Source organism: Pectinophora gossypiella, chromosome 5, assembly GCF_024362695.1.
Source record: "Pectinophora gossypiella chromosome 5, ilPecGoss1.1, whole genome shotgun sequence".
NCBI classification, from domain to species: Eukaryota; Metazoa; Arthropoda; class Insecta; order Lepidoptera; family Gelechiidae; genus Pectinophora; species Pectinophora gossypiella.
In genome coordinates, this window is record NC_065408.1 from 10,380,724 (window position 1) to 10,452,812 (window position 72,089).

At 36.4% G+C, this 72,089-nt stretch overlaps 5 protein-coding genes across 6 annotated transcripts; 4 read left to right on the plus strand and 1 right to left on the minus strand.

Annotated features, from left to right (window-relative positions):
- Positions 1 to 1,060: 1,060 nt before the first annotated feature.
- On the plus strand, positions 1,061 to 7,463 carry LOC126367159 (calcium/calmodulin-dependent protein kinase type II alpha chain). 2 transcript variants are annotated; one of them, XM_050010570.1, is made up of 2 exons: positions 1,061 to 1,180; positions 2,576 to 7,463. In XM_050010570.1, exon 2 carries the CDS (start codon positions 2,666 to 2,668, stop codon positions 4,196 to 4,198), a length of 1,533 nt encoding a protein of 510 aa, XP_049866527.1. In that variant the 5' UTR covers positions 1,061 to 1,180; positions 2,576 to 2,665; the 3' UTR covers positions 4,199 to 7,463. The 2 variants fall into 2 exon arrangements, with proteins under 2 accessions (XP_049866527.1, XP_049866528.1); XM_050010571.1 differs by lacking the exon at positions 1,061 to 1,180 and adding an exon at positions 1,281 to 1,400.
- On the minus strand, positions 7,044 to 8,879 carry LOC126367171 (uncharacterized). The gene has a single exon (XM_050010584.1). It carries the CDS (start codon positions 8,658 to 8,660, stop codon positions 7,605 to 7,607), a length of 1,056 nt encoding a protein of 351 aa, XP_049866541.1. The 5' UTR covers positions 8,661 to 8,879; the 3' UTR covers positions 7,044 to 7,604.
- A 1,323-nt stretch (positions 8,880 to 10,202) lies between these two features.
- LOC126367154 (protein aurora borealis) lies at positions 10,203 to 17,000 on the plus strand. The gene is made up of 8 exons (XM_050010563.1): positions 10,203 to 10,376; positions 10,453 to 10,617; positions 10,706 to 10,833; positions 11,458 to 11,543; positions 13,111 to 13,293; positions 14,840 to 15,064; positions 15,285 to 15,582; positions 15,888 to 17,000. Exons 1-8 carry the CDS (start codon positions 10,255 to 10,257, stop codon positions 16,748 to 16,750), a joined length of 2,070 nt encoding a protein of 689 aa, XP_049866520.1. The 5' UTR covers positions 10,203 to 10,254; the 3' UTR covers positions 16,751 to 17,000.
- A 1,473-nt stretch (positions 17,001 to 18,473) lies between these two features.
- On the plus strand, positions 18,474 to 32,444 carry LOC126367157 (pancreatic lipase-related protein 2-like). The gene is made up of 11 exons (XM_050010568.1): positions 18,474 to 18,734; positions 21,249 to 21,366; positions 24,126 to 24,273; positions 24,985 to 25,146; positions 25,607 to 25,702; positions 26,185 to 26,332; positions 27,374 to 27,600; positions 28,396 to 28,561; positions 29,487 to 29,625; positions 31,171 to 31,362; positions 31,986 to 32,444. Exons 1-11 carry the CDS (start codon positions 18,635 to 18,637, stop codon positions 32,071 to 32,073), a joined length of 1,584 nt encoding a protein of 527 aa, XP_049866525.1. The 5' UTR covers positions 18,474 to 18,634; the 3' UTR covers positions 32,074 to 32,444.
- A 349-nt stretch (positions 32,445 to 32,793) lies between these two features.
- Positions 32,794 to 33,982, plus strand: LOC126367180 (THUMP domain-containing protein 1 homolog). The gene has a single exon (XM_050010601.1). The coding sequence runs from the start codon at positions 32,957 to 32,959 to the stop codon at positions 33,815 to 33,817; it is 861 nt and encodes a 286-aa protein (XP_049866558.1). The 5' UTR covers positions 32,794 to 32,956; the 3' UTR covers positions 33,818 to 33,982.
- Positions 33,983 to 72,089: the final 38,107 nt, after the last annotated feature.

The following is a 72,089-nucleotide window of genomic DNA, read 5'->3' on the forward strand; positions in this document are numbered from 1 at the left end:
TAGACACCGGTTGCTTGAATGTTAAAACCCAAATCCAAAAACCAGATAAGAGTCTCGCTAAAAGGTTTTGTTCGATGGTACAATGAAATATCAAACTACTAAACTAAGCGTCAAAAGAACCAAATAAAATAAAGAAGAAAAAATAAGCAGAAACACACAAGAAGGATCTAGTTAATGAAGTATCAAATTAATCCATATTAAAAATCCACAAAGTGAAACACCATATTTTGTTTTTATTAATCAGCCTTAATATAGTATCGATGTGTACCAATAATTATCTAGGTACGTGTATGTCTTGATGTTAAAATTATTCAGTAGGTATTTACATAATTTCACTGGCATTTTTACTTCTACGGTATATAATAACATTATTGTCAACGACGCAGCTGAATATTTATATAATTTAGCGTTCATAATAAATTAAAACTTAATTTACCTACTTAACATTTAAAAGTGTATATTTTATTCTATGCAAGGATAAGCTAATTCAATTTAATGTACCATACCATATTCCCAATCAGTCTATTTCAACCTGAAAGAATAATTTTTGTTATATGTAGCTAGAAATTATGTTCCCTACAATCTATAATAAGAAAATAAGCAATTAGGTATTTGAAATATTTTTCATCTAATCGTGAACGCAAGAGGAAACAATGTCAACGATGTGAACAGTCTATACAATACACCTTTGATCATTTATTCCACCGTAACAATTAAACTAATGATACTTATACCTAGTAATAGTCGCTAAAACATAAGGAAAATTTCCGAACGAAGTGTTTAGTATCATTATAAGCCAGTAGATGGCGTAGTAGCTGAGCTTTGCCGTCTCGCCGAGCGCTGCGCTACTGTATCGATTTTACGAAGTCTTGTCAGTATTTACACGGGTAAAAAATCTACTCAGTAAATACACGCTGTTTTAAATTATAAAACTCAAAATAAGGTGCAGATATATGAGCTATAACAACTAATATATTCATATTCGTTAAAACAACTTCTATTACGAGAAAAAGCTGTTTTATCGAACATAACGTATACACGGCGTTTAACACTGGCAACACCCAAATGTCTATGAATTTGACCCCGAGGCTCGTGTCCCGAGCAGAAGGAGAGTGTGGCGTAGGCCCTTCGTTTTTGATCTTCATCTCGTTAAAAATTGTGTAAAATGGGCACATAATAGGTAAATAAATTCTTGTTTAACGTTTCGGGTAATCAATTTGCGCCTACTTCATGTTAGAACTTTTCACTGGCATAATTATCCGTCGGGGCTAGCACGTATGAGCTACTACTAAGAATATCGCTCAAAGTCGTTCTGTGATCATTTTTTGTTGTATAATTTAATTTCAGTGTTATTTTTAAATTAATGATTGTGATATTGTCAACTCAAAATGGATCGTGTGGTACGGATATAGAATCGAATATATTAAGTGTTAAATTAAATGCCCTCGGGTTTTTGGTGAATGTGTTGAGACAATGGTGTATCGATTATTTTGCGCTAACGAAATGTCATCCCGGTGCCGTAGTGTTAATATTAGAAGTCTATGTTTGTGACTACGATTACTATTGTCTAGGCATCTACGCGTTTTATATTGAGCTTGCAAAACTCCAATTTAGAATGAGTGACCAAAATAGTGACGAAGATTTTCATTCGGATAAATATTATACGCTCTTGACAATATCTATTTTTTGAGCATTTCGTAACTGGAATATATGTTAGGCAGTGGCCGTTGAAAATATAAATAGCTTCATAAGTGTTTAATAATATACCAAACAGAAAAACAAGTTAAACGTTGTTGTGTGTGTAAAAGAGACTGCATTTATCAAGAATATAAAACTAATCTAAAACTTATTATAGGTGACTTTTATACGTCGCGGTATCCAATCTAAAAATGTCTCAGTGATGATCAAAGTAATCCCATCTAAAAGCTTCAGAAAACAATTCCTCGCGTACTTTGTCTCACTTTCATAATTTTACTGTGTTTATACGGAATTTTATTTATAGCATAATTTCTCGAGTCATTTAGGCCAAGCATTTGATCGCGTTTTTATGTTTTCCGGATTCTATTAAAGACAAACAAATATAAAGGCTAGACTAACTCTACCAATGTTATGTGTTATAAATTTAAGAAACTGATAAATTCACGACAGACAGTATTTTAAACCGCATCTTAATAAGCCAGATCAGAATAAGGCTTTCTCATAAACGTGTTAATACATCGTAACTAAAAGGCTTCACTCGAAGACCTTAAAGCTTTATTTTAACTATTCAAATCCGCAACGAAAATCTGGTGTCAGGGTGCGACCTCATTTTGCAGACGCTCACTAGAACGATGTTACATAGCTATCATGAAAGCAATCACTATTATTGTCTCAATTTGTTCAGTGATCAATCAGTCAATTTCTGTAATGTCAATAGCAATTGTCTCCTCTTAAATTATAAAATTTTAAATTGGTACTGCAATGACGATTACGCGACTTCACAATTATTCCGAGTGCGATACAAATACCACTCATCTCACTCATGACAAAATTGCAAGTTAAGAGATTAATTTTTCGAATGTTTTGCTTGTTTCAGTTACTTGCCGGAACAGTAAATACTTGTGCTCAAAATTTACGAAGCTAGTTGTCTGTTTAAAGCTGATAACGTAAGTACATTGTGTTAATAATGGCTAACCCAAATCGAGATGGTGTTAGTACTCGCTTCTCCGACAATTATGACCTAAAAGAAGAACTAGGAAAAGGAGCTTTTTCAATAGTGAGACGCGCTGTTCAGAAATCGACTGGATATGAATTTGCTGCCAAAATTATCAATACTAAAAAACTCTCAGCTAGAGATTTCCAAAAACTGGAAAGGGAAGCTCGAATTTGTCGAAAGCTGCAACACCCTAACATTGTGAGACTGCACGACTCTATCCAAGAAGAACATTTCCACTACCTCGTATTCGATCTGGTAACTGGTGGAGAATTATTTGAAGACATTGTAGCGCGAGAATTTTATTCTGAAGCGGATGCATCACACTGTATACAGCAAATATTGGAATCAGTCCATCACTGCCACCATAATGGAGTTGTGCATAGAGATTTAAAGCCTGAAAATCTGTTACTGGCTAGCAAAGCTAAAGGAGCTGCTGTGAAACTTGCAGATTTTGGATTGGCTATTGAGGTTCAGGGGGATCAACAAGCATGGTTTGGATTCGCTGGTACCCCTGGCTATCTATCTCCAGAAGTACTTAAAAAGGAACCATATGGTAAACCTGTGGATATTTGGGCGTGTGGCGTAATTTTGTATATTTTGCTGGTGGGCTACCCACCATTTTGGGATGAAGACCAACATCGATTGTACGGTCAGATTAAAGCTGGAGCATACGACTATCCATCGCCAGAATGGGACACCGTAACGCCGGAAGCTAAGAGTCTCATCAACCAAATGTTGACTGTAAATCCTAGCAAGAGAATTACAGCTTCTGAAGCTCTGAAACACCCATGGATCTGTCACCGTGAGCGTGTTGCATCCATGATGCACAGGCAAGAGACTGTAGATTGCTTGAAGAAATTCAATGCGCGTCGCAAACTGAAAGGCGCTATTCTAACTACTATGCTAGCCACGCGAAATTTTTCTGGCAAGTCCATGGTTAATAAGAAGGGCGATGGGTCACAAGTGAAGGAATCAACTGACAGTAGTACGACATTGGAAGATGACGATTTGGATAAGGACAAGAAAGGTGTCGATCGAGCGTGCACCGTTATCTCTAAAGAGCATGATGAAGAGAGCCTCTCGAAAGCAGATTCTTTTGGAAAAGCTCGTGGCGATAGCAACGCTTCACTTCGCCGAGCTGAAGTTATTAAAGTCACGGAGGTGCTCATAGACGCTATCAATAATGGCGACTATGACACTTATTCCAAGTTATGTGATCCTAACGTGACTGCGTTTGATCCTGACGCATTAGGTAATTTGGTGGAGGGTGTAGAATTTCACAAATTCTTCATTGATAATACCCCTACTCATGTCAAAACTAATACAACCATTCTTAATCCTCGAGTTCACCTCCTCGGCGATGATGTAGCTGTAATAGCATATGTTTGTGTGACACAAAGTGTTGATGCGGAAGGGCGACGAGCTACGCACCAGTCTCAAGAAACTCGCATATGGCACAAACGCCACAACAAGTGGACAGCTGTTCACTTCCATCGCTCCTAACTAGTCCCTTCTTCAAAGATGTCCCCGATGCCAAAGGATTATGGTCTCAAAGAGCAAACTGTTTGTAATGGTTTCACCGTTTCAAATGTAACAACTTCTGAAAGCATTACCTAAATACAGAGACCACACAACAGCTCCTTCGGCAACGACTTAAAATATAAAAGTTTAATATCCAATTCTGCTATGAAAATTACACGAATTTTATTAGAAATTCTTTGTAATCTCAAGGAATTAAGTTAATTACGTATAGGTAAATGTTACTCTACACAAATGTAAGCAATTCAAATATTACTTCTCATTCTGTAAAAGTCACTTACAAAGAGTCCTATCGTAAAAGCAACCGTGTGGCTAAAATGTGATACCGTTAAAATATCCAATGCTTCGTGCTAGTTATTGTATTAGTGTGAAAACCTGATCTCGGCCACAATCGAAAATTGTCAACGAAACGAGCCAAATGTTGCTGATCAACAAATTAAGAAATCTCAAACAGATCTGATGAATAATCTACGTTGTAAGTCGTACCTACCTATATAAAATCAGCAAAACTTTTCAAGTTTAGAATTATTAGCACATTTCTCAGTAAGTCTCTCTACATTTTTAACTATGAATGTTTTGTCGTGCTTAAAAATGGTGTTCTATTTGTTATCAAATACCTAGTTAGTAAGATTTAAGTAACTAATGATGCAGTTATTGGCACTACGCATCCACAGTGAGAGAGGACTTCGAGTAGTTGGTTAAAATAACTTTTTACTATATTATACTGAGTTAGAATTCCTAGTGCGGATTTATTGTTAACGTTTTAAATATTTTAAGTAAATTATATCAATTTTGTCAATTTTAGGGTTTAGTGTGGTAATATTGTTCTGCTTTTGCTTTTATAAACACATTACTTACAAGTTTGTTGGCAGGATTGTTTGAAGAACTTTTTTAATCTGATTTCATTAGAAATGTTCATTTAGTATGTTCGAACTTTCACCTGAAACAATACGTTGCGATACCTAGCTGATAATCTAAAGTGATAACTGTGCAAGAGAAGGGTCTGCTAGTTGGTTTTGTACTAAGATAAGAGGAGCTTTGTCAACAGTGATATTAATATGTAATGTAAAGTGTTTTTTGCACAGTTTCACTTACGAAACGTGCTGTAACATTGGATCTACCTATATCTCTAAGTCTGCAGTAATTTCAGTATTTTCTAGAAATATAATTAGATGTAAATGACATTTAACCACGTTTTTACAATTTTGTAACATATTTTAGTATAGTTAGCAAAACTTAATTCATACAAATCAAAGAGTTGGAATTGTAATTATAAAAAATGCATTGCATAATAATTAATACCTACTTATTATAGGTAATCATGGTGATATTTTCACTGTATCCAGAGTACATAGTTGTGCCATTATCATTGAAATTAGTGCCAATAACTGTAGAAATAAAAAATGTATTCTAGTCTTTATTGTTACGCATATTTAGTATTTAATCAACGTTTTTAAAATTAATTTTAAACATATACATATATAGGAACTTACATTGTGTACATAGATATTGATTTGCACACTGCATGTTTAAGAGTGTCGTCTTCAAGATTAGCTATATTTAAACATACTTTCTTTGAAGATGTTTATAAAAGTTCGTTACCTAGATGACATTGAATTAATTTATTTACTTCTGTTATTTTTTGGCTCTCCGATATATAGTAATTTAATATTTCACAGATACGTGTTTGTTGGGGCAGAGCCCAGTATACACTTTTAGGGTACCTTATAAATGAGCTCTGGTCCTGTTTCGGCGCTGGTAAAGAACCGCCACGTCGAATTCATCTAGTTAGATTTTCACTTAAATTTTATAGGTACTTTACTGATTACCATCTCAAGTATGTAGGTCTAGAGTTTGATGGATTAAATAAGTACCCTTTTTAAATGAAAAGAGTCACAAAAGCTAATGCTTTGTGTATGTTTCTATATCCTAACTGAATGGTGAAATAAACATTTGTGTTTTCTTTTCCCTCTACTATACTTTTTCCACTATTGCCTACAGTTTAATAATGTACCTTTGATGTTAGTTATTCCAAACTTTGCCTACTTAGGTACTCGTAATATTGTAGTCATAAATTGTTATACATAAAATCCTTTAGATTTTTCTATGTCCAAAACATATCCAAGTCACCCATTTTTCCCGCCAACCGAGTTAGCAATACATTTTTGCATAAAAATATATTATCTCTTCCAGAAATCTATAGGTACCTACATCCTCAGATATAAAAATAAAAACCCTGTAGTCTTCCCGCCAGTATTCCAAATACCACAGTTAAAGGGATAGCCAATCTACAATTAAAGGTTTCAAGTATTCTATTCTTCTTTAAAATTTTAATAGCTCTCCGCAAGATGTTATTATAATGCACATTTACCTGTTCGCATGCATTTGTCTCACTGGCTTTTACATTAAGGGGGGCTGTTTTGAATATTGTCATATCTTGTATTGGCTGCATTTTTATTAAACTTTCTATAAATACTTTTATGAATTTAAATTATTTTTAAATTACAAATCTAAATGTACTTAAATGATAACATGAGGTTACCATTTGGAGGCACATGAGTGTTCAATCAATGCACATGAATACCATTTTTCGACTAGAATGTGCTGCAAATGGTTTTGTGGGGTCATACTTAGATGAATACAATGTACAACATGGGTGCAGTGCAATATGGTAACAAGACCTGTCACAGATACCTTACATATATTATAAAATAAAGAGCATAATAATATGTTGTATAATTTTAAAAACTTTATTATTGTAGTTTTACTTACAGGTACTTTTTCATAGTGTAAAATTTTGACCATTCAGCTAGATAGTAATAACTTGTGTTGAATATTTTATCTAAAGGAGAACATGTTATGTGTTAGGGCAATTGCTTCATAATCCAATTAAGCATTGTATTCAAGTCATTATTAGGGTGTAATATTGAGCAAAGTTAGACAGGATTAAAATCGTCATTGCACCCTTGCCTAGATATGTGATTGAGATTAATTTGTATGTTATAGTCAAAGTTATTACCAAAGTATTTCGTACCTTTCAATGCACCATGGAGTTTGTTTAGAATTTGCTGTTTATTATGAATGCTAAGTTTGTAGAATAATTTTCAAATGTGAAAGTGTAGGTGTATTATAAAATTGTCAGTATATTTGTATTCAACATAATTTCTTGAACCTCTGCATTGCCGATTATCATGTAACATCTCTAAAATAAAGTTCTTTTGATCTAAAATAGCATTTTATTGTCATCAACAACAATTCATACAAATACAATATTTAACTACATTGCAATCAACAAATCTAAACTACATAATTTCAATAACTACAAAACTATAGGCAAGAAGAACTATGTAATATAAAAACATACCTCTTTTTAAATTACATTCAAAACTCTAATTTTTGTGTAAACTCCTTTACAGCCGTCAAGTGTCACATCAAAATTCTTTAAAATATTTCTCATTTCTTGTTCACTCACTTTCCTGTCCCCCAGTTCCTTCTCAACACATTTCCTCAAATGTCCCTCAGTTAATGGTTCAAACTTAATAAATTGTTTCTCAGCCTTAACATCACTAAAACTGTCTTCTAATTCCAAATGAAATAAGTTGTCACATGTTTTTACAAAATTCTTATCAATTGTGTCACAATTGTAAACCAGTAAAATTGTGATATTCTTTTTGAGACTCTCACTTTTTTCTATAATTTTCTTGACAAGTGGTGTGATATGCATATCATTTTTTGTTAAATCATCAACAATTATTAAAGAACTCTTGCATATTGTCAAACCAAGCATCAATTCTGGTGAGAACGTATTTGCAAAACTGGGCATTGTGTAATGGTAAACATTGGCTGAATTCGTTACATTTTGTAAAATTAATGATGTAGTAAATGTTTTGCCAACTCCAGTGCCTCCATATAAAAACATAATTTTAGTACTAACTTTATTATCAAATGTCTCTATGATATGATTCACAGCAGCATACTGGCCAAAGAGATTTTCCATAAGGACTTTTCTCAAGTTCTCTGTATCCATTTCTTCAGTACATTTAAAATTGGCTATTTGGTAAATAAATATAAACAATGTTAAACTTAGTACTCCTGATAACAAAGCCTTTAATTTAGAAGTAGGCTTTTTCTTCTTAAGATGTTCCATCTTGATGTGGTATTTTTTTATAGTAGTTCTTGGTCTCACGTTGACTTTGTCTATATCCTGAACTTTCTTGGGACTTTCAGACCTTTGACGAAATTGGTAGCTTTGTCGCGACCTAAAACTTGGTGCAATAGGACTTATTTTCTTAATGGTCCTAAAAAATGAATCTTCACTGGTGCTATCTTTGTCAGATATGGTGGTAGAAATATCCATTTTAGAAACAGAGCTGTTGGCACTGCGGTCTACATCCATGGGTTCTAAAGATGTATTCTGGTCATCCATTAAATACAGTACAACTGATAAGGCTATACCTTGCAATACCTAAGAGTTACTTGATAGTCCTTCAGTGATCATAACATTTAAATATCTTCGCACCGTTACTGTTACCGGGTCATATCACTTGAACAAATAGAAAAAGAAACTTTCTTTCAAAGACAAATTCAAATCAAATCAAACGTACGTACGTGGTACTCATTACAAAAAAGGGCATGTCAAAATAGACAAATATGACAGCCCGAAGGGCTGTAGAAAATTTAGAAAACCTAAAAGTGTATAGCTTTTTCTCTTTCTTATATAACATTTTAATCCAATTTTCCTTAAAAAACACACTTATAAAGACCCATATACACTGGCGGACAGTGGAGTCCATTACACACACAGTCAGTACATCAATTTGATTGACTCAATCACAAGACAGTGGGGTAAATATATAAATTATGCATTTATAATTCGGTCGTAAGAAATGATATTTATGATTGAAACATGAATAAAGGACCTTCCCAGGCCATATTTCCCAAAAAAAAATAAGCACTAGTTAGTGCTTCCTATATTTTTATTTTATTTTTAGCAATGGCTCGGGCTGAGCGAGGGCTGAGCCATACAAAAAATAATATTACAATTATAATAATAATAATAATAATTGCTTGATGTTTGGATTATTATAAATTATGTTGCTACCTATATTGCTTCTCTTTATTTTGATTAGAATAATAATGGGTGGAAAATGATAAAATGTGTCTTTTAAAAAACAAAATTGTTAGTTCCCACCCATATTTTCTAAAAATGAAAAAAAACTCGAAAGATAGTCACTTTAATGACACAACCAAAACTTGAATGTGATTCTATCACATTCAATCAAAGACTTTGATATTCTTTTTGATGTCTTTGATATTATCGATATTACATCTGTCCATCATGCACCGACAAAATTTGTGCCGTCGAAGTTCAGAAAAAAAAAATCCTTATTATTTATTTGTTTGGGTCATAGTCTGATTGACAGAGTTTAGAAAATAGACCTTATCATAACTGTACTATGCTCTTAATTTAAATGGGACATATTCTGTCTGCCAAAAATTGTCCAACAATGCCAATAATTGTTTGTTGTGTGACATATCATATGATTCTAAAAATAACGATCATAGTACAAAAATCATAATAAATAAGTCATGATTGACGAAGGATTGAGAGATATAACATCGCTCTTAAGACCGTATGATTATTCTCGCTTTACCTAATTTGAAGAAAAATGACAAAATAACATTTCGTGTTGCCACATTCAAAGGAATGTTCTCATTTAGATAATTAATTTGTGTTATGTATGTTGGGAAAAAGATATTGAATAAGCGAGAGAATTTATAATGGTTGTTTTATTAACGGAATAAGATCAAACACAAATAACACAAGCTTTATTGCTACCCGAGTTGTAAGGGATAACAATAAATATTGGAGACATTTTTTTCTATGTCGATTTTATTTAAAAAAGGTGTATAGTAGATTACTAGATACTAATGTATGGCCACCCTAAATGTGACAGTTCCTCCTGAATGAATCCTGAGGTCATTGTGCTATGAATTGATTTTGTAACGTTATTTTCGAAATGAGTGATAAAAATGATAGCCCAAACAATATTAATTATAAATCTACACCTCCTACGAATAGAAAAGTGCGAAATCCTTTTGATAAAGGGTTGATAGATAGGCTACATAAACCGATTTGCAGGTAAATTATTGCGTTTATGAATTGAGCGTTTTCTAAGGAATAAGTGGTAAGTAATTTTTTGTTATCTTTGTTGTAGTCCTGGGATGTGCAAGATTTACAAGAAGAAGAGCAGTGGTTCGTTCCGCTGGGATATAGACCAGGCTTGCACACTGGTGCCAGCAGACATCGTCGCGTGTAACAGCCAGTTCGAGCCCTCGCCTGATCCTATGTTGGAGCAAATTGCTGAAGAGGCTACGGAGAAGTAGGTTGATTCATTAATTTCTTATATTTATTTCCCTTTTCTATGGATTTTTGGCTTTTCATAGCTGTTTGCTTCTGTGTGCTTTCAGATTCTTCTCCCAAGAGATGGTGATGCCTAGTCCACTTGAGTCTTCCAAGAAAGTCAAACCTTTACAAATATCTAGTGATAGTCCTCAAATACCTAGTTTTATCAAGGAGAGTGTTGTCATGAAAGATGGTAAGTTGATAAAACTAAAGTTATTCGTGTACTACTAGGTATTCCATAAAAAAATGTTAATGTATCTTCTCTTAATGAGTGAGTATTTATAGTTTTTTAGTGCTAGTAATACTAGTAAAGATAAAGAGCATGTTTTACTAACTAGAGGATACAGCATTATCTATATTTCATACAAGAGTATGATCTGTTCAAGAGAATTGTTGAATTGAGGTTCATTATGTTCAAACAGAGTTTCTTTTGAAAGGCACATAAATCCAAAATATTTATAGACAGATATATAAAAATCTTTATTGAGCACAATGGACATATGATACAGAAATAAGGACAACAGATACAGAAAGGCACAACAGGTGGCCTTATTGTTCATGCAGCAATTTCTACCAGACAACTTCGGTTACAAGAAAATTTTGTACAAATATAATTTTATTATATTTATCTTATTTAATAGTAGGTAGTGGGTTGAGTAGAAGCACCCATCCTAACAAAACATGCAAACAGATATACATAAGACATTGGCATTCTATGATATCATAGGCTGTTATATTGTTAGATAGGTAACCAATCTTAGAAAGACTATAAAATCTTAAAATATTAGTAGTTTTATCACCACGAAATAATATTTAGTTTCAGCGCAAACTGTTCTCACATTGCCACCAGAACTACCTCCTGAAATTGAAAAGATTCTGCAAACTTACTGCACTTTTACACAGGTAATTATATTGAAGATTCTTAAAATTTTGTTAATTAAATGCCACAATGGTGTGGATTCTTGTAGACAACATCTAATTTTATTTTAAGTTGTACTTCTCACTTTCTTATCCACCGGAAAGGAAAGGGTCAGGTAATCAACAAGCATAACTTTATGGAATATAAATCAATTTTAGGCAGAAATCTTACAACCCTGTCAAAGTTTTACACTGGCTAGTAATTCGACAGAATATAGTTAACAGCCCCCATCAAAGGGTTGCTTAATAACGACTGTCTGTGTGTTTCGCCCAGCTTATTCATTGATTCACTCATTAATTTTAAAATCAATCTATCCCTTTCTTTTCGCCGAATAAGAATACGAAGGAATAGAATACAACTTAAAAGGTACCTGCAGGATGCAGGGCCTATGAATATTATTCTTTTTTATCAGTATAGTATTGTAATTTTAACACTGCCATGCCAAATAGAGAGAATACCCTATATTTATCAGGATTATATGACAAGCGTTGGCATGGGATCCAATTCTAACAAACAGAAAAATAATAACAGAAAAATAAAAAAGAATGTCAACTTAAATGCCAGTTACTATGTACAATATAGTTAAGTTTTACTTCACATGTGTTTGCACATGTGCTCGTTGATTATGGTCAGTTCAATCTGGATAATAATTATATGAAATGATTCCAATGAAAACAAGGCCATGAACTCATATGTTTTATGAAGTTTCCAAGAAATTGTGTTTATTAGCCTGTACTGGGAATTGTTGCACCATAATAAAATAACATACACATATGTACATACATAAATTCATATCCATAATCTCTAGGCTCGAAGCGGGTAGAACCGCAAGTAGTCGTACACAGCTTGCAGCCATTTTGCTACAATGATATGATACACACAATACAACATAAAACAGCAAATATAACAACATCTTGTTATGTTGTGTCTGTTCATGTGGTGTGTTATCTATCATCATGTCATCATGTTATATCACAAACATTGTAATTTTTTTTTGGTAACTCATTAATTGACATTTAAGTAAAGATTATCAGTTTTTAATTATTGCTATAAACTCCCTAATAGTATTAAGTCTCCCTAATAAATATTCTTAAAAGTAGAGTGAAGTAGGAGTTTGTATTATGGGAATTATGGGAGTCAGATTTCCTCTGTACAATATTATACGACATCATGATCTCCAAAGTATTATCCCGTTTTATCCTTTATGATCGAATTCGAAAATAAATTCGAAAATCATTGGTTTAGGCCCGTGCCAGTGAGAGTCGAGCGTTGGTCTTACAGGGCCACCACGGCTCGATACAGTTAGTTAGTGGGCTCTGTTTTCCGCATTTAGACTCTAAGATGGCCCATTATGCGTGCTATTGTTGACTACGTAAGCCAACCTAACTCCTTCCAGAAACTCAGAAGCCTCCTGGGGTTTTTACAGGCTTCGCGGAGCGACCCCATTCCTTTGAGGATTTTTTTTTCGACGACTCGATACAATTTTATACGACATGAAAACGACTGTCGTAATTGAGGATTAATGATTGACATCATGTTGTATTATTCCAGGAACAAAATATATCAGGTGAGTATGAGATCACAGCCAACGGGTCCCTGCGAAGGAAGTTATTCTTCGAGGAGCACAGTGATGTGGAGCATTATGACTCTGAGCAGACAGACGATGAGGTTCATGTGGAGGTCGCACCAGCTAGATTTGAGGCCCACACTCCAATCATATTCAGTCCTGATTTGGTTAGTATTTAGTTTTGGTATTACTTAACTTTATATTAATTCACACAATAATTAAGAACAATACTGGACTTATAAATAAAACACCTAAAATGCATCACTTGGAGACAAGGTGCTCAACAAGCTGGCAGCATAGCCTTTCTGAATAGGCTAGTATCCAACTAGTGAAATCAGCTACTTTTTACTACACGTCAAAACACGAAATTGCTATGGATTATGTATGAAAAAGCAACCTGTGACGTCATAGAAAAACGTGACAGAAAGTCGCACTTATCACTTTTAAAACATTTTTCATTATTAAAATTCACAAATAAGTTAAATAGAAAAAAGAAAATGTTTTCCGTCACCTTAGATCTGTCTTTATTTAATAATCAGAATTTCGTAATTTATCTTTGACCTAGGAATCTACCCAATTGTCAAACTTACCTTTTTTTTTTTTTTTGGTTTGGTTTTCCCCGAAGGGTAAGGCAAAGGGAACTATGCCCATACAGCCATGTCTGACGTATTTTTTTTCTTGATGATTAATGAAATGATGAAAGGTGATGATGATGAAACCTAAGCCCCCACCCTCGGAGTAGACTCCTACTCCGAACCCCAAACGAATTAACTCAAAAGTCCGCATAAACTTTTGAGTTATGAAGCGGCTTCCTGACACGAAGCGAAAATAGGCAGATACACTTTGTTTATTGAATACTCCAATATAATAACACTCGCGAATGTCTTCCGACTAACTTAATGCGATCATTAACCACAAAACACCACTTCGTATTAATTATTTAGATCATTCAATGAAGAAAGTAACTGTCCCGTTCCCGCCTCCCGCCAAAAAGCCTGTCAAACTTACCCTTAGACAAAAATAACTGCCATCTCTTGCATCTGCCGTAGCCCAAATGCGCCTCGTCGAAAGGTCCTTTACAAATAGTGTCGCTTCAGTATCCCAAGGACCCATCGTCTCTACCGCAAATGGAACAAAAATATAAGAACCCGCCAAACCCGAGCACTTCCTCCTCTTCTATTACTTATCTTATAAATAGCGTCATTAACTGACCGGAACCACGCTGCTCTGCATGCATAAACTCACGCCATTAATCCCTAATAGGGTGGGCAAAGCCACAAGTAGTCAAATACATCTTGCAGACACTGTTGATACATTGCTCTAAGATATTGATAAACCTTACGGTGATAAGGGAGAAATATCAGTTGTCCATCATGTGACAAGCAGCATGAAACACTCTCCCCCTCTACACTCTCTTCTCTCTTTCTTTTTGTCTCTGAGAAATAGAATGTGATTAAATAGATTATGTAAATTTATGACGCACACAGAAATACCTTTTTACATGATTTTCAGAGATTCAAACACTATATTAGAAGCAGGCACATAACCAGCCTAATCAATCCAATAAATCTTTTTTTCTTAAGCCTTGTTCCTGGTTATACGGATCTCTGAACACAGATCTGCCCCTGTGTACCGCTGTTAAACACAGATTACAAGTAGCTATTATCTGGCGTGGTTCCGTAGCAGATTTCTGAACTGATGAATTTGTTACAGAGTCGGGATTTGGTGACGAAAGGAATGAAACGCACTTTCGGGACCCCACTGAACAAGGGTTCGTCAGCGAAGCCGTGCTATCGGAACAAAATTCTGGATGTTGTCGACTTTGCCGAGCCCTGTTTCAGCCCCATAGAGTTCCGTACTCCAAAACGCGACCAGGCCTCGGGAGTATCGTCTAACTCCATCTCACCTGTGACAAAAGTCACTTCCAGTGACGAAGAGGTAAGTGTTATTTATAGTTTTGCATTTTGTTCGTAAAAAGAACAAGAAAATTATGACGATTGGAACTATTTTTTCTCATTTGTTTAAAAAATATCTCGTGACGCAATTTCACTTGTAATAAAACGAGTATCAATCTTGTATTTGAAACAAAACTAAAGCTTATCAAGGTACAATGTTACGCAAGCAATATGCATTAAACAATAACATTTTTTGTTTTCAGAAGAATAACTTTACGTCACCGGAATCCGAAAAAATGGCTACATGTCTTGATTGCATTGTATCTGAACCAGAAAGTGAGAAGAAAGGGCCATGTTTTTGCAAGAAAACTCCTAACAAGTCAATTTTGAGACGGAGCGCGTCTTTGAAAGAGTCTCCTCCTAGAAGTAGAAAGAGTTCGTTCTCGTTTTCAGAGAAGCGCAGTCTTAGTATGTCGAGTTTGCATCGCAGCCGATCTGTACAGAAACTTGACTTTAGTATGGATATGAGTGTCGATGGGTCCTTCCATGAACATTGCCATGGTAAGCATAGCGAGATTTAACGCTATTCTATTTATATTTTTATTGGTTTTCCATCATCTTCAGCTACTATGGTGTAAGGGCTACCTTACCTTGCAAATAAATTTCGTGTTAAGTCGTTGGCATAATCATCAATGGTAAACTATTCAAAATTCAATTGTTTTCATTTTGTTTGGTCTATGATTATCATATACAAGGAATAAATATGAATCGCCGCTTCCGTTTGTTCATGACATTTTAATAGTTACGCTGAAAATTATTATTGATGTTTTTAGATTATTGTAATGTATACTTCTCTTTTCTTTCAGCCGATTCAGAATCCAGTTCTCCCAAAGAAGTGCATCAAGACAGTAACTCACCGAAGGCAACGTGGTCTTTTGTAGATGACAGTAACATCAAACACACTGATAAGCCACATGAGCACCATGGATCTCATACACAAACTACCACCAAAACAGATAGTGTAAACTTAATATTAGACGAGACTCCCATCAAAGGGAAATGTAAAAGTATCATACTTTCACATGAAATTAGCAAAATTCGTGCAACAGGAACACTTAGCCCTTTGCACATGTCTTTAGATAATAGCATAGATAGTTCAGATAACCCACTCAATTTGGAGGATAAGAAGATAGACTTTAATAACGTTGATCTCAAATTTTTGACTGAAAACACAACTCAATTTGATTATACTGTAAATGCCACCAAAGTTGGTGGCGATAGTTCTACTAGCTTTAAGAGGGTTGATAGTGGATTCAATGAGAACACATTCTATGCAAACGCATCCAGTTACTACGAAAGTGCCATAAAGCCTTCAGAATTGACTGTAACTAACATATCAAAGCTGAATAGTAGTAAGACTGCCCTGAAGGAAATATCGAATGTACCTTGGATGCGGGTGGATAGTGGTTTCAAGGACGAAACATCTACGGACAGTATGCAGTTCTATGCGAATGAGAGTTCGATAAAGAAAGTTACGAGTTTTCGTTTCTCGGAGGCGCGGGTTGAGGACAAGGAGAACGTTGCTGAGGATTTCGACAGATTCCTCCTTCAGTCGGCGGGAAAAAACGACGCCATGTCAATGTCCGACGTCTTCAACGAAGACATGACGTTCAACTGTAACTTTTCTTCGACACCGTCGAAAAATAAAACTCGGAAAGTTAATTCATAGCGCATTTAGGTATGTTTAGTTTGTTCTTAAACTAGGAAAGACTATTTTTTTATAAGACTTATGAATTTTAGACGCATTTACTAGGCTAATATTGACTCGTTTTGACGTCATTATATTATTGTGGACGATTTTAATTATGTTCGAATGATTTTGTATGAGACGATGATGTGTGTACAATTTTGCATGAATCTTTTTAAAGGCATGTTTACTTGAGTTCAAGTAAAAATAATAATAAAGTAAGCTTAATTTATTCTTGTTTTTGTTGTGTAATGTGGTGTGATGACGTGAAAGATAAATGTAAACAGAATTATTCAGCCGCGTTGCAATTCTAATTGTCTTATGACCCCTTTTAATTGACAAGCAAGATACTTGTCCATCATGATAATAATTCTGCGTCTCCCTTCAACGACATAATATTAATATCGCTATAAATATCACTAATTCGCCAGGCCCAGTATCAGTCGCGACTAAATTGATATTTACAGAATAATGACTTAATTAGTTTATTTTTCTGGATTATCAAGGCAGGGGTCTCAAAGTCCAAATATTGTTTACCGTATTCTTTATGTACCTTATCTTTTTTGTGTCGCATTTGCACAAGATTTATCATACTGTGTGAGAGGTATATTTTTGGTAACACATCGCATGCAGTCTGGTTTGTGTCTAAATATTAAATTTGACCTTAATATCAATCAAAATAGTTCCTTTATTTGGTTATATAAGATAGAGGACTTACCTAGAATTTGCATATTAAAACTATGTTGAAACCAGACCTAAAGAATATCCCGAAGACTCATCAAAGACACGATATAAGATTTATCGTCGCCACGAGATACTCATCTGTCGTAATCTATTAACTAATTGGTCGTAAAAACGATTCTCAGTACAATCGGGTAGACTGTGTGCGTCAATCGTATTTTACAAATAGACGTACGATAACGTATAACCTCTGTTATCGCCGTATCCCGGAACGTCTGCGAACCAGAGGGTCTTACCTAACTAGTGGAGGTTGTGGTGTACTCCTGGTTTCTCCAATTTGGGTTTTACCAGTAGTAGTGAGAGTTTAGAATATGCTTAAGTCACTAGCTCTGTTCAATCCTATTAACGTTCAATCCATTTTGAAGCATACAGTTGCTTAGGTATTTTAACATTATCATTTTATCCGACAGAAGGATTGTGTCCTTTCTATCACGACGGACAATTTGTTATGGGCGAAAGTCTGATCCCTTATCACTATAAGGTTTGCCACATCCATCTTAGGACTTAGTATAATATACATATAGTGGCTTAAGGTCGTATGTGATTACTTGTGGGTCTGATCAACCCGTTAGGGATTACGGGCGTGAATTTATCAATAATGTATATGTTAACGTTATTATTATAATTTTTATAGTAGCAAAGTTCATACTCAATAGCCCGCAGTGTGTTAGCACTACCTGCTGCATATTCAGTCTTGAAAAGCTGAAAAGTCTCATAAATTATACTTAATGTGAGACCTTTTCTACTACCTTAGTGACATTAATTTGCCCAAATAATATGTCCACTTTGAGACATTTGTGTTACGAGTAAACACGGTCCAAAGAGAATATAATCATTAAGTTTAACAAACTTAAGAAAGAAGTTGATCAGACCCGAAATGTTAGTCCCAACCCCACCGCTGGGCAAATCCAGACGTTACAACAGGAGCATCACTCCTGCATTCGTCACTCTATATATAAACACCAGACGCGTGTACGTTTCATTTGAACGCCGACAGCGGATGAGCATTGTTCTACCGATCGAATTACACAGAAACATACGATAACGCAACTGACGTCACACATTGGACACATTCACGTGTTGCACCGGCTTCTGACACATTTTTAGTGAAACGTGGAAGTGAAAATGTATAACAATACAAGTGCTACGCTGATGCTGCAAACCATCATGGTTTTAATGAACCAGAATAACACCGATGTCACCAACTTCCCCGCACCATATAGTGGTTAGTGCCTTTTATTTATACTTGAACATTATAATTTATTCTTTCCATTGCATGTTTAAAAATATCCCATTATTTACGTGTACCCGCGTAACTTTGTTGTAAGTAAAATGGCTTATTCATAACAAATATTATCTGATGCTCCGGAAGATTGTTGAAAACGATTGTGATGTTATTCAATTAGTCAAAGGCCAATGACGTATGTGGAATTCGCATTATGAGGAAAATTCATATTATTTATCATTGGGTACACTTGCAGGCCACAAACGCCGTCTTTCATTATTTTTTTCTTACTATCTTGACATCATCCCTTCATAATAACTATCTACTTCCTTATGTATTTATAACATAACATAGCATCACGCCGAGGGGTAGACATAGGTGTCTAGTAACTCCCAGTCCACGCCAGCTATGTTTAAGTCATGTAATAGGGGCGAGCCAGTGCCATCCGGGCACAAATCCTTGGAAAGTACGTGATATCAATTATCTGAAGTTTTCTTGTGAAAGTTGATGGTAGGGCTGGCAGAGGAAGACCGAGAAGGACTTACATTGACCAAATTGGAGATGTCCTTAGAAAAGGTTTAATAATACCTAGAAGTTTTATTTTTGTTAATTTTAAATATTTTTATTGTTTCATTATTGTCTCTTTTGATATAAGCAGTTATAATTTTTCATAGTGCTCTGTATTCTGTCCGTGTGTCCATTTTGTAAATCTTAACATAGGAAGTCGTACTCTGGCCCCTGCGATACAAGCTGAGCTTAGTGCAGGGACCGCCGCATAACTAAAGTAATTGGTCATATTATAATTGCCAAGATTTAAAATCATCATTGCCTGTATTTTTATTAATGTAAAATTGTAATACTACGTTCAATAAAGAAAGATTATTATTACGATCTACTCTGAAGCGGCGTGCGTGTATGAAGCGATTGATGAATGTGGAGGAAGCAAGAGAAGTGTGTCAGGATCAAAGCAAATGGAATTCTAGTCTGGGTAAGCAGTTACCCCGGTGGGAAATAGGCGTGAGTTTATGTATGTATGTATCAATTATATAATATGATCCAGTCACGAATTCAATCTCGTAAAGTCGAATTTATTTGAGTCCAAACTGAGTTTCGAACCCGTGACGCTACGATGTTCTGAGTCACCGTTCTCCGTCCAGACCTATCACAGATTGTTATCACGAATTGTTGCACGCATTTAAAGTGCTTCACTAATAAAAGGGTATGAATTGATTACTTTTCCCTGTTTATAGATAGATAAAATACTTTATTAAGCACAATGGACACAAAATATATCATGACTATAAATATATTATATATTTATATATCATGGCTATAGATTGTTTTGCTTCAAAATAATCATGATTTTGAAGTCATTATCAATACGCACAGATCATAATCTCCGTAAAGTAACCCGTATGCTATCTAAATAAGATACGGTACAGTAATAACACACAATGCAATGTAAAATCAAGATAATCAAGTAACAAGTCTTTTCTTCACTGTTTTTTATATACTTTGTGGCGATCTGTGTTATATTCACTATTTTTACCAGACTGGCACAGATAAACGAAGGGATTATGACTCTTACTAAGATAACTTAGGTTTACAAAGTTTAGTTGACGAAAAAAAATATAATACTTCTATGATTTGTGAATGTACTTAGTTTGTTTGCTTCAAAATTAATATAAAGTCCCTTTGTTCTAAGCTAGCCCCACTATTTTCCCCACTCTTCCTAAAGAACAACTTTTTATATTTACGTATAATAAAAAAATATTACATTATGGAAACTTTCTCGTAATTAATTTTCATTAGGAAAGTTTTTTTAAGTAAGTTGAATTGTTTGAGTTTATGTTTGCGTCAAATATAATTGATATCTCGTGGATTCCAAGTTATGTGCCCGGTTAATGGCAACAGGCTCACTTTTTATTACATGGGACTGAAACATAGCTGGCGAGGAGTGAATCTATTACAATACCCCGCTGCCTACCCCTTCGGGTACAGCCGGGATGCAATTTTGTGTTGAATTAATGCAGTTTAACACATTGACAGTCTCCATACAAAATGTTTTGACTTCCTTGTAAGTCCCGCATATTACTTCAACCTTTGCTAAGTTATCCAAGTGGAGCACCCGCCCTTAGTGAGTACTTGGTCGTTTCTTAGTGACCCATGTATGGTCATGGACGTATGGAGCTAGTCTGTCATGACTCGTATATGGATCACTGGATTGTAAACGTGTTCTTTTTCTATCGTTTGGGTTGTGAGGTGAATTACCAGCCTCATCAACCCTGGTGTCAGGGTTACTATTGAGTCGCCAAAGGCCCCTGACATGGCTCATGTAACGACTACTTACTTACATCAGTAAGCAGTAACCGGGACCAGTGGCTTGCCGTGCCTTCCGAAGCACGGATCATCATACTTTTTGGACGATCAGGTGATCAGCCAACAACGTGTCAGCGGTGTCAACGTGTTAATAACCATGCGCTGCCTTCAACTGAATAAGTTTCGTCTTTGCAGAAGATATGGAGTTTGAGCGGTGCTATGGGATGTACGGGTGTTTCTCCAAGTCATACCCCTGGACGGATAACAGACCTGACAACTACTTTCCCGCTCCACCAGAAGACATGGGCGTGAGGTAAGGAATTACGACGATTTATCTATTACATCTTAATTGCAATTTTCATTAACACAGTTGGTTCGACGATTATAGACCGCGATACGGTTCACCACCTATCATGTTAATCTACTTCAATTAGAAAAAAAGAAAGAAAGAAAGTAGACAGTCGTGAGCTTATGTTTATGTTGTTATACAGACTATGGTTACAAATACATTTATTGCACTCAAGTAAGATAACACTTACAATATGACTTACGTTTGCCATTTTTTGTATGCACATACATACATAAACTTACGTCCGTAATTTCTAATGAAGTGGACACTGCCACAAGTAATCAAAGGCAACTCGGAGCCACTGGATTATCGAATATGATCTTCATCGAGTCCTAGAAAAACTTACCAATATCTTTACTGTTTTTTTTTTTCAATCCCATTAAACTGACCAAATCTCCCTTATAGACAGATGTCCACAATACACTTCCTGTAGGTAATAAAACATAAATAGCCACACATAATTATGTTAAGTTCCAACCTCATTAAAGTACATTAAACGCAACTTGATACCTTTCTATCACAAAGATAAGCGGACATAGCATATGCCACTAGCAACACGCAAACCTTCATGATAGACACATATTTAAAGCATGATTTGCTAATTCAAAATTAAAGACTATATAATTTTTATTTATTTTTGATGGAAAATTTTTGTATCAATAACTACAATCTTACGTGCTAAAGGTAAGTGGCGATGAGTTTCAAATAAAAAAAAATCCACTATCAGAAAGTAAGAGTAACTCAGTGATCCACAATTCATAATTATGGACTTTTATATATTACAATTCGCGTCATGTTATGTAAGAATTACATATTTATTCCATGACGCCATATTAAGCTTTCAGCTGCATATACTTACATAACATAACCGCATAATCGCAGCATATACAGGTGTTGGTGACATCGTAACGAATACTGAGGGGGATGATTCACACTATGATTCTGAGTTAATATCAAGTGGAATTTTCCGTCGCAAAATTCATATATTTTTTTATTATTTTCAATTTTATACTTTTGTGATGGAAAATTCCACCTGATATTAACTCAGAATAATGAGCTGAATCATCCCTATCAGTATTCATTACGATGTCACTTACGCTCCATTCAGGTACATACAGGTAGCTATACAAGTAGTAATCATGGTCTGACATCTCTCAAAGTTTTCGTTACGATGTCACTAACACCCAGTATACACCCGGTCGCGGGAAGCCGCTGGATGCGGGCAGCGCAGGACCGATCGTCGTGGAGATCCTTGGGGGAGGCCTATGCCCAGCAGTGGGTGTCGTACGGCTGATGATGATGAACACCCGGTATATCCACCACATCGCTACTTAAGACCAGGCTCGATCGTGGTCAAACGCGCTCAATTTTTTCCATAAAAAAACTGATAAATCTCTCAGCCGCTTAGACATCTTCCCAGATCCCGGGCATAACGTAAAAACAGAAGGATTGTGTCCTTTCCTGCATGATGGACCATTTATAGGCGATGGGCTGCTCACCTATAACCATAAGGTTCATCATATCCATCTTAGGAATTCGTATCATAATGGCTGCATATTGTTGTGGCTTAGGTCAACCTATTATTTGTTGACGTTTACGTGCTTATGTACGCTAGAATGCTAGTTTGGATTCGTGTTACACAACGCATCTTACTCGCCTTTCACGGCAGATATATCTGCTTTGTACAACCTAATCTTTCACTGAATGAATGGAGCTTATCATGAAAAAAATATAAGCGCATCTACCCGAAACAACTTTCCAAAACGTAAATCTTTTCATCACTGCAAGCCTAATGTGTGATATTTGCAACATAGATAGCTACTATTATAAAATTAATCAATAACACAACAACAAATTCTAGAAATAAATCCTTTGAAGTCCGTTTACTTTAGAGGGCGTTCTTGATAACTAATTAAAACAAAACAATCTAGTTCTATTTAAATTGTTTGTCTTGTTATTTGATATCACAGTTGACCTTTGCCCTTAAGAATAATAGGGAAGGCGTGGCACTAAGCATGCAATTTCTCGTAATCAGTGCAAATAAACAAATAAAAACATCTAACCGTAATACTGCACTTGTTTATGATTTGTTATCTGTAAGTTTCCTGCGTTGTTATTTCTGACGAGATCCGCTTTTATATACATTGTTTTGTACTTATTTCTCTGGGAGATAACGTTGGGGGCTCGTCCGTGACATCGAACACAGGCGAGACTAAACAATTGTTTACGTACACTAATTGCATCGTGACTTCGTGACGTCTATCTCGACTATGATAAGTTTATTTTTTAGTTGCATCGTCTATTTATCGCGTGGGCATAGGTTATTTCGGTATAATGACTCGGGAACATTCCGGATTCGTGTAATCAGTATTGAGAGAAAACGTTTAATTCAAATTGGCGATAAGTGAATGACCGGCTCTGACTAGGTGTAGGTGAAATAGGCGGTATCTGTTATTTTTTAATTTAAACGCGCTGAATACAAACACCAGATCATATTTAACGTTGCAGTCCCAACATTGGTATTTACATTTGGAACTGCTCAAGGTTACAGCTGATACGTAGTGTTTACCCGACAGCGCAAACAGGAGGGTTATACAAGTAGTACGTCTCGTGCCAGTCGAATGATACATTAAATTAAAATGCATTTACTTATGTATGTACTCCTAAATGCGTAAATAGTAAGAATAAAAAAGAGCGAAATCAAGGAATATTTTTCTTTTCAGATATGCAGCGTTTACCAGAAGAAACCGGAATATACCCGTGTTATTGCAAGCAAACGACACGGATAAGATACGCACCGCAAACTTCGACTCTAAAGGACCTTTCTACTTCATCTCCCACGGTTTCCTCGAGGGCGGACACAAAATATGGGTATATATTTTCCTTGTTTACTTTATTTACTATCGGAATCAGATTGTTTATTAATGATTTTCTCGGAATAATTAAGGCTGGTTTTGCTGGAGTTTGTGATAAGTAAACATGCCTACTGCATGCAAATATTATAATTACTTAGTCTATACGTCTTATCGAGACCCAAAACGCATTAGTGCCTAGTTGTACAGAGGTGGTGTAGAGAATTTTGCGGGACTTTGTATAAATGGTGCGTTTTATGTGGTCGCACCCGCATGTAAGGAAACTCGAACATCACCAAGGCGTCCGAATATTTTACTATGGATGTTGGCGCTATCTGGCGCATTTTCGAAAACGACGGTTCACGATGTGATCTGTATTATAACTGTATTCCAGTAACTGTAGCCTTATCTTTCTCTTATTTTACTACAGATTCAAAACATGGCCGATGCGTTACTAAACTTGGAAGCTAAACCTAGCTATCTCTTTCTGAGCATGGCTCCATCACAGCACAAGCTGAGCCATTTTCTTTTGCCCGTATTCGTAATATTCATAATTACCTAGTCCTTAAAGCAAATGTAAATTGTTACTGGCAATTTTCTTCTTATTTTTATTCTTTCTTTCATATGTCGTGGGTAAAGGACAGCACTAGTTTTTGAGCTCGAACTAAAGTAAAATTAAACTTTGTCCACCAGAATAAGCTATATTTATCTAAATCTTATTTTATTACAGGTCCAAAACATGGCCGATGCGTTGCTAAACTTGGAAGGTAACGACGGAGCGACGGTGTTCGTAGTAGACTGGCGGGGTGGCTCTCAGCCGCCGTACGGGCAAGCAGTCGCCAATATACGACTTATCGGCGTCATGACCGCTCATCTCATACATAGTATTTATGTAAGTACAGCGATCAATTTCAATTATTCCGTAAACAATATTACATTGTGTTGGAATGTCTTACAAAATAAATCGATCACAATTAAATTACAATTTAGGAATCACACTGAAATTTAAACAGTTTTGAGAGCAGGATATAGTTTTTTTTTTCGAATAAGTAAGTATATGTTAAGTTTAACAGACACTTAATAAACAATATAAATGGAGCAGCGTGATGGAGTGTTCCCAGCAGTAGGTAGGTGTTATATAGGCAATTTATGTTTATATTATCAGCGTGAGGTTAGGAGGTTTATTATCATTATTTATTATTGTCGCTTGAATTGAAAATACATGGTAATTATTATTAGTTCATCTTGCGATGGATATACCTTTCACTAGCCCAATTTGGAATTCTAGTTTTGTTAATTATTATTTGCAAATAAAACAAATGAATATGAACATTTTTATTGTTTTATTACAGGATGTGTTAGGGCTGTCACATTTGGATAATTTTCACTTCATTGGTCACTCTTTGGGCTCACATTTAGGAGGTTATTGTGGACACGCCTTGCAACGGGTATGTATATTACTTATGCCTACCTTAAAACTAAGTGCTTTTTATATTTATTAATTCTTCTATGCTTCAGTGAATAGCGTTCTGCTACTTGCCTTCCAAAGCTTGTCGTAAAGACGAACAATATTATATGGGCGATAGACTGGTTACCAGTCACCATATGGACATAATAATAGATTAGTTGACAAGTATCAAAATGTATGTATACGTTATTCATTACAGTTCGAAATTTAAACTAAACTCATAGACAAATTGTAAAATAGAATCGAAATTTGTTGAAATATTAATTAGTTACATCCATCCGAAAATCTTCGGATCTTTCTTTAAAAAACTTGATTTGGATAGCGGTATGTTCGCTTGGGCTTTCTTCTTCCACCTCTAGCACTTTTATCTGCTGCAGAAATCTTTAATATTACATATTATTATTTCTGGGCCCAGTAGTAGGACATATATAGACTATTTATGTTATGTATTGTTATTTCCAGAAATTCAACCTGAAGCTAGGCAGGATAACAGGGTTGGACCCCGCCGCGCCGTACTTCAGTAAAACTGTCACCCTGGTGCGCCTCGACCGGTCCGATGCCAAATACGTGGACATCATTCACAGCAACGCCATACCCTTGTATTTTTCTGGTAGGTAACCCTTGATTTCTATGTTTTGAGGGTAGAGTTGAGAGCTGACAGAAGACTTGAATCGACAAAGAGGACATTTAATAACTATGGTGGCTCTGCCTAACCCCAGTACAGTATAATATGTTAAATTAGCTTCTTTTTATCGAGTCCAGACTTATATAGTGCATTCCTAGTATTTGCTTATTTGGCATTGCTAGTCCGACCGCGTGAAGATTCTAGGGCAAAAAGAACAAGACATAAGGTGTCCCATGCTCTGAGGAACCGTTCTACACTTACACCTTCTTCTTCTATCGTGTGGATTGTGAGGTGGATTACCAACCCCATCAACCCTGGTGTCAGGGTTTGGTGTTGTTATTATGGCGGCTCACTACACTCACACCATAGAATAAGGAATAATACTACGTATAGAAACTCTCCGCTCTGAGCTAGGTTTACTTCACCCCCCCCCCCTTTAGTCTTCAACCGTATGGCGTTAGACGTCACACACACAGATGCGCGTGTACGATAACGTCAATGTGTAGTGTCTGTGAAAAACGGGTATCCGGGGTGTGCCCACACTCCTAATTGGAATCTCCTATAAATCCCTGGACAAGTTTTCCTTACTCCCGTCCACCTGGGTCGGAAGTCTAGCTTAACCAGCGGCACGCTATGATGGCCGTTTGGATGTTGCGCTCATCAAGTTTTGTATTAATTTACGTATAACTATATTGACGGAGCCAATTGCAGTACTTTATTATGTCAAAACGGCCATCATACCTATACATCATGCATAAACGGCCTCTGGCTAACTAACAACACAAACTCCATGATAATTAATTTCTCCCATCTTTTACCTGTCACATGTTTGCCATGTACAGTCATGAGCAATATAATGTACCCACTTCAGGACTCTGTCGCACTAACATATTTGACATTTAGTGAGACTTACAGTTCAATTTGTCAAAAAAGTTAATGTGACATGGTACCAAAATGTGTACATATTAATGCTCGTGACCGTACCTAGTTAAGTCAATACATGAACACCTGCTTTATCTTTCACAGGATTCGGTATGAGCGAACCTATAGGCCACGTGGATTTCTACCCTAACGGCGGGTCCACACAGCCTGGTTGTAAGAAAGCGAACTCTCCGACTACAGGAGTGAGCGATGATATGTATCAATCAGTGATCAAGTACGTCGGCTGCAACCACGAGAGAAGTTACGAGTATTTTACTGAGAGTATCGCTCCCAGCTGCCCTTTTATCGCGATACAGTGCGAATCTTATGATGTAAGTTGAATTCTAATCTATTATGTTATCATACCTTTTAGTAAGTATAGTTTTCTTCTTCTTATGGTGTGGGTTATGAGGTAGATGACCAACCTCATCAACCCTGGTATCAGGGTTATTATTGAGCCGCCAAAGGCCCCTGACATGGCTCATGTAACGTGTACATACTTACATCAGTAAGTAGTAACCGGGACCAACAGCTTAACGTGCCTTCCGAAGCACAGATCATTTTACTATCGGGCAATCAGGTGATCAGCTTGTAATGTCCAAACACAACTAGGGATCACAAAGTGATTTTTGTGATACGTCCCCACCGGAATTCGAACACTCAACCACTGGACCACAGAGGCCGACATTTGTTCGAGTATAGTTTTGAAATGCAATTCCACTTCTAATTAAAAAATCGAAACGCCTCGCAATTATGTTTCGTAAGGATTATCAGAAAGATATTACGATTAAAAAATAAAATTTGAGTTTACATTGGGTACCTATTATGAGGTTTTTAATTCAAATTTGAAATTTGTTTATCGGAAGTGCGGAAAAGTTTTGTTGAAGAAATGATCTATTTTTTTGACAAGTAGAGTAAGGGTGGGTTTCTACAGAAGCAGAGAGGACAGGAGAGAAGCGCAGATGTGCAGCAGTCGACCAATCACCGCGAGGGAGACATGTATCTATTGATCGATTCCGCAAGTTTCATTTCCTCGCTGCTTAAGTGGATACCTATCCTAATTTGTAAAATAAATTTCATTTTAAGTTTTTTAAGTTTTTTTTATGCTTTATGTATGAATGTTGCAGGCGTTCCTAGCAGGCAACTGTACCAGTTGTGACAACAAGCACTTCTGCATTCCTATGGGTTACCACTCGCATGGCATTTACAAGCGGCTGCTAGGCGCTGGCTACGTCGACTCTAACTCCAATGTCGCGCTCTATGCCATGACTGGGAGCTCTAAGCCATATTGCCGTAAGTCACGTTGTTTACACGCACATACTTATACATGGTGTTAGTTACATCGTAATGAAAACTTTGAGGAATGATTCAAACTATTTCAGACCATGATTCTAAGTTGATATCATGTGGAAATTTCCGTCACAAAATTGCTGAGAATTTTAGTAGTTTTTTTAATTATTTTCAGTTCCATAGTTTTTCTATACTTTTGCTATGAAAAGTTCCATTTGATTCCACTGCAAAGTAATTAAAATAACCACTAAAATTCTCATGAATTTTGCGACGGAAAATTCCACTTGATATCAACTTAGAATCATGGTCTGAAATAGTTTGAATCATACCTCAAAGTTTTCGTTACGATGTAAGTTTCGTTTCGTTACGAGACTCAGAGTCATGGCTTGAATCATCCCCTTTAGTCACTAACACCCATACCCATACCTGTACGTACTTGTACGGGGTGTAAGTGACGTTGTAACGAATACTGAGGGCGATGTTTCAGCTTATTATTCTGAGTTAATATCAAGTGGAATTTTCCGTTGATGAAGAGTTGATGATGTCGATCATTGGTCACCTGACCCACACGAGAGAATTCCATCTCGATCTTACGGGGCCGAAAATAAAATAATATAATTAGGTAATGAAAAATAAAAATAATTCTAACGGCTATTGATACATGTTAAACTATCAAACGGGTTGGTCGAAACACGACCACCAACACCAAGGGTTAGTGAAGACATGTACCCAGTAGCGGGAGCGATGATAGGCTGTTTACGCGAAGGCAGTTTGTCCCTTTTGGGAAAACATGTAGTGTAAACTTTATTGGTGCATTATATAGGTACTCATATTATTCTCATTCCCATGTAATAAACTTTTCATTATTACGTTAATGTTCTTCTTCTTATCTAGCCTTTAGTTAATGTGTACGTATAATACTTTTTAGGGGTACATTATGAAGTGAAGCTGTCGGTATCGAACTCAACAGAGAGTCGCGTGCACGGCCCCGACGTGGGCCGCATCGCAATCACGCTCGTCGACCGGAACGGAAACAGGAGTAACAGCAAAATGCTCGATGACGAACAGTGAGTATTGCACTTAGAAACATAAGTTATCACTTATCTATTACTTAAAGACTGGTAGCACTTTAAACACGCTTTCGTACGATTAAGATTTGTTCGTAAATGTACGAACGATCACGCAAGAATAATTTTAATGTGGAATGGAGTTTGCAGCGTCTTTTCCCCGTCTATACAGGTTGTGAGAAGCTGCAATAGTTTTAGGGATGAGACGTTCGTTTTGTAAAAAATGACGATTCAAAGTGTTACCTACTGAATAAAGATATTTTTGAATTTGAATAAAATTTGTACACTCAGTTGCTCGTAATAGGACAGTAATCGTACGTACACTCACTAGCGACTGGCTTAATACTTTCAGGAAGACTGCTGACGAGTCCTTAACCATTAATAATAGTTTGACACGTGGATATCGGCTATACATTACCCTTGAAATAATCGACTTTAAGATAAAAATACTGACCCACTGGCTTAGATGACTAAACCTTTACCCAGAGGTTCCATTTTATAATGTAGACAAGGAGTAAATACGGATTTCTCGAAAGTTCCACACACACAGGGAAGTTAATATAGTTCAGGCGACCGCAATCATGACGGTCGTTAGAAGTAGTTACAAGTGAATGAATATAAATAGAAATACAAAAGCAACGTTGAACTTGATTGTATTTTTAAAGAATGATAATTTAAATAAGTTGTATATTTACAAACCCGGCACGTTTTACAAAACTACCTAAATAGAAATAGTTTTCCTATGTATTTGTTTACCATATTGAATATTCCATGACAATTAGTGTACTATAAATAGATACGACCCGGAATTCTTAATAAACTATTTGTAAACATTTTTTTACGGTTTGACGTCAATAATTAATGATAATTGTTATCAACGTTTTCCCGCATCATAGTGTTTCCAAATATTTACTTATGCAATTGATAAGCAATAAAAAGTGACGACCTCCGTGGTCCAGTGGTTGAGCGTTGGGCTCACGATCCGGAGGTCCTGGGTTCGATTCCCGGTGGGGACATATCACAAAAATTACTTTGTGGTCCCTAGTTTGGTTAGGACATTACAGGCTGATCACCTGATTGTTCGAAAGTAAGATGATCCGTGCTTCGGAAGGCACGTTAAGCTTGTTGGTCCCGGTTACTATTTACTGATGTAAGAAAGTAGTCGTTACATGAGCCATGTCAAGGGCCTTTGGCGGCTCAATAGTAACCCTGACACTAGGGTTGATGAAGTTGGTATTCCACCTCACAACCCACACGATAGAAGAAGAAGAATAAAAAATAATATGTAGGTATCTTAAGATTCGTTTATCCACGTGTTACAAAAATGTGGGTAATTAAATCAAAACATTGTGCACGCGTACTTATACATAATGCTTACGAATATGTATATTATAATATCTGCTGTCAAATTATTCAATGTTTAACGCAATATAGTGTGGTTAACGTTTGGTTATGCCTCAATGAACAAACAAGAATATGTTTCAAAAGTTGATTAAAAATAACGGAACACTTGTCACTTATTTGCTCTTTTCTTTATCTTTCCAGAAAATACTACAGGCCAGGTGACGTAGAAACCAAGATGGTGGCAGTCAAAGATACAGGTTTCCCGCCATTATCCGTCATCGTCGAGTGGAAGTATGAGTCGAATCTCTTCAACCCGATCACGTGGCGGTTACTCAAGTCCCCCAGTATCTACATCGACTACCTTAAGTTGTCTTCCATTGAGTATAATACTGAGTAAGTAATTTATATTATTACGGTGCTTCTATTTCTTAATGTCCCTCGGCTATCGTAATTCCGACTACAAAAGAGTGTTAATTTTCATTATCATCAATTGGCTACTTGACAGTTTTTGGATAAGTATTATAAAAACTACAATTACTTATTTTATATCTCCAAAAATATTTTATTTTCTCGAAAATGCTTTATTTAATAGAAAAAAAAAAGTCATTTTACTTCAATTATTTTAAATACCGCGCGAAAACCGTTGGTCACGTGACATTTTGGCTAGTGACGTCACATTTCAACAAACAAAGAAACTGTCAAACAGTATAACTTAAAACCTGACAGATAGTTATTGTTTATTTTGTGAATTGTGACGTCACACGAAGCTCAATCATGGCCGCTCGTGTTTAGGGTTTTGTAATACACATTTTATAAAATAAAATATCGAAAAATGATCTTAATAAAAAAAAAACTATTGGATAATTATCGTTAAAAGATAAACTACCGTATCCGACATATTTCATATTTTATTGTGACAACTATCAAGTAGTCAATTGTGTAGATTTAAGTCTGATTTTAGTAAAAACCAAAAAACAGATACCATTTATGTTTATAATTTGTTTTTGTTTTTCTAGCATCACTGTCTGTCCGAAGATGAACAAACCTGTGGTGGCAAACATGCCCACTATGATGAAGACCAAATATTGCAAGTTAAGGAAATAGAAATAAATAAAAATATACATTAGTAACTTAACCTCAGGGACGCTCTCTTTGTACCAGTAACAAGACTTGAAAATGTTGGCACAGATTAAAAGAGTCCGGTAATAAAAAAAAACCTGTGTCATGCTTTTCATCGTCTTACTTAAATCAATGCAATGTCGTTTCTAAAAAGTATTATAGAAGTATTTTTAAATGTACACGCGATATATTTTTATAACTCGTAATTAATGTAAATTACTCTTGTATAGTAACAACTAGAACTTAGATTGTAATTCATCGTAAATAATTATAAGATTGTAAAGTAACAATTTAATCTCTTTTACATTAATTATATTATACATTACAAAAATAAATTATTTTTTAAATAGTGGTAATGTGGAATTTTATTTTTAACCAGTTTGAAAACGTCAAACAGATTGATTTGCTTCTTAATGATTGGGAATGGTAACACATGAATGGGTAACTTGGTCGAAGCCCATGAAATAAATTATCCGCACCGCACGCGGCATTAATTACTTGGCTTCACAATACATTACACTTCATAGACAAATAAGTGGTGAATTATGGAAGAACGGGTGAAATAGTGATGTAAATTTTTCGGATTATCAACCAGTATTGTAGTAGTAAGATCATCCCTCGATTAGCGTTATTTACGAAAATAATAATTTGAAACTTCAATTTCTGAACGTAAATTCAGTTGACGTTGACAGTCAATGACATTGACAACTGTGGTGACAGTGACGTTTGTTGATAAATGTGGAATGTTGCGGGTTTGGAGTTAAGTGAATTCATAATTATTCGATTCCATACGTAATATTATTGGTTATATCACACCCTTCGATTGTCAAGTGGGTTGATACCTATAGAACTCGGTCAGTCTTACACAATGGGGGATTCCAGAAAGAAGAAAAAGTTCTACTTTCGGAAACGACGAAACAAATACTTCTTGGAACCCGGCTTCAGAGGCTTTTTCTGCACGTGCAACTTCAGAGAAAAAGAATGTGTGAAAGAAGTGTATAACTTGCTGAATGAGTACGCTGATAGACTGTATCCCGGGTTGGAGAGCGAGCCACTGGCCGCACCCGCTGCCGACCGGTCAGACTCCGAATCCGAAGACGAGACTGATATTGGAGACCAGCTCCGACGAGAGTTGGACTCTATGAAGAAGGACTCACAGAAATCTCTGAAGCACAAGCGCTTCCAAGTAGTCGAAACTGGTGCGTCAAATTGTATCTTCATTAAAACTAACCTACCTAGTCCAGAAGAGCTGACCACCGCTATCATCAAGGATCTATACACGACACGAATACAGAAGACGAGGCATGTAATGCGTCTACTCCCTATAATGGCAACTTGCAAAGCAAACTTGCCAGATATCATGGAGTGCGCGGGGAAACTGTTTGACAACTTCTTCTTGAAGGAGCCATCAACATTTGCTGTGATCTTTAATAAGAGGTTCAACAGCAGTGTATCACGGGACCTCATCATCAAAGAGCTGGCGGAGCTGGTAACTCTCAAGAATGCAGACAATAAAGCCGATCTGAAAAACCCTCACCTCTGTATTATAGTTGAAATAATTAAAGGCATTTGCCTATTGAGCATTGTGGACAATTATTTTATGTATAAAAAATATAATTTACATGAGCTATGTAAAGAGGAAACCACTCCTAATGATACTGAAGGGACCCAAGCTAAGAAATTCAAGAGTGATGTGGGGCAAACAGATGGTCAAAGTGAAATTCAATAGAATATTGTATGATACTGTTACTTTATGTAAATGTAATGTAAATGTAGTCCAACTTCTAGGTTGTATAAGTGGCCCCAATACCAACTTTGCACCAAATTTTCCTATTTAAAAATGATGTCTATTTAAACATTATCAACTTTTTTCAAATTATACATGTGACCAAAATTCTAGTTTTATTATTATTGAAAATTCCTCAACATCCCTGGCAAATACAATAAGCATTGTTTAAACAGAAGCTGTTGAGTAGGTATTCATTAGTCATTGCTGGTTATGCAATATAAATCAATAATGTTATGTAACTGATAAACACCACACAATATTAAGTTGTGTAACATCCAGTAGGTGGTAGGTATTTGTTACATAACAAAGGCTTATTCTGTTTCACTTGTGAACGAACCATCACAAAACCTTTAGTAGATAGAAGGTTGGCTGTGCAACCTTTTCCACGCAGTAGTGTAGGTCTCGGTCAAGAGAGGGCGCTATTAGTTCGTTCAGAGTGTATTTCGTACACCTCCGATTTCCCGCGATTTTCTTCTATAATCCGTAAATTATTTAATTACGATGTTTCTTATTGTATTTACCTACCAAATACAACAATAACTACCTAATTCAACGTTTCAAATTGTCCAATCAAGTAGGTAGGTAGATAAATACCTATGAACAGTTAGTTTGTTTTGTTTTTATGTTGTAGGCAAGTTAGGTAGGTAGGTCCTATAATAATTTAGTAAGTGTGCCTAAGTGTAATGCATGGCAGACTAATTTACAGTATTTAAGGTCAGCTAATTTTTACTTTTAATTGTTTTCTGTTTTCAATAACCCCCGATATTTTTATTTGGCTCTTATTGAACTCCAATAAAACTGTTGTCCTTTCCTAAAATGCTTGATTGTCGGAGCAGCCAATTAAAACTTTGTAAGGGTTCCCCAATTGGAATTAGGCCAAAACACATCTCCATCGTAATAAATCGTCCGCCTTGATAGGAATACGTTTGCAGAATTATTCTGTCTTTGATTAAGGAAGAACGCGTGATAAATAAACTAAGATGGGGTTTTATTATGAACGACTAAATAGAGAAGTGATGATTGGAGAACGATTAAGTGGGGTTGATAGACGTAATCCGAAGCGATTTCAGCGTGCCGGACATCGACTTCATTTGCAAAAGTCATAAATCTCATGGCGGCGTTACTTAAATCCAATAAGAATTCGTGTCTAATTCGAGTCATGCAGCAGTGGACATCAGCTAATGACATCCCTTGACGGTCGTTAGGAATGGCTGCTCGTTTTATTTTTTCCCTTGAGTGACTTACTCAGCGAGTTTCCTTTTTCAACGACGTTTTTACTTGGCAAATGAAAAATTCGTCAATGTCGAATCGCGGAATTGTCGCCGTGGATTTATTTACTGAATTTTGATTTAACTGAGTAAGATCTAAAATTGAGAAACATTTTCTGTCTGCTGCATATCGCAATTCTATATTCTCAGTATAAGTAAAGCGTGCATTTCATCGAAGCTCGGACATAAAACTGAAAATTTAGTAGCGAAACCAGTTGAAAATACAGTTGCTGTTCGAAGTCTGAATCTTAGTGATAAAGATGTGGGCTGTATGAGATGCTGATTTGCTATTGGTTGAAATAAATATTTCAGTAACTACTAATATTGTTAGAAGTGTTCAGTAACATTTAGAATCTTGTAAAATACTACGTACCTACCTACATATCTACCATGCATAGAAACAAGAGGTAATTCGATTTCATCGTTCTATATATTGTTGTATATAGGGATGAGGTAGGTATGTACCTACCTACCTACCTTATCGTGAATACAGGGATTATTAGTTCATTAGGAGTATTATTGGCTTGCCCGAAACACAGGCCCGTTGTGTGGAACTGCGTCATACTTATACCTACATCTCAAGATTGCAATAAATTGGAGGTAAGTAGGTATTCACGATTTTGATAACTTGTCAGCCCGACCACCGAGTATGTCGTAGAAGTAGACCAGACGACCACGTCAACCAGTCATAATGGGCTAGTGTCCATCATCCCTCCTAATTATACATAGATAAGCAGTCACCCGCGACAGGTTACGGCATGCGCAGGCGACGAATTAGGATGGTTTTTTGAACACGAAGCAATAAAGAGCGTGTACCCAGCGGGCACTGGCAGCGCCGACTTTTTGACCGCCGTGTGTATTGACAGTGTAGGATTCCCTTTGTTCTATCGTACGCCGCAAAATTGTCCGACCGTCCGACCCGACTAGATTTACAAACTCAATGTGGTTCATAATTATCTATATCAGATGTGGCTGCAAATGTGCGTTACACAGGTAATATACCTACCAGTTAGTAGGTATACGAAAGATAACTATAATTATGTGTGAAAAGTAATATAACATATTTTGTGCACGTAGAATATGAAACAATTTATACATTTATAGTGATAAGTAGGTACTTACATAGAAATTGCACAGAGTAGAGTAATAGCTTGTTTTATCTTTATACGACTTGAATAACATTATCTTTCGACCGTGACCGCATTATGTAGTTTACTTATATAGTACCTAATTACTTAGATATTTTCTGAGGTAAAAAGATTTTTTATAGCGTTGAACAAACACGAGTCAACGCTATCAAGGACACAATCATATAGGATAGATTGTATATATGTCACCGTAAAATTGTAAATAACGTTAGATTATAATCTATCAGTCTATCAGTTCACAATCTCGCGAGATAGATTATAATCTAACGTTATTTACAATTTTACGGTGACATATAAGTACATTCTAAACGGACCACACGTACGAGGTGAAGAGATGTCTGGGTAGGTAAGTAGTAGAGATGTACTCTACTAACCACGTACCCAGACACTAAGTATGTACTTAGTATAATATTTTATTCCAGGATTGTGACTCCGCTGATAGAGGCATAATACGTAAAACATCTTTATGGAATGCTGTGCAACTTTACTGAAAAAGGTGATATAAATTCTAAATAAGTACGTAGTGCTATTAAGATAGTGTTCTAGGTATAAAAAGCAAGCTCCTATTATTGTTTCACACATTCATAAGAAGTAGGTAGGTACGTGTTTATATATGTCGATGTATAGTGAGCCACACTTAAGCTCGCTTGGACGTCGGAATAACAAGCACGGAACGGACACGGGCAAATCCAACCCAGGCCCGGATTTGTAACTGAGTGTGGCTTATTGTGCTCACTTGTACATAATGCGAGCATGGGCAAACACTCCAGCTTCTGGCTGCATATGCTATGCGGCTTTGCTTCCTTAATGGTCAAGTTTTATTTGAAAATATAAGATTCATACATACAAATACATAATCTCACGCCTATTTCCCACCGGAGTAAGTAGAGACTATGGAATTCCATTTGCTTCGATCCAACATAATTCTCTTGATTCCTTCTACATTCATCAATCGTTACATACACGCACGCACGCCGGCTCAGAGTAGAGTTTACTGTACCTTTCCTAAGGACATCTCCAATTTGGTCAATGTACAAGATGTAATGTGTGTATGTTGTTATAAGATTTATATTTGTAACTGGCGCTAAAAAGTTGTGGGAGCACTTGCCAGTCCTGAAAATGCACGATGAAAACCCTCACTGTTCTTCATTTGTCCGGCTAAGTAGTGAATGCCATCCCAGGCAAATTGCCAATAAGCGTTGTCAAAAAAAAAGTTGAAAAGGCCAAGCTACGTGCTTGTTTCATCGTAACTACTTAGTAGCTTAGGCTGTATATATGGAGCATTCCACACTGTTGTGCGGGACGTTCGTACGTTATTTTCTGTTTGATGTACATTAAACATTTACTTCGGAATCCATCTGATTTGTACACCGCGTTCGTAACAATATAACTTTGAACAATTATGTTTGATAGTTCATCTAATTATACTTAATCCAAAAGTTATTATAAAAGTTAGCGAAACAGCCAAGCTTTCGATTCCTCTTAATTAATAGCGAATTGGTAATGTCTAACGCAACATCTTTTTTCCATTGGTAGATGACAGTCGAAGGAGAAAAATGTCTTAATATATCGTTAAGGCAAAAGATACGATAAAATAATCTCAGATAAGTAATTAATTCAACATTAGTTTTTTTACCTCCACATGGAAAACACAAATCGATCACGAAATGCTATTTAATTTAAAAAAAGTTTCCATTTCCTGTTTTACGGTATACACGTCACTCAATTAGCCGAGCCGCGTGATGCAATTTTTCAGCACATAAATGCCACCAATGACGGGATATCGGAGCGCGTTGTCAATTACAACCGGCAATTTGTTCCGTCAGTTTGGAACACGACTTCGTCACCCACTACCAACACACATAACCATATTGGTGTAAATTATATGCTGACATTATGACTTTTGGCGGCTCAATAACAACCCTGATAGGGAGAGGTTGGTCTTCCCCCTCACAGCCATAGATCAGTGCTCACGACCATTACCGACGAAAGAAGAAGAATTCAATATATTTATACCTATGTTTAGGTCAAGTTCGTAAGTTATTCGGATCGGCAGAGCATCAAATCGTCAGGCGACAACTAACAGCTCGTGGTATTGACATTAATCTTCATCTATTGTGTGGGTTGTGAGGTCGATTCAGTTACCGTGGTGTCAGGGTTATTACTGACATGGCTCATATAACAACTAACTACATACTTACTTACAACAAAAAAAAGTAACCGGGACTAACGGCTGCATGTGTCTTCCGAATCACGGATTATCTTAATTCCGAACAATCCGATGGTCAGCCTGTATTGTCCCGACCAAACTAGGTATCACAAACTGATTTCTATGATAGTTTTCCACCGCGATTCAAACCTGAGGCCTCCGGATCCAGTCCAAAGCTCAACCGCTGGATAAATTCTCATACTAGGTTAGTTGAAGTATCATTTTAAAGATTTGTCATATTACTTAGACTCGTATAGCAAGTTCCTTCTGTAGAGTTGCGGTTCTGCTCACCCCGATTGTGTAACTTATATCTGATACTTACCTCGGAACCTTCAAACGGTGTAATATGCAATTAAGGCAGGTACATACGCATACGGGCAAAATAAGTGTCAATTTCGACTCACAAGTGGAAACGAGAGACTGTAACTGATACTGTTGATCGCTTTATTGCTTCAGTATTACTATGAAAGATTTTATTATTTTCGTTCAGTGGGATTTATTTCAAAAGCCTTTCTCTTTGGATTATAAAATGCGCACACTTTAAAAATCTCGAGACACTCGCGCGGGCAGTACTCAATCGTTGCTGTCAATTCGTTTTGTGGGGAACCTTTTAAACTGGTTTCATATTACCAAGCAGACGTTTCATATACTTATGTGGCTACAAGGATAATTTAGAATGTTTCACGCTGCATCTAACCTTGGTAATTTGTCACAGCTTTATTTAACCTTGTAACGTCATGATGTCCAGACACAATGGTTAAACAATTGGGTTTGGATTTAAAAAGGATATTAGGCCCCTGCTTCTGTGTTGCATTTGTGCGCCGCGCTGTCGGTGCACCGCATCCGCGGTGATACTGACACGTTTGCGGAGCATATCGTCGGTGAGCCGGCGGTAAAACGCCGGTTCAATATCAAAATCCTATCGCGGTGCTCTTCAGTGAGTGTCTAGATGGGTCGAAATTTTACTCAAAAAAAAAACTTCTATCATGTGAGATGTGAGGTGGATTACCAACCCCATCAACCTTAGAGTCAGGGTTACTATTGAGCCGGTAAAGGCCGCTGACATGAGTCATGTAAAGACTCATCATCTCCTTAGCATTATCCAGTTTTTCACCTAATCTGAAGATTTGACAGGTCCAGTTTTTTACAGAAGCGACAGGCAGCCCTGTCTGACCTTCTAACCCACGCGTAGGGAAAATCAGCCCAATACTGGTTAGGTCACAATACCTCCGAAAATGCATTTCTCGGGAATGTGGGTTTCGTCAAGATGTTTTCCTTCACCTCTAAGCACGTAATAATTATTTATGATCCAAACATGAGTTGGAAAACAAATTCGACAATTATTGGTTTATGTCTGTGCTGGATTCGAACCTGCGACCTGAAAGTGAGAGGCAAGCGTTCTACCAACTGGGCTACCACGGCTTCGAGTCATAGAAAGACTACGTACTTACAACAGTAAGTAGTACACCTTACGACTAATAAAGTAGGTGGAAGTACTTACATGTTCTACCTGATTCTTTCATTCTTCTTATCGTGTGGATTGTAAGGTGGAATACCAGCCTCATGTACCCTGGTGTCAAGGTTATGATTGAGCCGCCAGAGGCCCCTGACATGGCTCATGTAACGATTACTCACTTACAACAGTAAAGTAACCGGGACCAACTGCTTAACGTGCCCTCAGAAGCACGAATCATCTTACTTTCGGACAATCCGGTGATCAGCCTGTAACGTCCTAACCAAACTAGGGATCACAAAGTGATTTTTGTGATATCTCCCCATCGGGATTCGAACCCGAAACCTCCGGATCGTGAGTCCAACGCTCAACCACTGGACTACAGAGGCCGTTGGAATTAATTTACTGGGTTTTCAATAATGATTGCAAGAATGTAAGATGCCCGTTCGAATATTTCGGATTCTTAGAACGAACTCTTTTAAAAGAACTTGTCCGCCAAGTCTAAAGCGCAAAACACACAGAGGCGGTACTTACAATTCTATTAACTATTCCTTAGTTAAGTAATTAAGTGAAAAAACTGGAGAAAGGCCAAGATTGCGCGTTATTCATGAGCAGTTTAAGGTCTTAATGGGTACTGTCGGTTACTGGTAAACATGTAATTAAGTACTACTAATTGATTCAGCTTTGAATAAACAATAAAGCCGTATTATCTAACTCGTTACGTTTACCTACTATTTTTATATTTATTTAAAGCAACAAGCTAAAAACTACATATACTTGGAGCTCTTCAAGCATATTTTTTATCATAGAGAACTATAAATATAATTATTTATTATAAATTATTATTATTAATAATGAGCGAGCAAACATCATGCTTAGTATAATCAAAGTAGGTACTCTGTTTTATAACTATAGGTACCTGGGACCCTACCGGGTAAGACGACGGCGATTCTGACCTACTTAACTTAGTACCTTTATGTGTTATTTCATACATGGTATAGGAAAATCACATATTGTCAAAAGTGACAGCTAAGATATCAAGGTTAGCGAGGTTAGCCCAGCTGACGTCATCAAAAGCAGGGTGGTGCTTTGCAAGGAAATTTTGAACTTTTAGTAAAAGATTTACTTACAGTTTTAATGATTGTTTATATAAGTCACAAGTAATAGTTATTAAATACATTAGTCAGTAATGCACTTAATATTCAATAATAAAATTTATGTCCTTGGAATGTTTCTAAGTGGAGAGACACTTACGTTATCAAAGGGCAGTGGCGGATTGAGCATACCTGGTTTTCTTGTACCACGATTTCATATATTGAAAGTTAAGCACCTTTACTAAAATCACATTGTGATCCTAGTTTGGTTAGAACATTGCAGGTTTATGACCCGATTGTCCGAAAATAAGATGAGGCGTGCTTCGGACGGCACATTAAGAAGTACGTCCCTGCTACTACGCAATGTAACGACATGAGCCAAGTCTTAAGTATACAGACTCCAACTACACACCACGCTGCTCCTCTACGAGTACAGAATCACCCGTTCTGATAAAAAATAACCTTAAGGTCTGCAACCCAACACACAATATCATTCAATTCAACGTATATTCTATTTACTTCCTGTGTCGTGTGCTAAGAAATAATTATATTAAAGTAATTATCGTCTTTGTACTACGAATTACCGCAGCCCCGAAAAAGGTCAAACAACAGAGAGCGAAAAAGGTAAAACGAAAATGTGAAGTACAACTTTATTTAAAATAATCGCGCAGCTGAGTTGTTGTGATACGATCTTAGCACCTTTCCCAACAATTTAATAAGGGAATAGTAATCCTTGGTAGCTAAGTACGTCTTAGAGATGGCCGAAGGGTGTTTCGCGCCGGTCCCCTCATCAATATCCGTTTTGCCCGAGGTATTTTGACGTGGCCTTTGTCGGGCGTCTTGAGAATTTATTATCATACAAGTCAACTGCAGGACGACCTTAGCGACGTAGATAAGGACTGTTCCTTCCTTAGTGTAGCTGTGTTTATGTAATAGCACCAACATTGTCGGAGATATAACGATCTTACTTCTTGGTAAGTAATAGGGATGTACGGTACATCTCAAAGACTGGAACATCCGTCTTCATTTCTGATAGTTAACGCCTCAGTATGAGTGGAGATTATAAAAATAGCAAGCTCAGTTCTAAGTAATTATATCTTATCATTGCTTATTATTTTATTAGGCCTTGTCATTTATCCCTGGCACAACTTGTTACAATTTTCTAGAAGGAAGAAATCTGAGAAATTATTGAGGTCGTTGTATTTTTTCGATTGCTGCTGTTTTACTGCTATAATACGTATCACATGACCACACGCAGACAAACATATTGAATCAATAATAATAATAATAAATCTTTATTGCACAAACTTCACACAACAGCCTCAATGGTCTAGTGGTTAGAGCGTTGGGCTCATGATTCCCCATCAGGAATCGAACCCGGACCTCCAGACTTGTCGAAATCACTTTGTGAGGCTGTCCTTTGTTTGGCAAGGACATTGCAGGCTTGAATCACCTGATTGTCCGAAAAAGTAAGATGATTCTGTGCTTCGGAAGGCACGCTAAGTCGTTGGTCCCGGGCTACTAACCCATCACCTCCACCAACCCGCAGTGGAGCAGCGGGGTGGAGTATGTTCCATATCGTCTCCGGTTGATTGAGGGTAGGCCTGTGCCCAGCAGTGGGACATATACCTATAGGCTGTTTATGTGTATGTATGTATGCACAAACTTACAATAAGAAAATGACAATAGTCAGACGTAATAAAAACATGCGTAATTACAAAAATACAGATAGCAACAATGGTTAATTAAACAAGGGTCCCCAAACTAGGCTAAGCCTGTGTCTTGGGGAACTAATTAGTTAGTAGTACAATTTATCCTGAATTTAATTCATACTAATAATATACTAATACCTAATTAATACTTAATACAGGTAAGTATAAGAAAAACCATTTAGAAAAAAGATGTAATAGAGAAACATAAAAACATTATTACATATATACATACATAAACTCTCACAATTATTCTCTAATGGGGTAGGCAGAGCCATAAGCAATCAACGACCTTGCAGCCACTGTTGACTGAATTACTTACACCTGCATTATGTATAATCCAGTAGTTGAAGAATCCCGAATGCAAACTGTGTAAAAATAAATTATATAAGTCATTATCTATCTAACTAATGTATAGATATGTTTCAGGTTAAATAAATCCTTATTCTCAAAAGAAATTTAAGTACATTTCACTTCATGAGAACTTATAAACTATTTTAATGTATTAAACAAAATATAAAGTATGTTTCCTGTAAATATCTTTTTCTCCTATTTTTTGCTAAAGCTGTTTATGTAGATTATTGGACCTGTAATCTTTGAGACGTGAAGCAAGGTTTTCCACCCAAGAAGAGCTATAAGAATATCAAAGTTGCGTCCATCTGCGTATTCGCGTATTCCACCGCGTCGAAAACCGTTTTGCGGCAACTTTAGATGCGTTTTAGGGCCCATAAACACGACTGTAACACTCGTAACGATGTAAGACTGTTTTGTGACCGAGTTAACGTGGTCCTGTATACATACGAATTATGTAAGGTGAGGGTCTTGAGGCTATGCAGGCGAGAAGCGACACCTTTACACAGCGGAAATGTGTGGACAAAACATATTCTATACAAACGTAACATACACCTACTTTAGTTACTCTTCTGTCGACGATTAAACAGGGGGTTTAAAAAGCCCACATCGAAGCAATTCATCTAAAAAAGCAATAAGTATTTCTCTTTGACATTTCTTTGCATTGCGCACTTACTTTTATATGCGCAAATGTCAAATTGCAATATTGCTTTTTAAATGAATTGCTTTGCTGTGGCGTATTTAACTCCCCAGAACTATATTATTTTGATGGCTCAATTAGTGGCTATTTAGATGAGTAGTTAAGTCCGGTAGTGTGGGAGATTGACAACGGGTTTGTCGATTAGCGACGAGTGATTGTTCTGTTTTATAAGGTCGTAAACAGACGATATTTTGATGATTCATTTGCAAATTGATAAAATAGTTCGTTGCGAGTTGTAGCTAAAACAACGTCGCCGTCGTTGTTGTTGGTGTTGTGTTGTTGTTGTGTTGTCATGTTGTTGTTTTCAAAAAGTTTTTATGATATAAAAATGGCCAGTATTTGCTGTTTGCCGCTGGCAGTCCTACAAACGTTGAAGGTACATTGAAGGTTCACCCGAGTGTACAAGTTTTGTAATATATCTTTTGGGAAATTCCCAGAAGCCCTTACAACGGTGATTATCGTCTGTTTAATTATTCACATACTTACCCACACTTAGGTGCCCATTTAACATATAACAGTAAATAAAAATACATAAACAAGTACATTCCATCCAATTACAATTGTAACAACACACATATTATTAAAAACAAAACATAAAAAAGGGATAAAAAGCTATAAATAAAAATACAGTAAATTATATTTAGTTATTTCATATAAACTTAAATCAATACACTGGTAACAATTAAATTTTTTTTTGCATATTTTTGTACCAGCGATCGATATATTCAAAATCTAGGATGTAATGAGTATCTTAGACAGTAAATAGGTACTTAGCATGCTACCCAGTACAAATTCTGCGTCCACTCCACCACCAAGTGGACTTCAAGGGAATTTGAAGTGGATTTTTGTCTGCAGGAGCCTTGCGTGTTTTAAATTTCAGTCCTTTTTGGTGCGTACATCACGCGCCAAAAAGGACTAAAATTAAACCTAGTCAAATAAATTACGAAACGTCAAAATTTGTACGAAAATACTCGTGTGAGACGACATTGATCTATAATATGTTCTATACAGGGTGTTAGTGACATCGTAACGAATACTCAGAGGGATGATTCAGACCATGGTTCTTAGTTAATATCAAGTGGAATTTTCCGTCGCAAAATTCATGTTATTTTTTTAGTTTTTTTAATTATTTTCAATTCTATACTTTTGCGATGGAAAATTCCACTTGATATTAACTCAGAATAATCAGCTGAATCATCCCTCTCAGTATTCGTTACGATGTCACTTACACCCCATACAAGTACATACAGTAACCATACAAGTAGGTATGGGTGTTAGTGACACTGTAACGAATACTGAAGGGGATGATTCAGACTATGATTCTGAGTCGATATCAAGTGGAATTTCCTGTCGGAGAAGTCATGAAAATTTTAGAGCTTATTTAAATTATTTTCCGTTCCATACTTTTGCGACGGAAAATTCCACTTGATATCAACTCAGAATCATGGCCTGAATCATCCCTCAAAGTTTTCGTTACGATGTCACTAACACCCTGCATTGTGAAACATCATCAATAATAATAAAAGTGTTAAATTTTCCATAATTAAAATTTTAAAATGTGTATAAATATTAGATTGTTTATGGATTATATTAGACTCGGTTCTATTTCTAGATAAACAGTAATTAATTTATCTTTGAGCCAGTGAAGTACCTTATTATTCGTTCAGTAAGTAGTTTCTTGCAGCTTAGTTTAAAATAGGAGTGTTTACTTATTATACTTATTATACGTCATATTTATTCCTTATGATTTTTTTAGTTAATAAACGTTACAAATTAAGTATGTTGTTTTTTAATATGTCACTTTGTCCATAAAAACACATATTGTAAACTTAGAATCTATAACTTGGAAAAAGTACACCTACTGTTTGCGTAAAGTCCACATACGCTCGTTTCCGACGCTAAGTGGCCATCACGGACCCAAGTGGCACACTAGGTATTACCACTACGGAACCGAAGTACTATGGCCACAGGAATGGTTGAGCTCATTGCAACTATTTTGCACACATTTTTAAATGCTTTTACTGCTTTAGTTATGACTTTTAACGGAAAATGTACTTTGTCGCTGGTGGTAAAGTCCTTGTGGCTTTTAACTACAATAGCTACTTTATTATAACTCATGGCCGTAATCCCTATCTTTGTGAGCAGAATATACAATAATACTACGTAGAGTTGAGACACTCTGCGCCCCGCACCAATAAGAGCTTGGAGCGAGCTTGATTTACCTCACCCCCGATTCGGGCTACTCGGTAAGCCGTTAAGGAGTAAGAGAGCGCGCGCGGTCTATTGGCGTCATATGCCACGGTAAGAACGAGATTTTTGGATAGTGTCCGGACTGTCCAGGCTGTGCTATAACTTACCAAAAGACAACTTGCAGCCACACTGGATGACATTCTGAATAAATTATGTACCCGAGAAATGAGAAAATTGGTAATTATCACGTTAAATCTGTACACCGCATATTGGTTTTGGGAAACGTAACCTGGAAAGTATCTCATTAATATTAGAACGTTGATACTTTGGCAACTTGGCGACGCTTTCGCAACGAAGCCATTTCAATATAAATTGTTTAGCGACGTTGCCAGCCTAGGCGTCTCGGTGAGTTATGGCCCAGTGTTTGTTATTGTACATACTGTCAAATACAAAGAAGCAACTGTAACAAAATCAAACACGATTAGATAGAACGCCATTTTACACCTCAACAAGACATCCCCAACTTTTGTATTTGCATTTCGGTTTCAAATCACGTCCGCACATGACAAAATGTATCGTACCAGTAATTAGGCATTCACAGAATGAGCAATTCAAGCGAAATTCAGCTCAGTCATCCGCTGATTTGACTTAATGAATGATTTGGATTATTCCGTTAAAAAGCTTATTACATTAATTAGAAGCATATACACTATACAAGATCATGCCTATTTCCCATCGCAATAGGCAGATTTATCATGAAAATATTACTATTCCAATAAACTATACTGTCACTTCTTCCACTCTCATAAAAATCTTTACTCATCTGTTTAGAGCTCTTTTGTCCGGCCAAGTAGTGAATGCCATCTGCAGCAAATCTACAATAAGTCACGTCAAAAAAAAGAGCTCTTGACCTGGCTTTTCTTAAAAACATCATGAAGTCAATCACGGTCGGTATAACATTACAAGTGAAGTGCACCACCACGGTCGCGTCACCAACAAAATGTATGCACTTGGCAAAATGCAATGTATGTAGCTTTTATACAACCTGCTGGGATGTAATGCTCATAATTTTTATCTCATAATTATATTATATCAATGATTTTTTCGTAGCAGCTACGCTCTATAGTCACGTAGCAAATAATGTGTTACGAAGTCAAATGTGAAATGAAATATTTTTGTAAAAATATAATGTTTTTTTTAAAAGATAGTGATCGCGCTATGTATTAAGTCAAGCTTCACTTGAATACCTATCTTCTACGATCACAAAACGGGAGCTCCGGAAAAGACATTCCAGTTATCTTTTTTTAAACAACATAATATAAAACATGAATTCGACATTTTAAAAGGAGGTTTGCGTAAAATTTTATGCATTCAAAGTATTAAGGTAATCTGTACCCTTGTTTATGGTATATGGTAATCTCGGGGGAAGCGATAAATAAAGCCCGTATTCAGAGCCGTCACAACTTGCGCCCCGAGCCTTTGTTTGCAACTTTTACGCTTTGTATAATTGAACTTTACGTCGCATAACTACTGGTGATGGCGTTATCAAACGGGTGCCATGTAAACATACGTTTTTATCATTATTTTTATGTTTAAGAAAAATAAAATGTGAGATAGGTATACGGTTTAAGTTCCGATGAGAGTATGATTTTACTTTGCAGTTGTAGAACTTGAATGTTTTGCAAAGGACTACTTACCGATGGGACAATAACCATGAATAGATAAATAAGTTTACGAAGTTATATTGTAATGTTGTCTTTAGTAAAACGTTGAAGCATTATTTATGCAGGCTGTCTATTGAACGTTAAACAGATTATTCTAGTCAATGGCTCCATGCGACAAACTCGAAGCGACCGGTGGAGAGGGGCCGCCCGACCGTCGTCGGCGCGCGGCGTGTGGAGAGCGATCCCAGTTCGCCCGCGATAGAGCAGGCCCGGCCTCTCACCGCTCCTTACACTACCCAACCCGGCCTGCCTCACAAACACGCCAACACGAACAATACCCACCTACATAAACACTTTGTACACCGTAAATTCTACTCCCACTTTAAACTCCACAATGTTTCATTATGCACAATGATGTCGAAAACGAGTGCATTTTATCATACGAAAAGTTCCCCCGGCGCTTGCATATCGCACCACCATACAGGCGTGAAATTTTTGTCCGTTTTTAAAATAGTCGTTACGTTTGAAATGCGAGCGCAACGTAAGCGCTTTAACTTTTTACTAACTTTTATTCTACATGAATTTACACAAAAGCCAGGCGCAGCGATAATGTCTTCCATTTGTTAAAAGACGAGAATTACACCGCCGCCTCTGACGACAGAAAAGAATAAAAGGGTTGTCTTTGTTGGTAGCCGGAGGAATACATTTTATGCAACCGCTCGAGCGGGGCTCTGTACATTTCTATCGCATAATCACCCCATTGTGACAGTGGCTACGCTCGGCATTTCTTCAGGATATAGTTGCTTTCGATTTTATAGCTTTTGTAACCGAGCATTAGAGTATGTCGGAATGAACAATGTATTGAACAACCATAGTCTATTACGCAGTTCTCTATGTCATGATGACTTTATTGGAAACCGTTGTTGCCTAATTTCTTAGTGACGTAATCATAGAAGGGCTGGGTTCGGGAAATTCTGTCCGGAACTGTCAGTTCTGATGAAAAACCTAGTAAGTCAGAGGAAGCCGCAATCCCTTTATCGGATAGCGTACAAAGGTGTCCGAATGAAAACAGCCCGCGGCCGCCGGATATTGAGCTTAGGCCCCTTCGCTGTTAAGCCTCAATACCGCCTCCAAGCTGTCATATAATTAAAACCGAATATCCAGTTACCGCATAAATCTGTCTTTTGTTATTCCAATATTTCCATTTTATCTGCAGAACTTGGCTTTTAAAGTAGGTACGTATTAAATTTAGAGGATTTATGTCGCCAATACCGTTCTCATTAAAATTACTCTGTATTTTGATAAACAGTTGGCTTAAGTAGAATGCTATATTTGAAATCGTTTGTTATATTGAGCTTTAGATAAATTTCACTAGTCAACTAGGGTTTTGTCAATCTTTAATTTATTTTGTCTTCACCAAGTAGGTTTAAATACTCAGTACTTTATTGTTGTAATTTATTGTTCATGGAAAAATCCTTGTCGATTAGTGTGATTTATGAAAGAAAGGTACTTAAGTACTTAAATTTATGTCCGCTAAGCTTTTCCGTGTAGGGTAGATAAACACCTGAGCTGCTGGTAAAGCTGGTAAACACTGTGGAGAATTAAAAGGGGATCGATTAGTCCATTAGTAGTTTAATGTGTATGTTTAGGATTAAGTATGTGTCTCTGTAGGAGTGTGTACACTTTGGAGAGATGAGGGCATTGTATCAAATTGATGAAATCCTAAAGATGTTCTTTTGCTTCTAGAGGTATCCCAGATAACTCTATATTGAGTTATAACTCCTGGATAACTCTTATGTCGGATACAAACATTGCGAGGCATGTGCCCCAAACGCGTCAAATTCAAATAGCATGGTGTGCGACGTACGGCGTACGGGTGAAATCCTAAAGATGTTCTTTTGCTTCTAGAGGTATCCCAGATAACTCTATATTGAGTTATAACTCATGGATAACTCTTATGTCGGATACAACCCGCACGCCCCGCACGCTTCAAATACAAATAGCATGGCGTGGGACGTACGGCGTGCGAGGCACATCCCTCGCATTGTTTGTATCCGCCTGTAATTGTAAGTACTTAAAGATTACGTAAACTAGACCGATACAGAAGCTAGCGGATACCAAGAATAAATATGAAATAACGTATAAATTGGTGGAAACAAAATAAACCGAGCCCAATCTTTGTCTAGGTTTTGAGTTATTTTCTTATTAGGCAAAGAAATATTCACCTGAAAAGTAGTTTAGGACGTCCATAATTGAATGGCCCCATTTAGCTAACGAGCTCGGTGGTTACTTGAATAACGAATTAAGTTAGTTGGCTTTGAAATAAATAAAATTTCATAGAATTATGAGTCTTGCGGAAAATTCTTATAAGTTTGCAACTCGCGCCAGTTAGTTAACTTTATAAAATGCGCCCTTAATTAATGCTCGCGCTACTAAGTAAAATGTGTAAATGAAAACATTTCCTCCCTCAGTGCGGTACTCCGTTGTACTCTTTGCTGTCATAATTCGTAACTGAAAATGCCCGTAACGTGAGTTCTAAGAGCTTGTTTTAAAATAAATAAACAAAAGAGAGTAATAGCACGTCGTAAAGAGAAACATTTTCAAGGAACTTACCTAAGTTCCCGAGGAAACACTTGAAATATGTTTTTTTCGCCTCCAGTTATCTCTCAGTTTTTCATTAAGTTTGTGCTCCGAGTTCCACCGGGGTTGAGGTGGCATTCCTCAGCGAGATTCCTTTGACCAGCATTTTTAAATTACACGTTATTTTAAAAGATTTTTAATAACGCTAACTACTTGTACGGCGCGCCGGCTGTCCAAATATATTTGCTTGTGGATAGCTATTAAGTTATTAAAATAGTTTAAGTTTAGATTAGGAAGTAATAATGTCTTAGTGGTTGGTTTCCGTACTTTACGGGCAAAAACAGGAATGATCTTTAAAGCAGGTTCAGATTCTTCCTAATGGTACGCACTGTTAGCATTTTCGGTTTTTTTATGAAATTATAAATCACTATCAAAGTACAGATAAGGTCGATTTTTGCTTTTTCATGTGTGTCAGCAACGTAGGTAATCTTAATTCTTGGTTTTTACCTACCCCAACAGGAAATAGGCATGATCTTACGTATGTATGTATATCGGAAAATTCGGTGCGTAATGTCATATACCACAAAAAGGGTGGCATCAGATTCTTTAAAGCGCGTATTATTCGGAATAATCTTGATGTGCTTGCAGCTATAGGATCACTTTGTTGTTCATGTTTCTTTCCCGCTGTCAAGACCCTTTTATCGACACACGCGTTAAGAAATCAAGACGAAATAAATAAGCAAAAATACTTAGACATACGACTCTTTGAGAGAGTAAAAAATCAAGCTTATAAGTCAAAGCATGCATCAATACCTAATAGACATTTCCTCCAATAAGCGCTTATCGCTATAGGCTCACTTCCAGACCGTTTACCTGTGCAGTTCAGTAAAAAACAGGTCTGAGACATCCCCGGAATCTGAGGTCACGCTCACTTGAGCATCAGGCATTGTCTTGTAGTTTAAGCGAGTGAATATTATTTATACCTTACTAAATCGCTTCTTTTTATTCAGACACGCAAGCCGAGCCGTGGGGGAACCGAGAGGGGTAGCCCAGTTGGTAGAACGCTTGCCTCTCACTTTGAGGTCGCTGGTTCGTATCCAGCACAGCACCATCCGGTCTAGAAGCATTTCACCTCGAAGCACGGGAGGCATGCTTTCCTAAAGAAAAATATTCGATATTCTAAATGTTGCCTACACCAATGATTGTCGAATTTGTTTTCAAATTCATGTTTGGATAATAAATGATTATCACGTGTTCAGCGGTGAAGGAAAACATCCTGAGGAAACCCACATTCCCGAGACATGTATTTTCGGAGGTAAGTGACTTAACCTGTATTGGGCCTTCGCGGGTTGGAAGGTTAGACAGGCAGTCGCTTCTATAAAAAAAGGATCTCTCCAATCTTCAGGTTACGTAAGCGGACCCTGTGAAAAACGGGATAATGCAAGGGAGTTGATGATATCTCTTCTTTTTATAAATCCAACGCACTACTTACATTCCTAATTCTCTCGGCTATTGTCGTTTCGGATTCAATACGTGTCAGTATGCACAGTTCAGGCAGTAATGGTCTGAAAGTGGATTTAATCTACTAGCATTAAAGTGTTTGTAAACTTTATACTGCGTTGAATACCAGATCTGTCGAGCAAAGTGCATCATCGGCTTAAGTACAACCACTATTGATTTTCGATACTTGTGGGTTTCCAACAACAAGACTGGATTCTCTTAGAGCTTGGTAAAGTATGCCCATCTGGATGGTCAGTAGAAGCGTGCGTAGACAGAATTCCGACTAGGGAAATTCCAATATACGGCACGATATTAGTGTCTGAAGATAAATACGACGAACAGTGCCCGCGGCACGAGTTCTATTGGTGAAAGCGCTCGGTATAATTGGACGCGCGCGACACGGAACTCGTATGTCGTCTGTATGTATCCAATTATATAAAACGTCAATGTCATATATATAAAAAAATACAATCGTGTGTCACTCTCTCATATTGTTTTTCCTGATTGTAAACTTTCAATAAATGTTTAATTTTAATGTCAAGTCTTTTATTCAAATAATGACATATAGAACAGTAAGTAGGGCATCAGCTCGTATTAAACCCATCGGGTTAGCTGGGAAGTAATCCTTCCAGTCATCTTTTGTACTAAATACTCTGATACTAAGCAGGATAGGGGTCTAAAATGGTCACATTGTAGCAATTCATCTAAGATAGCAATATTGCTTTTGACATTTGTCTGCATTGTGAACTTACTTTTATATGCGCAAATGTCTACTCGCAATATTGCTTTTTTAGATGAATTGCTTCGATGCGGCCTATTTAATCCCCCTGATCATTCTTAATTTTCTTTTCGGTCTCTTCATAAAAAGTATGGCTGGATTCGTTTATATCAGGCATTCTATTTGAGTACTTACTTAACACACGTGCTAACACATAAAGGGATGCGATGTTCGTACTGGGCCCGTAGAATATCAGCGTCATGGGTCACGCCGCGGCTGATGTTGAGTGAGATCCGTTTAGTGACACCGTCCATCGCCACCATATTTTGAACATTCCGACCGGCATCATTGTTTTTCTTTTTTAATTGTCAATTTGTGTAAGTTTTGAGTCCGATGTGTGTTTGAGTATTATTATTGTGTGGAGTTCTTTTATAATAAATTCCCGTTCCCGTGGGAATTTCGAGAATTCCTTTCTTAGTGCACCTCTACGGTACCTAAGCTACGTCTTTTCCAAATTTCAAGTGCCTACGTTTAGCCGTTTAGGCTGTGCGTTGATATGTCAGTCAGTCAGTTTCTCCTTTTATATATAATAGATAGATTAGATAAATTATTTTTATTATAAAAAACATCGGTTGATCGTTTCCATTTTTTTCAGTTCGAAGACCGACCTTACCAATCCTGGATACATACTGGTAAGTACTTACCTATATAGAAGCCGCGTGCCCTCCGAAGCTCGGAATCATCTTATTTTTAGGACATTCAGGTGTTTCAGTCTGCAATGTCCTAACCAAAGTAGGAACAGTCTTATAAAAGTGCATTTTTAGACGTGTCCCATTGGGAATCGGAGCAGTTGATTACTTCCTTTGTTTCTGTATTCCTTTAAAATTGATTTATTTTCGCTCTTTTATCAAATCAATTAGGTTATTTTTTATTATACCTACGTATTGTAATTGATAGGTACAAAAGTAATAATGAGAAAACCGATTTAATACCAGAAATTACATAAAATAGAACAGAATTTTAAAAAGATTTGTGCATGTCTTATACTTTCTTTTATGAAATCTGCTGAACCAAGCGCTTCTAGTAATCTGATCAATCAAGAAGTTCTTTGAGAAGTTTGATCTTTTGCTCGTCAATATTAGAATCAGTGTTCTATTTTCATACAATCTATTATGATTGAAATTTTACTGTTGAGGAAACTTTAAAAGAATCATCTGTGGTAGGAAGAGAATATAGGATCAAAGCAAGAATTTCCGATATTGATGCGTAATCTAAGCACTAAAAGTAAGCAAAACGTGAAAAAGAGCAAGAACCATGAATATTTCGATCTTAAACGATAGCTACCGTACTAATTCAGAAAGAAAATATCTAAATACTTTTGCATTTGCCTGCAAGCTACAGCGAAGGCTTACTTCAAAGATATGAACACAAACAGTATTTATTTATTTTGTGATGACATGCAACAAAAAATAAATTACATTTTCATATTCAACAGTTGCCAATCTATTCTGCTTTGAACATTAGACGCGAGAATGATTTTTTATTGTAGTTTTTATATCAGTAAGATAAGGATTGTAAACCGATATACAAGTTATATAAAACTGAGATGAGACAAAAGATCTAAGTGGTTCATATGAAAGAACTTTTTAGTCCTCAGAGAGATTGAAATAGAGATTGTAAAAATTTACCATTTCGTTGTTTTGAACACGCTTTTGTATTATTATTGAGGGCGTTAAAAGTTGCCTTATTCTAGAAATGGGTTTTATTCGCGATCAATAATAATCAGGGACTTGTAATCTACGCTCGCCGCAATTCTCATCAAAGTTCATTACAGCTCGGCTCGTATCAAAAGGATTTAATTCAAATGAGCTTTTCATTTCGAGGCTAATACGTGTCCCTGGGGGAAGCAAACTCATTTGCAACGTCAAATTTAAGATTCCCACAACATGCCATTACGGAACCCAGCGAAAGTGCGAGATCGGCGTTCTTATGCGCACTCTAATGGGCCACCAACCGCGCCGATGTACACATCATGCTCACTGATACACAAAGTACCGCCGCGCAAACTCAAATTAAAACTCAACTTATATCATCGCCACAAAGCAAACCTGACCCACAAAATAAAAGTTTGGTCAAAATCCGCCGGAGTGGAACATAATTTCTCTTGAGCTAGTACAAACGAGCCACTGCCATACTTTATTTGTTTAATTGCGTTTTGTTTACTCAACTTAGGATAAAAGGAAACGTTGAACGAAAAAAAAGATCCTTGTCGTTCCGCCAGCTGAAGAGTAAATTTAATTAAGTCGAAAGGGCTCTTGACTTTTTTCAATCTGTAAGGCTGGCCAATTAAAAAGTTGCTGAGACTTGTACCGGATCGCGACAACTGGTGGAGAGTGCTTAAACTTATTCAGTGTAACTCTAGAGTAACATTAGCGGTGCTCTTAACTACAACGAGAGTTAAAAAAGTTACCTACTAACTCCACTCTTTACTATAAACTTTGCGCTTTAAATTACAATTTCGTTAGAGATAATTGTTAAGGTTTTCACTAGCTGCTTTATTTTCCCAAGCTACGACGAACTTTATGTGCACGCTACGAGGTATGACGTAGCAATTTGCTACGTGGCCGAGTCTTGTATCGAAGCGATCATATGCATTGATCAAAGCGGTTTGAAAATATATTTTTCCGCCATGTTTATCCTTTTGAAGAGTCGCCTTTGTTGACATGACCTAAGTAGGTCAAATCAGAAATATTGGGATCAGATCTCAATAATATTATTGGAATCAGAATATGCATACACTTTCACATTTGGATTTGACTCGCAAGCTTTCCCGAAGGAAACAATAGACATTTCCGATAGTTTCGGATGCAGATACTTGTAGAAAGCGATGACTATAATCTACGTAAGTTATTGATGCAGCAGTATCAAATAGCAGCTTTGGTGGAACTGGTACGTATTTGCAGAGTAACAACAAGAAACCAGAGAAATTAATTAAATTGGGACTATTTCTCTATTCTCAAATTATACGTAAACTATGGTATGAAATTTTAATTTTACAGGGTATTAGTGACATCGTAACGAAAACATTGAGTGATGTTTCAGACTATAATTCTGAGTTGATATCAAGTGGATTTTTCCATCGGAAAGGTGAAAAAATTGCAAAAGTTGCGACGGAAAATTCCACGTGATATTAACTCAGAATCATGGTCTGAATCATCCCCCTCAGTTTTCATTATGTCAGTAACGCCTTATACATAAACAGCCTATATACGTCCTACTGCTGGGCACAGGCCCCCCCTCAATCAACCGGAGGGGATATGGAGCATACTCCACCACGCTGCTCCAATGTGGGTTGGTGGAGGTGCTTTTACGGCTAATAGCCGGGACCAACGGCTTAACTTGCCCTCCGAAGCACGGAATCATCTTACTTTTTCGGACAATCAGGTGATTCAAGCCTGAAAAGTCCTTACCAAACGAAGGACAGTCTCACAAAGTGATTTCGACAATGTCCCCATCGGGAATCGAACCCGGACCTCCAGATTGTGAGCCTAACGCTCTAACCACTAGACCACGGAGGCTGTTAACATTTATAGGGTTAACACCCTATAATATTTGCCTGTAAAAACTGTGACCACTTTTAAGAATGCAGGCTTATTACTAGTAAAATATAGTTTGCCAGTGCCACAAATCGCCTTAGAGGATTTTTAAATATTTATGGTACTGTTCCGGAGACACTAAGCTTCTGTTTGGAAAAATCTTGCATTCGCAATTCAGTGGAGCGCTGATAAATATTTTCTATGGTTTATCTGTCCTATTACTGTAAATGGTACATAAATCATGACAGACCGATTGATCTGATCAGCTAATTTAACACCGCGCGGCAATATGATGTTGGTAAGTAAATAAATGCGTCAATATCATAAATAGTTTCAATTTATGAATTAAATGAAATTCCAGCTGAGTTTTATCGTAAGCAAAAATTATGAGTTCATTTCGGTTCCTTAAAAGTTCGTTGCACTTGTAAAGAAGTACGTGCAATTTTTGGAGTCCGTATTCTAAATGACGAAACCAAAAATGAGCCAAAAGAAATTCAGCTTCTGAATTAAAAATTCGTGTTTCAGTTGAAGCGTCTGACTGTTTCTTTATTTGCGCTTCGTTAGACGACTTTTGTCACTAACTAACTTGACTTCTCGTCATGTTTCTAAAGGGGTGGCTGGCAAAAATGTTAACATTTTACATAGATTTCTACCTTTTTTTATGACTCTAATGAGTCCCTCAAAATACTACTTATAACGAAACGTTATAACATAGCAGTGCATACGCTTGATGCAAAACACAATAGAACTTAAGGTGTTCCACAAAATAGCAAAAAAGCGGCTTGTAGGAATATTTTAAAAGCACTTTGTAACAAGTTAGCTGAAATATTAGACATGTCATGAATTAAGTAATCAGGGGGGTAAAAAGGCCACATCAAAGCAAGTCATCTAAAAATCATATAAAAGTAAGTGCGCAATGCAAACAAATTTCAAATAGCAATATTGCTTTTGTAGATGAATTGCTTTGATGTGCCATTTTAACCCCCCAGGTGATTTGACTATAACGATCAACCTCATCCCTTAGCAATATTCTTGAACAAACAAAACTTTATTTTCTTGTCCCATTTCCTTCCTGTCTTCATAATGCCTATACTCCGTTAATTGCTGGTCGGTGGAACAACACGACCAAAATCAATATTTCGTCCGCGTCTGGCAGAAGAGTGAATTTATTTCATTGCGGCGTCTTCAAGCGCTTAATCGGGGCAGCGCTAATTTATGTTTCCCGTTAGAGAAAAGAGCGTCGTTCGCGGAATTACAGCCTCTGGATACAGTTACTCACAACAGCTCGATATTCAACAATACGTTACGAACAGAATGTGAACCGACCATAAGTTTGTTGGAACACCATCTCCCTAAGGTTTATGATTGACGTCAGACGCAGGATTCGTGGAAATAATTCCGGTTGCCCGTTGATATGACACTTTCATTATTTTTCGTATTTTATGGAAATAAAGAAATGAATTGCAGAAGACTCAGCGCCTTTATGATGAAGTTTGCAGCTTCGCTTTGTGGTGTTAAATTATTAGATTTTTTTCATAAATAATTTCATCGTGAATTTTTATCGGTTTTCCAATAAATGTTTGTGGCTTAAAAAAAGTGACAAAAGCAGAAGTTGATTTTTTGTTTGATTTCAAATTGTAATCAGCAGGAGACCGTAAAAATGGTGTCAAATACAGACGAGAAATCTATTAGTCTGGGACTTTCACCTTTTCTTGGAACCATTTATAAGATTCTGAAGGGAGTCTTAAAATCTGAGACGTCTGAGTGGATGTACCACAATACTACACGTGTGAGAGCACTGTTGTACTGTAAAACGGATGTGGGTGTTGTACGGGACCAGTGTGGGAGATAGCTGGCTCTTATAGCACAGGTTTTATACCTGTTGTAAGTAACATCAGAACTTTAGGTATATTATATATGTTTGTTTTGTTACTTCATAACTGAAGCTGTAGCTGCAGTAACTGTCCCATCATAGTTGTTATTTGATTGATTCAATAAATTTACATATACATACTTAAAATCACGCCTGTTTCCCGCTGGGGTAGGCAGAGACCACCGCATTCTACTTACAATACAATACAAATACACTTTATTGCACCAAAATAAAAATAAGTACATGGCAAATGACGGCCTTATCGCTTAAAGCTTTACTTAAAAACTTTGCTTTGCTTTTTTTTGCTTTACTTATTACGGTCCTGGCACAAAACTTTCGCTTCTTCGACTCTCATTAAAGTCTTCATAATTAATTATGCTTGCCGGTAATAAATACTTTTATTCTACTATTATTATTAATGTACGGTGAGCGGAAGTTAGTAAATTAAATAATCTACTACAAATCCCTCATACTCAAAAAAACATATTTTTTAAAGATACAAAAATCATGGGAAATCAATTAGACTTGGTATTTTAAATAAACCTAACTATCCTGCTAAACGTTATCCTTAAGTATTTGTTAATGGATACCTACTAATAATTACTTGCCATTGCTTCTATGGCTGGTATTAATAAACTAATCTCACCTTCGAAACGCCCTCAAGATCAATGTGACAATTCTTATATAAAACTTGGGCATGGTCTTGCTTGAGGGCAGCTGCACCTGAGATTCGTTTATTAATACCACCCTATATGACTGCTAAGGAAATCACCTCCAAGCTGTAGCATTTCTTTTCTCCGGTTGTTTTTATACAGAAATGTTTTGTTGGGATATTTATTTTCTTATACACGGTCCCGTCTACTTTCGTCCGTATAGTATCGTATAAGAGGGAGGTAACGAGCGCGGTGGGACGGCCACTCGCCGGATTATACCAGATTAGCGGCCATCGATGCCCTCTTGCGCTACAATGGGCCACCTTCCACAATTCTCCCCAAGATTTGCACGGTGAAATAGTCTTCCCAAAATAGCTCTTGTTAAGTATAGCTATCGTGTTTACTGTTCGTTTAAGTAAATAAAAAATATTACTGTTTTGCACTCGTTAATGTAAAGATACAAAAAATCTTATAAGCAAAAATATTTGATTAAAACAAGCTTGGTCTATGACCGTTTATTTTACTTCCATAATAATTCACACAGGAAAACATTATAGAAGGTGCACATTTTTTTTATTCTAGTTCCATACCGGAACTGAATCCCATTACCTGGGTACTTACTTTTGAAACGCTGAATCTTTTGAGTCGTGATATATGTAGTAAATTGTGCTAAATAAATACAATACGAACGTAGTAAATTTATAATAATACTTAACGTAAGAAATACTTTATTGCACACACAGGAAATACAAAATACAAAACTAAAAACCGATACAAAAACTCTTTAATGCACTTAAATCATATTAAAAATACATTAGGTATTAATGCAACCCGTATGTCGCAGATCTTGACTGAATACCTCGATATGTGTACAATTATTTGTTTGTTTGTTCAACAGACAAATACTGACTTACTTGTTCATGTGGGCGGAAATTCAATAGTGGTTCTTGTAACGTTTGTATTAAAAAATCAGGATCTTTTACGTATTTTAGCAGGTATAATGTTTCATCTAACAAACTACATTTTCATCCCGATAAATTGATTAAGAACGTTACCTGAATAATATATTTAGTTTAGTTTAGTTCTTATATAGCTCTAAAAGGTTCCTTCTACCTTTCATTCCCGACGGGGCTACCGTTGCTTTTCTTCGATCCTCTGGTTATTTATATAACTGAATTTTGTAATAAGACGCTGTGTTTTCGGTATTTTTTTCATATTATAATATGATAGTGGACAGAAGAGGTTGGATTTACTAAATTGTTAACCTAACCTAACATAAGCTGGGATCCTAGGGTCTACAATAATTAATTAAACCCTTGACTACAAATAAATCTCTGTCTCAGTATCGTCGGCATATGTAAAGGATTAACTTATTATAATATATAATGTATTCTATGAACAAAATTGTACATGCATGACACCTAAACCAACACCATTGGATCTATCTATGTACCTACCTGTACGTGGATCGTACCGTAAGCAATAAAATATTGCGCTCTGAATTAATAATGTGTTGTTCAATCAAAACATTAATATATTTTTACTCTTAAATATATTATTCGCTTTACATACACTCACTTAATGGAAAGTAATCCATCGGCGTTTTACACAAAATGGTAGGTATAGTCTACAAAATAGTGATTTAATTTGCCCGTAGCGAGTGTCGTAGTATCCTTTACGTCAGCAGAGTGACACGGAGGGCACAAAATTAAATTGTCTTGACATAATAAAAGTAATTTAGACGGGGTCGTGTCTCTTGGGAATTTTTATTGCGTGAACATTCCTCCAGGATTAACAGATGAAGACATATCGGGCAACTCTCCTCGCCGGCTACAGTGATTAAACGAGGCAGCCGCGGCCCAAACCGCTATAATTGATCATACTTACTATCTTGCGCCACATGAGAATATTACTACTCACACAGTAATTACACTGTCTGGACTCTTGCTAGTGTAAACTTTGATATCCAATTATATTTTTACAAAAACTTAAAAATAAGTGTTTTTAATTTATTGTAATTTTATATTACAATAAAACACAATAATTTCTTGATGCTCTTGATGCAACATAGACATAATGTAGAAGATTTTAATAGACCCTCTACTGAATTTTTAAATTATGAATTGTTCAACTCTTTTTCTTGATAATACTATGTTTATGGGACAGTAGTATTCTTTCAAATAAACATTGTAAATTGATTTGATTTAGTCAAAAAGAGAGTTTTACTATATTACTTTCGTTGCTAATATCGGATGTTCCGTAGCTTTATTTGATTGAAATTGTTTGAGCTGTATCAGCGCGTTTACAGAAATTAATGTTCTCATAGAAAATTCTCTGTAGATATATGACTATGAGATAGTTCGGTTAGTTATATTTACCAACAATGTTTGAGCAATTCATCGCGTAATGTTAACAGCGACAAATTATAGTAACAGCACAGCGTTGTGTCGTAAAACTTTAACGAGGGATCCGCTCAGACCGTCGTGTACTGCCGTTCAGTGCCCGGTTAGGTTTGTTGCACACTGAAAATTATAATACATGATAAAAAGAGAAATAAAATAAAAATAAACGAAAAACTTATGAAGCGTCATATTACATGTGCATATTCTTATCGGCATGTTGTGAAAGTCGACGTCACATGATGGAATTGAGTTCGTGAGTTTATTATATTATTGGAATTGAAAAATTGTAATAAGTATTCTTTAAGAAAACAAATATAAACAACTCGCCCGCGAATTCTTTCAAATGTATATACTCGTAATAGGTATTATCTACTTTAAGTCTTTATCAGAAAGCATCAGAAGAATAGCCTAAATCACTTTCTGATATAAGGCACAAGTCAAGGCAGCATTAAAAAGTTGTAATTAATAGTTACTTTCATTTTATTCTTTCTCATATAGTTTAAATTTATTTTCAATCATTTGTGGTAGCTTGTAATTGGCCAATAGTTATTATTAAGTCGCTTATATTGTAAATAACGCTGTAAGCTTCCCTAAGACAATAAAATAAAAATAAAATAAAATTACCAGTTACCTTATCATCATTATACATATATATTGAATTTCTCTTAGAGTAATGTCCACCTTTGTCTTTCTGTTTACTTACGTATTTGTTAGTGTGTATAATACAGAATATAAACCATCATACGATTTGAATACGATGATTAGTAAAGGGTTCACAGCGAGGTACATTTCGTGGGCGAGTTTACAAAGGTCTGATGTTATAAATAACTTCAGGAATCAAGATCTTCAGGAAATTTCAGTTGGCAAGATAACTCTCCACTTCACAAAACAGATAATATTTTAATAGATGCTATAAATAGATATTATTTATTTATGAAGCAGAAGAGAATATATTCCAGTCTTGTCACATATTTTTCATTTGATTTGCGTAGCTTTTGCTCCGTTTGGCTTTGCGTTGTCAAGTGTTCTGTCTACAATCCCTTTTCTACAGCGGGATTTGGTCCTGTTTGTTGGTTCAGCCTTTGTCATAATGTGACATAACATTGTGCACAGACGACTATTATATTGGTGTTTAATAACACTTAGAATATTTAATTTATACGTACAATCTCTCTCTATCATTTGTATGAGGCGGGCAGGGAGCAAATGAAATATAGACAATTCGTATTATAATATGCAGAATCAAAGTCACATGGCGATGTGACTTGTATTTGCCGATATCTATAGGCGGATACAAACATAAAGCAAGCGAGGCATGTGCCGAGCACGCTATGCGACGCACGCCTCACAATGTGTGTACCCTCATATTTGTGGCGTTGCATGTGCTACGCACGTATACACACATGCGTCGTTGAGCAAGACATGCGTCGCAATGTCTGTATCTGCCTTATGACATACTCGAGCTAATAACCAGCTTAAATCCACCTAAGGATGACTGTCATCCCATAATTAAAAACAAAAAAAAATAATATAAGTAGTATGAAACGTTCTAATTACATTTAGAACCTTCTTTTTTCCTTCCACGACTGTAGACGATATAGATACTGTTTAGAAAATGTAAAAATAATACTTTACTTAATCTTTTCTAGGTATCTTTTTCTTTTGCGTTGTGTGACTACACCATTACCCATTTGCATTTAACTGAATTCTCTCAGTACATTTCACAAAACACGGAGCATGACAGGTACACATCGTTTAAAGTATCAAATACTGTAGGCAGAATATATTTAACTGGATATAGAAAAACATAAACATATACTTAACTAAATCTAGTCTTTCGTTCACGAGCTGGAAAGTGGTCTTAATATAACTTAATATTTCATATCTATTGTCCAAAAGTAAGATGAACCATGCGTCGTAGGAAAGTCAAGCAGTCGGTCCTGATATTATTTACTTAAGTAAGTATACGTATACTTGATACATCAGCCAGGGTCGAGGCATGTTGGACCTTTGGCAGCTCAAAACCCTGACACCAGACTGATGAGGTGGGTCTATGACGTCAACACCCACACGGGAGAAGAAAATAGGTACGTACCGGATCAGACTGATAGACGTTTTAAAAATTTACTTCCATTTTTACTTTTAAGATAAATTTTAGAAAAGATTTATTAACATGTTATTGTTATATTATAGAAATTGAGTTTCTTAGTATAACACCTTCCTTAAATTCTTTACTTCAAGTTGTGGAGTCAGTTGATTCGCTTGTTAGTTTAGTGTCTCTCTTGAAATACTTAGTAATTATTGTCCAAACATTGTACGACTAAACTATTTCAAGTGTATCATTGCTGAGAGATAGTACAATTATAAGTATGACGAAATAGGAAAAACAAAAAGAAAATAAATAGATAACATCTTGTCTTTATACCTACTGTCAAATAAATAAAATAATTAATATAATAATTGTTCATCTTAGCAGGTAATTGACAATTATTAGCTGACATTTTCATAAATAAATAGGTGTATATGTTATGTTACAAAAACTGAATAAGTAAGAACACTATCCTTACTCACTTTTTGATTTTTGTCACAAATACATGTATGATCTATATTAAAGAAAAATAAATTAAATCATTGGTATAAACAAGTATTTGTACGTACTTACATCATTTATTATTTAACTTTCTACAGTTCAATTAACGTAGTTGTTATATTGTGGAAAAGGTCTAAAAATGCAGTATTTATTCCTAGGTACGAAACAAAACAAAACAAACAATGAAATATTCAGGACCATACATCGCGAGATTGATGGAGCGGGAAACAAAATTAGAAACATAATAACTGAAGTAGAAACATCGCAAGAAGTGCGGTTGACTTCTTACCCTCATTGCGGTAATCTTGTGGGAAATCAGGGCGCCACGACCAAGCTATCTGTTATATCTGTGAAAACCAGCCAAAGCAGACCCTTTCATCCGTCATCGAAACACACGTCAACATTAAAGTCCATCGCACCTCACAGATCAACCATCACTGGGCGAGGTATTGATATACATTATACATAACGGCCGTAAATTACGAGGAAGGCCCGGCCTAGATGGACAGATGTGATCAAAAAAGGACTAGAGCTTTTCGTGCAATATTGAAAGAACACGGACTTGTAATTTTGTTTCTAGCCTAAAAATAACAGGGGTAGGGATATTGTTACCCACCTACTCACAATCTGAAATCCTACTTAATGTTTCATAATCAGAAAATCGAATTCCAAGTATATTTAGGTACCTGTAAACGTTTATATTTAAATAAATAACTGTTTCTATACTGGATTGTGAACTATTGGAAAACTTAGAACGCGTACAACTGTTGCATGCATAAAACCCGACTGACCCTTATAATAACATGTTGGACCTATTGATGGGCGATGGGCTGATGTCCTGTGATTATTCGGGCCATAAAATCCCCCTTAGAATTTCGTTCCAATAGTCTGCAAATTGTCTTCAGACTACTGTGGCTCTGCCTACCCCATTAGGCCTACCGGCGCAATGTATTGATAATTTATTATACAAGTAGGTAATAAGGAAAAACACGCGTAATTTATTCGCAGACTCAAACTGTCGCATTACAAATAAGAGTAAATTGAAAAAAAAAGGGTTGCTTTAAATCATAAAATCATTTGGTTGATTCTTTCCCAATCCAATGTAAGCCCTAGGTATACCTAAATAGGACCAGGTACTGTCAAAAATATTTTAAAACCTGGAGCGGGGTACCCCTCTTACATTTGAAGTTAATATTTTTTAAAGTATGTCAAATAGTAAAACATAGTAAGTAATAGTCACCTGTGGCACTCTTTTAATTACTATTTTTTACATTACAATCCATTATTTGAAAATAAAAAACCTAAGTGCTTTAACTTATTATGTACTTACACACATATTGACTCCAGAGACGCTTTGTACCTTTTATATGGATGGATTTTAAATTGCCATCGAAACATAATGTGTTACAATGAAGCTGTTGGCAATTTCGCATTTACGCTCGTAGAATCAACCCTTTTATTTGATTTATGCGTCGGCGTCGATTTGGTAACAATCGGAAAACATTTACAAAATAAACGTCGCCGTACGTGCCCCAATCACAGCTGACAATGTTATAATATGAATATTTTATTTGAACGGACAATTGGCTACCGTACAAACATTTGATATTCGCTGTGAATACGAAAGGTTTGCTTATTAATTGGATTGTCGTGCCACGTAACCCAACGACAGAAAATCGGCCTATGTGAATTGCTCTTAATTCGCTGCCGGCTTCCAATAAAATATACGACGCTTTCAGTATCGGTCGAGTACGACCCGTGAATAGTAAACAAATATTAAACCACGGATTACTTGCTCTATTTAGTGTTGATTTTGCCCTTAAATTTTAATCGAAACATCGAATTTAAACGTTAGATTTAATTTCGTACTCCAATCTGAAAAAATACTTTACTTTTTTCCATTCACGAAACATGATAGAAGTAGCTTGGAGCGAAAATTATTCTGCATAAACTTCAGACAATAGATTTCAATTTCAGCGGCTGTGGTTATATCGGCTTAGGGAACAACAAAGGTCCACAATAAGTCATTAAAATTCAGACGTCAATCTGTTCGCAATAAGTGGGCGGTACATGCACGAAACTTCACCAAACTCATAAAAGTTTTTAATGAGCATCCCCGGCATCTAAATCCTTCAATTTATAATCTCACTTTCATAAGGTAAGAAACAAATGGGTTTCGTCAGTCGATGCTACTTGCCAATTCCGTCTTATTTACCAGATTGAAACTTTATTTCAAGGCTCAGTTTTGTATATTTTTATTATGAAGACATTAAATTGGTAACTTATTTGAAATGTAAGTACCTACATTTAACTCTGACCTTAGAAATCAACTTGTATCATAAACGAAGTGAGTAGGTGCATACATAAGCCACAAGCCTTTTTAAAACCCACAATACGGTATGTGAGTCAAAGAGAGCCAGTACGAGCGGATAGGAACACACTCCTGAATTTGGATGTGCGGGCGTCCTTTACGAAAAACTTTCGTGTATCAGTGGCTTTGACGTCATAGACGGAACGTGTCGGGCACGTCCCTGGTAACAGTGAACGCCCTATACAAAAATCCCGTTGTCCTAGTTTACAATTTTATATGCAGTGAAGCGTCGCTTGCAGCTTTGAGCGTGTACTCCCCATTACGCTTCAACGACAATAGGTGCATTCTCCGGCGTTGCCATGATACCAACCTTATTTTGTCGACAACCCTGCGTTCAACATAATCCGAATTGAAGCTCGGTAGCTGCGCCTTTATAGTAAGCGGTTACGCTACCCATATTATACGTACTTAGTTACTCAAGATTTCAGCGGCTCTCGCTTGGAATGAAACGGTTTAAGGGATATTGATCAAGTTGGGGAACTTTAGTGGCCGACGGTGAAAATTATAATAAGTACCTAGTTAATTATAAAATAAGTCATGTGTCAGCATATGAATAGAAGAGAAATAAGCTCCTGAGATAATATTCTCAGAGCTGATGATCTGGACATTTTTCTAGAATACCAACTGAGGCAAATTTACTTGCATAAAAAAGGTAATTAATGAGATTGAGTGGCAGAGGACGAAAAGTAATCAGTATGTCCTACTTTTATATATCCACTCTTACATGAATCATTCACGCGACACCGAATTAAGAAAAGGGCTCGTGTCAAGCGCCTGTCTAATTAGGGTCGGTGGAGACCAGCACTAGAAGGTAATTGTTATCCATTACCCGCCTTCCGTGGACATCTCTCAAATGTGATTGCCTGATGAATTCCATTCGAACTCGAATAACTTTGGCAACTCCCGTGAATTGGGGGTAACCAGGGTTAGTTCGCTCAAAACTCATTTTACTTGTTACATTAGACGTAACGAGTTACAGTCTCCGTGTCAGGTGGGGGGTTATTATTGAAAACGGGGAGTTTTATCCGCAAATTTGGCGCTCGAAGTTATATACAGCTTACAGTCGCATCGCAAGGTCCAATAACGTCGAAGGGATGGTAACACGGCTCAAAGTTTTAATTAAACAGCAACATCTGCAGCGGTCGTTATGATACTGTCACGACAATTATTGTTATGGCAACACAAACACATATTGGGTAAGCTACGAGGAGAACCACTGATATTTTATCCCGTATTTTGTTAGTAACTCGAAAGCTTCAATTGTATAAAATTGTTATTCGTTTTATGAATTAAATTGTTAAAGTAAATAAATGTTCATTTGTACGTTTCGGTTTATTCACTTTCGAATTGAATAATATTATTTGCAATTACTTTATTAAACGTGTGTCGGCCATATTGTGGTTGTTTGAATTCAGAAAATATAAATGATTCTTAATTAGCGATGAAAACAGTATCTCTCTGTTTATGCTTAACTGAACCAAAAAAAATCCTTTATTCCTCTTTCGATGCAAATTATCATTTGCATAATAGTTTGTTGTAAGTAAGATGATATAATATTGCTGGGAATTATTAGATGTTCTTTATTTTATTTTAGTTCAATTAATTCAAAGATATTTATATAGTTAAGTAAATATTATTTTATACTCGTCACATAAAGGAAAATTGGAAATTTTAGTTATTCGTAAGTACGTAATTATGATTAGTAACAGCAGCATAATAAATTAAATTCTTGTTTTATGATCGAATATAACTCACCGAATCATAGAGCGACGCGAGCCTCCGGCGGCAGACCGAATGCATAATTGTATGAATTAAACAATAAACGTAAGATTAATAAACGAATTAAGTAAGTGGACTATATTTTTTATCTCATTTTTACATGTGTAAACCTAAAGCATGGAGATTTAAAGCAAAAGCAAGAAGATTGAATTTTCATATAACCAAGAGCTATCTCAAGCCATCCCGCGATTTTACCTAGAACCAACTTAACACTAACACTGAGTTACCGCACTATTTCAAAGTTAGTATAAACATCTTATTCTCCTCAGTGGCTGACTTGAAAAATACGGTCTGAATGTGCTCGCATTAGGATCGCTCGTTTCTCGGGCACTGCGAGTTCGAGTTCGCGGCTAGCAGTGACTAATAGCCAAAGAGAAGTAAAATATGTTTGGCGTAAGTGCACGACATAACAAGTAACGGCTATTCATAAACCGTAACGGTCGGCCCGACTACAGTTTTAAAACTTCTTTGCGTCGGAAAATCGAATTTGCAATGCAACCGCAAGAGGAAAAGATGTGCATACTTTACACTTCGCGTTTGGTATAACCAGGCGAAGTTCTCTCACGGAAAGTGGTCTTTTTGAATCGCTTATTTGACAATGGTAGACTGTAAATTTTGTTAGAATAGTTTTGTGAAGTAATCCTCGAAATTACAATGCCCCCGACAGGCGACCTCCTTTGAAAGTTGAAACGTTCTTTTGAGAGCTTAAAGTTGAATTTAGATTAACGGATAGAAATAAATGTAGGTAAGTAGTAGAAAATATTTTCCATTTTTTTATTACAATGATGTCTGGTGTTTAGTTGATAAAGACGCCTGAAAATGGGTTTACGTCGCTCCAGTGGAGTGGAAGATTTCTCATACAATTTCTCGTCGAGCGTCCCATCACAAGATATTAACCACACCTGTGTACCATACACGTTATTTAGTGATACTACGAGTATCCGTTACTAATAATGTTTAACAAATTTGAGTCGGCCTATCATTTCGTTTACCTTTACATCCCAAGAGCGAAGAATGTATTTAAACGTGTGCAAAAAGGTGTTAATGACATCGTAGCGAATACGTAGGGGGATGATTCAGACCATCCCAATAATCCCTTAAATTTTCGTTATGATGTCACTAACTAACATTCTGTATACAAATCTCTCCCTCTGTGTGTTACTCGTAATATAACTAATGTTAATATTTTCTATGAAGTATATTATTAATATTTTCTGAATACTTCTTAGTAAACGTAATATCAGTCGGTAGGTAAAGAAACATTGATGGATTTAATGTGTTTTGTTAGAGTAGTTTTATACGCGGGCTGACCACTCGGGTCTTCGAGTGCTGTTTACGACGCAATCTCGGGGATATCGTAGGTACCATGTAACCTAATATAGAATAACAAACCTTCCATCATTCATTATATCATATTGTGATCGATGAGATGTAATTTAATTTAGATAGGTGCACGCCTTTATGGTTAAAGATTTAGGTAACGTATTACAACTGCACTTAAAACCGAATGTGCTTTTCTTGACAATTTTGTAATTGTTTTTTTTAATGTTGTGTTTATATTTTTTTTAATGCTGTAGTTTAATAAGATCTACCCTGAACCGCCGGCGTGCAAGTACAAAACGATTGATGAATTGGAGGAAGCAAGAGAAGTGTATTTGGATCGAAGCAAATGGAATTCCATAGTTTCTGTTTAAAATAGGCGTGAGTTTATGTATGTATGTATGTGTATTTATATGTGCAATAAAGCTTTTTGTGTTGTCTGCGTGTGTGTGTTAAAATACATATTATTTTAGTTATCTACTGAATTTCCTCATATAGAAGCGTAGGCATGTCATTCCTCCATTTAGTCTAAACCCCATTGGATAAATCCATTGGGGATACAAATACACATATAACAGAGAGGTATCTACAGTATCACACGAGTGAAACTGCCGGCGAAATCCACTAGGTAATTGCGGTATAATAGGGGATTAGGTACCAAATGCCAGGAAAGACGGGACAGCCGAGCCCCGGGGACCGGAGGAACCCAAAAAATGCCTCCTATCAGGGCCGCAGCTAGGGCCATTGGCGCCTAGAGAGAAATTCTACTAAGTATATTAGAATATATGAATAACGCCGCCAAGATTCGCACCGAACTGTGCACTTTCAGATCTGTTGGTTTAAATCTTATAACGGGTGAGAGTCCTTAGCGCTCTCTAACGCCATCTGCGGCGAAATATACAATAAATTACTTAATATTAAAAAAAAGTATGAATAGAATAAATTTAATGTCCCTACAGACCAGCAATGATGGTGTGGACGACATCGTGATAGGTGAAAGGTGAATTACATAAATAGAAATGTGAATTGATAAATTGTGTAACTTACGTGGAGGTCGCGGGAAGCCGCTGGATGCGGGCAGCGCAGGACCGATCGTCGTGGAGATCCTTGGGGGAAGCCTATGCCCAGCAGTGGGCGTCGTACGGCTGATGATGATGATGATGACGTGGAATGTTTCGTTCCCCAATTCAAGTCTAAATTATAATGTATTTTACTTATATCATGAAAAAAAAAACACAAATTAAATTTACTATGGCATAATTAATCCAGTGCCGAAAGACCAAAATAACTATTAAAATTTGTAATTACGTATAATGATAAGACATGAAATATCTCCCTCAGTATTTGAAAATCATGATTGGTGGCGTCGCCCTGGCTTTTCCTCTGTTGTCACCCCTAGGGATCTATGCTGCTTTCCATACATCTCCCTCTTCGGCAGGAAACTTCTATAGTCTAATATGCTTCCAAATTCATTCGGAGACAAATAAGTTGAAAAAATCTCCCTGAGGATAACGTCGCGGGTAAACCCAATTGTTTCACGATAGGTATCTTTGATATTATGTTGTAAGAGTAAGACCTCACGAAACTCACGATGCATTGTAAGTTCGTTGCGATATCTAATTTCAAGTCTTAAAAAATAAAAGTCGTATCTATTTCTGTACCGGTGTGGAATTGAATAGTTCACACAATTTTTAGCCTGTATTAGTTTAATTAATTGATCTCACAACCTTCGTTTTTCTTCATTTAGCTGCTGATTAATAACCTTTCAGTGTCCTACCAATCTCTCTGTGGAGATCATTGACTTAGTTTGCTTTAAATCCGGAGTAAAAAACTTAAAAGACTAATAGTTTTATAACATACCTGGCGTAAATAAAGCTACACACGCCTCTCGTTTTCATGTATTGTGAGTTTCGTTACCAGTAGGTATATACAGCCTTTTGTATTTCCGTCATGATTCCCATTAAATCAAGCTTAGCGTGCTTTCCGAAGCACGGAATCATCTTACTTTTTTGGACAATCAGGTGTTTCAAGCCTGCAATGCCCTTACCAAACAAAGAACAGTCTTACAAAGTGATTTCGACAAAGTCCCCATCGAGAATCGAACCTGGATCTCCAGATCGTGAGCCCAACGTTCTAACCACTAGACCACGGTGGATGTTATTACATATATAGCTATACTTATTTGTTAGGTATCTACACGATATACGGTCATAGCGGTAATCTTTGTGCGAGCGACAGTACAGTCATACCCAGAGACGGGTCATTATTCTTGCGCCCTCCAGTACGAGGAGTTCCCCGTCGCTCCACTTCCTTCCCTTCGCAGGAAACCATTCCAATTTTATTAATTTTAATTCATAAAATTGTTACCGTGATATTTTTAATCAGAGTTTCCTGGAAAATTATTTATTTGATACGCTTTTTTCCCTTCCTTCCTTTTTATGAGTTCTCTGAGATTTTTTTGCAAAATTTGTGTTTTTAGTTTAATTGTTGCGTTGTTATTTAGAAATAACGTATATATATATATGTTTGTTTTATTTGAAATGTACAGCTACGTAGAACTTTTTGTTATTTACAATTTACACTATATTATTATGACAAAGTTAGTAAAGTGAAAACTTATAGTGAGTTAGCATAGCAGTGCTAGTTTGGAGGAATCGGGGACGCGGGAGATATTTACGACTTCCTGCGACCCGGGCGGTTCTCCACTCTCAAAAGCTAATAAAACGATGTCAAATAATACAAAATTTCACTCAAATATAAACCTTGCCTTTGTCTGCATCTGCATAATGTGTGGAATCCTAAAACCATTGGTCACTTACAACCACCGCAACGAATCATGATCTGATTATAAATCGCTTCATTTAACAAAAGGTCGTGACAGGAAATTGAATGTTCCATAATAATTGAATAATTCCTCCTTTACTTTCAAAAGTGGTCGTTGAAAATATAGCACGTGTATTTGTTGATTGTGAAATCTTTCTTTTTATCGTTAAAGAAATAAAGATTAACGTTATATATTTTCTAAATAGAATAATCCGTTTCTG

Coding starts and splice junctions, on each gene's coding strand:
- LOC126367159 (XM_050010570.1), top strand. CDS start 2,666: ATGGCTAACCCAAATCGAGATGGTGTTAGTACTCGCTTCTCCGACAAT.
- LOC126367171 (XM_050010584.1), bottom strand. CDS start 8,660: ATGGATGACCAGAATACATCTTTAGAACCCATGGATGTAGACCGCAGT.
- LOC126367154 (XM_050010563.1), top strand. CDS start 10,255: ATGAGTGATAAAAATGATAGCCCAAACAATATTAATTATAAATCTACA. Junction 13,294..14,839: donor TCATATTCAGTCCTGATTTG/GTTAGTATTTAG, acceptor AATTTGTTACAG/AGTCGGGATTTGGTGACGAA. Junction 15,065..15,284: donor TCACTTCCAGTGACGAAGAG/GTAAGTGTTATT, acceptor TTTTGTTTTCAG/AAGAATAACTTTACGTCACC.
- LOC126367157 (XM_050010568.1), top strand. CDS start 18,635: ATGTATAACAATACAAGTGCTACGCTGATGCTGCAAACCATCATGGTT. Junction 28,562..29,486: donor GAGCTCTAAGCCATATTGCC/GTAAGTCACGTT, acceptor AATACTTTTTAG/GGGTACATTATGAAGTGAAG. Junction 29,626..31,170: donor AAAATGCTCGATGACGAACA/GTGAGTATTGCA, acceptor TTATCTTTCCAG/AAAATACTACAGGCCAGGTG.
- LOC126367180 (XM_050010601.1), top strand. CDS start 32,957: ATGGGGGATTCCAGAAAGAAGAAAAAGTTCTACTTTCGGAAACGACGA.